We start from the raw sequence: 72,089 nt of genomic DNA, 5'->3' as shown, positions 1-72,089 counted from the left end.
TCCAGGAGCAAATAATAAAGTGTCAACCTCCAAAGATGAAATTATTCTGAATCCCTGGGGCTTGAGGAAAATGAAAGGGCATATAAAATTATAGGGCAGCCAAATGTCTGTCCCAAACACTGGACACAGGGGCATCCCTTACTGTGCCCAGGCTCTTCCTACTTATCTAAGATGTATATATTAACTTCTATACTTATTATTTGCTGCAAATGATATTTGCTTCATATAAACCCTTATGGAATGATTATATTCACTTAAGAATGATAGAGAAAAGCTGGCTAAAAACTAAAAAGTATGTATCTATAAAGATTAAATTTCACAGGAACATGGGAGAGGTATTTTGCTTATAAAATAAGGGCCTACATTGTAAACATTAAATAAATAAAATAATATATTACATGTAATAAATATAAAATAATGTATCATTTACATCAATCAGATGAAAAAGATTTTGTAAGCTAACAGCATGTGCAGTCAGCTATACTGTTTTTTTAAGCTACTGCCAATTACCTATGGTTATGAAGAGTGAAGGCCTGCATCAGTCTTCTGTCACATAACTACATTTTTCAGAGATCCATTCACTTTCATTCAGCCTCATTCATCCACTCATGGATGCATCCACTCAATAAAACTAACTCTGGGTCTTTCGTTTGCCAGCCACTGAAGGAATAGTTAGGAATCTCTGCCCTCAAGGAGATTATAGTTCATTAAGAAAGGCAGAGAAGTAAAACAAGCACTATCATTTTTAAAAGATCAGGTTGTGTTGTGTGTTTTTTTCATAGGGAGCACTGGGCAGCTAAATAATGTAACAACTGATTTGAATTTTAAGACATGCAGTGTTAGCTGGAGGCATGCTGACTTTGAGGAATCGTGAGATGCCCAAGTAAGAACAAACATCTCATAGGCAATCTATATATATAAAAAGCCAGTGTCCGTGATGACCAGGATGACCAAATGACTGGTCATCCTGAGGTGCATTGAGCATCTCTCAGTCCCTCCCACCCCCCACCTCCCACCCCCGGTCCACAGGCTCCGATCGCAGGAAGGCAGGCGGCAGGCAGGTGGAACAGCGAGTGCAGTGAGCAGCAGCGAGCGGGTGGGCCAGGCTGCGAGCACTGCGGGCTACAGCATGCAATTTTGCACTCTGGGCCTCTAGTTTAATATATGTATCTACCCTCAAAAATAAGGTTTGGATTTAAGATTTAGATGTGTTTGCTTTCACGAGTAGCCGCTGATATATAGGTTGGAAAATTGGGAAAGTTTAGAGTGAGAAGAACATGGCACCATGAAGATAACCTCTCAAGGACCAAGACAGAAAGAATGGCTCCAAGAGGCTAAAAGGAACATCTGGAGAGGAAGAACAAAAGCGACAGAGCTCTGTGTCACAGGGCCCAAGAACAAAAGAAAAGGAGGGTAACGAAGATGAAAAATCATTCATAAGCCATTCATTGGGCTCATGAATCAGTGAGACAAGGGCAGTGCTGGGGAGCAGGTTAAGTGGAGTGATGGGGCAGGTATTGGGTTGTAACATGAAGTCGGGGAGAAAGAGTGAGGTGCGGCAGTGGAGAGATTTTGACTAAAACAGAATAACTCTTTCCAGAAGCTTGACCATGGAGTCAAGAAAAGATCGTGGCTAGAGGGGCTCAAGGGATCTAGCGAGGGGCTTGGCCCAAGGTGTCTATACAAAGGTCACAAATTCACAAGTACTACCCTCAGGTACACAAAAATAACGTGACTTCTTTATTTTTTAATAACTGGTCTTCCACTGGGCAATGTGCAATAAACTTAATTACTAGAGATGTTCTCATTCTCTTACAGGTTAACTGGTCTCTTTCGGTGAATCAATCCCTCCAGTAAATGCTCCTCCCCAATAACAACCTACATGAATGAGACCGTTGGGGATTTTATGTATGTGAGACAGCCTTTCAAATATCTTATAAAAGTTACCTTATTTAAACTGTCACAGCAACTCTATCTTTACTTCAGAAATGAGGGAAATGAGTAACTGGACTGAGGTCAGGCAGCTAATAAGTTAGTGTTGGAACCCACTATTCAAGCTTGGGCCGCCTTACATCAGCGCCTGCACTCTTAGCCACAACACTTGGCTGACACCAAGAAGTCCTCTGAGTCCCTCGGATCCTCCCTATATCGGACCATCTGATGATTCCATCTGCTCCCTAGACTGGTGGATGCTGAAGTGCAATGCCATCAAGCTGGTAAGCACTAGTAGGTTCTATGGTCCTAAGGAGGACCTTTGGACACTAAACTTCCTACATACTACGACTCTTTTATCCTATGCTTAATTTTGCTCAGACCTCTTTGTTCCTCTCCAAAGCATCTAAACATCTGAAAGTCTCACATGTCTCCTCCAGGCCCAGAAACAAGAAACTGCCCTAGGCACCTCCTTTTTAAGCACTAGGCACTATTTCTGTACGCTGAACGTGACCGCTATCTGCACCCTCCCCATAATACCTCCCATTATCGCCCTGTGTCTTCCTTTCATTTTACTGCTTCATCCCTCGGGTCAAAAGGGGAAATATTTCTCATTGCACTCTGTCTCTGATTCTGAGTTCCAGCTATATTTTGCATGTAATAATCAACCACATTTTTATGTTAATGAAAGCTAAAAAAAATTGAAATAGCATTTCCTTTCCATCAAAGTCTGGCTTCCAAAATGATTGTCTGACTGCACACCCAGGAAACAGCTGTGTGACTAAGGCTGAGCAGTGTCTCGTCCTATGGGGCAATGTGCCTCATGGCCCAGCAGCAGAGGTGGGAGGCTGGAAGGGAACCAATGTTAAAGGGGAAATTAAAGTTCATTGGTTTAATATCTTCAAAATATGACCACCAGATCTGCACCTGAAAACCTTCCTGAGGGTTATAAGTAAGTGCACATAAGCTCTCCTCACTCCCCTCCCCCGAGGCTGTTCTTCCTTTTAGCCTGAAAATTGAGTCCTGTATTGGGGCACAGATTTGCCTTCTATACTTTTATTATAGCCCTTTTTAATTTTTGCAGCCAGAGTGGGAGAGACTCCAGCTTGTCAACATTTTACATCTTGAGGAAAAAGATTATTGTAACAGGGTTCTTTTATTTAGGAACATATCTGAGTTAGAAGCCTACTTTAATGAGTCGTACACAAATGAGAAATTTAATACGACACAAGCAAATATTTTCATTATATAAAGGAGACATATTTTCCTTACAGGAGTTCAGCTTACAGATTTAGAGAGTAATAAAAGAACTACTAGCATTATTTACATCAGGAACACAGATATTCCCGCTTTAAAAGGTGGCATTCATAATTATTATCAGCCTGACTTCCCTATCTGCTTTAATGAATGCTTGCATGAGTTATATGTATCTGTGTGCAGCAAGCCATCAACCAACATATCTCATTGCTGGTTCTTTTAATGTAAGTCAGAAAATCATCCACAAGCTCATACAAATTAACAAGTGAAGCAATAAAACTCTAATAGATTAGCATATAAGAAACATGATCAGACATTTTATACAAAAGAAAAAAGAACTAATAAATATACAGGGAAGTAGCATTGTTCATAATGAAGAAGGCAAACAAAAAGACCACTGATGTACTATTAGTAATCATTAAATTAAGAAAAACTGTGATAAAACCCAATTAGAAAGTGGACTGAAAGTGGCATACCTATATATTGTCGGTAGCATTATAAATCAATATAACAGCTTTAGAAAACAATTTGGAAATAATCTTTGAGACCATGTTATACTCATACACTTGAGCCAAGTAATTCCAAACCTGGAACTTTATCTTAATGAAATTATCCAAAGTAAGGAAAACAATTTGGCTACTACAATAATAATTTGGAGTTGGCAAACTTTTTCCGTAAAGGGCCAGATAACAAATATTTTAGGCTTTGTGAGCCATATGGTTCCTACTCAACACTAATGCAAAAGCAGTAATAGATTATATGTAAATGAGTATGTGGCTGTGTTCCAATGAAACTTTATTTACAAAAGTATGTAGTGGACAGGATTTGGCCCATGGACCAAACTCAGCTTTGGCCATTGCTTATTAATAGCAAATAAGTGGGAAAAATTCAACAATGATCTCAACAATTAGAACATAGTTTCATAAAATATGATAATCAACTCAATGGTTTATTGTGTAGCCATTAAGATAAAAACAATTATAAAAATTATAGCAGCATGGGAAATGTTAAAAACAATTATAAAAATTGTAGCAGCATGGGATACGAAATTATATATACAGCAAGATTATAAGCATAAAATTCTATCAGCAGAAAGACAAAGGCTGAAAGGGCACACATAAAATATGCAAATAATTGTTTGCCATTTTCATCATTAGTATTAAAAAATACTCAAGAGGTAACATAAACCTTAAAACACTCATAGTGACACTGCATCTGTCCCTTGGTTAGAAAATCACGGAGGAGGCTTTGGGTATTTCGGTAGTTCTAGGATGATCATGCATAGTTTCACAACCATAAATGAATTCCTAATCCATCATCTCACAAGCAAATGAACTACATTGGCCACAGATAATAAGATGCAAAATTTGCATTATTTAAACATAACCACATGCAAGTCATGAAACCTACTCAAAGGGCCTATCAAGCTACTGGGAGAATAACAACACTGTCATCACAGTGGATGGTGGCTCACATATTTTAGATATAGTCCTTGTTGAAGCATACCAGAGGCCTTTCCTAAACCAAATTCCATATTTACCAGCACTTGAGCATGGCTTAAAGTCATAGTCAGAAAATCCTTATACTGCCATATACTACTTAATGCTACTTACTTTGTTTATGCTGTCTCCTTCATTCCACGGACCTCACTGTACAAAGATGTTGGGAAATTTTAATATAATTCTTAATTTATTATAACACATTAAAATCATATGTAACCACTCTATATCCTGATGGATAAAAGCATGGATCTGGATCCAGACTGCTGGATTCAAATTTTAACTCTGACTTACTAGATATATGAACTTAGGGAAATGTATTAATTTCCCTATGTGTTAGTTTCCTCATTTGTAAATGGGAATAATCAGCAAATCCTACCTCCTAGGGTTTTCCTAAATATTAAATAAATCATTGTGTGTAAGTTGCTTAGAATATGGTTGCGTACACTCGGTAATATTGAGGATGCAGTATTTGTGAATGCTCTGTAATAATCGATTATTATCCTGAGGAACAATAGCCTACTAATATTTTATTTCAAATCACTGTTGCTTATAAAATGTTATCTCTCTAGTCTATTACGTTATTTTCTCCTCAGGCAGCATATAAAAATTAGTCCAACTTCCTAAGCACACAATGGTTTAGCCCCACATCTCACATAGCTATGGCACTGTAAGTAGAGTGGAAAAAACATCAGATTTACTCTGATAATAATCTTAACTTCACTGTTCCTTCACAAACACTGTTTACTATATAAAAGCAACATAGACAATCAGTCTCCAAGAAATGTTGCCAAGGTAAAAAAAAAAATCATCTTGGATGTTCATTGAGCTACATGGGAGACAGCAGGTCCTCCCGAGATCGTATCTAGGAAGCAGGTGGAAAATGGTCTTGGGATTTGGGCTCTCAGACAAAAACAAGGATCCAACAAAGCAACACAATGAATGTTGTATTTTTATTGTAAGTCACAATCAGCATTCATATGATTTTCATTAGCGGCTGTTGACATCCTACTTTTCTAAAGTGTTACAGATTGAGCAAATTCTTAAGGTATCAATCTTACTCTGAAGACAATTTAAGAGAGTTCTGAAAAGTCCATAACATATGTAAGTGGATAATCGCATGTTTTATTTGAGGCCATTTGCCATAGTAAATATATTTATATTTGTCCTATTTGTGCTAACTTCTTTTTTGGCAAATATTCTGAGAATACCTCTTAATTGGCCCAAGAACCAAAAAGATGTGAAATGGGGTGTGGTTTACCATCACAAGTCACAAAGCACTAAGGATAGCCCAGTTATGGAATTCCTACGTCAAGCTTAACTAAAAAGGAAGAGTTCGATCTAAGTGAAAAGTTCCGTCACCATTTCGGTCAGATGAGGAAAAGAAGGAATTTTAGCACAAATTCGTCCACTGAACGGGGTGTAACAATAGATCTTTAGGTATTAAAGATGGTCATTTTACTAGAAGGAAAGAAGTTATTGGACAAGACATCAAAGAATTCTTCCAGGAAATGTAAAATTACTATTTTTTAAATTCCAAAATCTATTTGTCATTTCAGTTCAATTCAACAAAATTCACCATTGTCTGAGATATGTAAATGTATAACTTATTTTGCTATAGTCTAAGTCTTCAGATTTTGTTCCACATAAGACAGGTTGAACATAATGTATTGATAAATAATTAAATATATTAAAAATAATATTTGTTACCATATTGTTTTCTAAATTAAGAAGTTATTACATGTTGCATGATATACTCTGGCCATCTCTTTTGAATTAATTGGCATTGCAAGCACTCAACTCTAGAGAATTTGCAAAAGAATCTATCAAATAATATGAAGAGACAGAGCAGGCGTGCAGCTACATCTTATAAAACATACAATTTTCACCTCTGTAGGTCATAATTTCAGTATTTGCAACATTTTGAGTTCAGACACCACAGGCAGTAATAACTGGCTTAAATGCCTTCATGGTACAGCTGTTTGCAACAATACCTCCATTCATAACTCTCAGAACGTAAGATGACAGCTACAAGTGCCTCGAATGAATATATGCTCCTCGTTACATTGTCCCACAGGTTAACTCCCAGGGTGCTCTGAGCTCCGCACAGCAGTGACTATAAATGAAAGCATTGCACCCAAAGTTATTACACAAGGCCATGGGCAATGACAAACATCCATGTGTTTTGTCAGCGAGGAATCTATATTTGAATTACACTGTGAAATCATTCTTTGTGCTATGGTGTATTTGTTCATATTAGCATAAAACCTTCAAAATATCTTATCTGATTGTTGTTTACACTATAGGGAAAAGGGAGAGAGGACCTCTCTCCTTTCTACCTCGCAGCTATGCTGATCTTCACTCATATCATAGGCAGACTTTTTCTGTTGCATGTGTCAGACAAGCTGACGTCACTCAGCCCTAGAGGCACATTTGCCCTGCTTAGCGATCACCGAGGAATTAGATGTCCCCCGCCCAGCAAAGCCCTCTATCAATCTTAGAAAAGACACTTATTTATCTTTCTTGAGTTACATGCACATTCCTGAATCAATCCTTAGCACTCCGATAATGAGGCTTAGTCACATGCTTACTCAGGAAGTGGGGACAGGCTGTTCTGATTGACATTGCCACCTGGACCACTAAGAGTGGGGAGGAGTAGAGGAAGATGGGAAATGATGCTGAGCAGACAAAAGCTCCAGTTTCCACCAAGCCCTGTAGACTTTCTCCCTTCCTGATGAAGCAACAGGCCCTGGAGAACAGATTTCCACACTGTGGGAAAGATCACCCCACTGAAGAGGATGAATGTTAAGGGTTTTTTTTATAACTTTTCATTTGTGAAAACCTTTAAACCAATCATTCAGCACTGACAGACCATTTGCACCTGAACCAACACATGAGTGATCGTTTGTATTACCGTATTTCCAGTGGGGATAGTGATATTTGACATTTTCTGAAAATTCTTAAATTGTGTGACTAACATAAAGTCATGATCTGGGAGAATATAATACTTAAATAGAAAATAAATCAGGTGAATCTTGATATTTTATACTCAAAATTTGGGGGGGGGGGACGGAGGACACAGATTTTATAATGTGGGAAATAAACTACTACCTAATGAAACTTGATCACTTTTATAAATGAAAGGAATGAGGAATCTGACATTAGTGTACATTATCAATTTAAAAGTCTTTCTACTTAATTATGCAACTTACAGAATATAGTTTTTCAGTATCACTAGTAACTCCTGTTTCCCCTCTTAAAATAGCAAAAACCAGTAGGTTCAAAAGTAGCCTGGCTGGAGTGCCTCGGTTGCTGAGCATTATCCTGTGCATCGAAAGGTTGCTGGTTCGATTCCCAGTAAAGGCACATACCTGGGTTGCAGGTTTGATACCTGGTCCGGGCATGTACAGAAGGCAACCGATTGATGTTTCTCTCTCACATCAATGTTTCTATCTCTCTTTCCCTTCCTCTCACAAAGCATGTACTAAGATAAGGATAAAACACACATAAAAAGGTTAAAAACAGCTCAGCCAGTGTTACTCAGTAGTTAAGCATCTACCTATGAACCAGGAGGTCACAGTTTGATTCCCAGTCAGGATACATGCCCGGGTTGTGGGCTCAATCCCTGGTAGGGGGCATGCAGGAGGCAGCCAATCAATGATTATCTCTCATAATTGATGTTTCTATCTCTTCCTCCCTCTCCCTTCCTCTCTGAAATCAATAAAAATATTTTTTTAAAAAAGAATAAAAACAAATGGTTAGTCTTCTAGCTCTTTCTTTAAATGTTGACAAAACTGTGGAATTAGAACTTAGAGGTCTGAACATTCACACTGACCTCTGCTGCTCAGGAAAAGAGCTCTTCTAGGTGGCAAAACAGGATTTCAGATTTCTGAGAGTGGGGAGAAAGAAATCTCTGAACCTAAGAACAGTAATTTCCTGCTTATGAAGCAAAGGTTGGAATCTATATATTCTGCCTGCTGTGTAGCCTTTATGTCATTGTAGAGAACTTGTCTAGGGGATGAAAAATTGTAAGAAACCAGAAAAATAACTATAGAAACCGTGAAAAAACGAAACGCTTCACTGTAAATGTAATGTTGCTGCTATTACACATGCTGTATGAGAGACAAAACAACAGCTGGGTTAAAAATTAAGAGAAAGGGTGTAATTTAGTACATTTACTGAACCCAAACATTTTAGAAATAGGTAAGAGCTTTTGCTAAAATCACCAATCTGTTATGAAAGGCATTTCTTCAGCAGGGGTCCCAACAAATAAGGTAGGATATATTTCACAGTCTTTCAAATTGACTTCATGGAATCCTAACAGTACTTCTTGTCATTTCTGAGATATGACAGAAATCTCTTTCTAAAGACATTGGTTCTGTTTCACCACACTAGATAAAAGAACTCACACAATTGTTTTTAAACCTTTGTTTCTTTACTAAAACCGAGCTGAAATTGAGAGGCAGTTATTTATCTTTAAACTGAAGTTTATCCCCCACTTCATAAATCCCTTCTTGATCATTGATATTATCATTTTACTGAACTTTTCTTAGTTTATATATAGTTTTTCTTCCTTTAAAATATCCCAGGTACAGAGGCTTTAAATAACCACTTGTTTAGTGCTGTTCTCAGAAGAATATTCACCTATCATTGCCTTGAAAATGTATTTTTTATTAATTTTTTTTCATACGTTTATTTAAATGTAAATACAAATCTAGGATTCCATCTGCCATATAGTCTCTTCACTATTCTAGAAAACAAGTCTTCTGGTCAAGTATCATTCAAAACTCTCAAACTTGATGTAATTAATAATGGTTAACTTCTTTAATCTTAGCAGTCCAACTAATCAAGTAAGTATTCTTTCACTTTGTAGGTTTTATTTACACAGAAAACTAAATTAAAATATAACTAGAACAGGGCACGAAATATAAAATGGTTAACAATTATAAAAGGTATCCTTTATCTGTAAAACATTTTGATCTTTGATTTCAGCTTATCTAGAGATGTGTTTTCAGAGAGGTTGGACCAAGCCATAAAGAGGGTGGGAAAGATGCCATGACTCAGTTTTACTGCTGATAGTGATGGGAGACCAATTCCACCCATGTCACTTAGAGGTCAACTGACTTAGCAAAAAATTATCTCCCCTGCCTGGGCTGTGAAAGATTCCAACTCATCTGAGCATGTCTAAGAAACTGAAAGTGTAGGCATGATAATTCAGAAACCTCTTCTAACGCCATATCGCTTTGGAATCCAGCTCACTGAGTATAATACAACATGGAAAGTCATTTGTCTTCTTGGATCTTCTTCACTACTCAAAACCACCGGCTTTGGCAGTCTAGAGGCCTTCCGTCCTGAAGCCTGGTGGTGCACCTGTCTGAGCATACTATGCCATCCAAGCCACAGGAAAGACCATGGTGCCTGCTGGAACGGCTGCTGAGAAAAATCCCAATCTGACTTCAGTGCCAAAAATTGTTGTGTCTGTCCAAAACAACTGCGAATTGTTTTTCTCCTGGCCTCTGAGACCATGTAATTGATTATATATCTTTCTCTTCCCATTGGCTGCTAGAGCCAACTTTTGTTTCTGGCAATACTAAAGACCAGAGAACCTGAAAGACCCTGCCAATAAAAATGACTAAAATATTGAGCTAAGAAAAAAAAAAAAAAAAAAAGACTTATGATTGCATTGTTGAAGTGGCACAAAAGAAAGAAGTCCACACAGGCCAAAATTAAAGTGAAAGCAGAAACCCTAAGTTAAACAAGTGCCAGGGCCAGCTTTTCCTCTGAGGACTTCTGCTAAACCCTGAAGACCCTGCGTTTCCACCAAACCAGTGGCATGGGGTGTGGAGGACTGGAGGTTAAAATACATCCCAGGTGGGCAAGAGCTACACAACCTTAGCCTGAGGACAAGTGAAAAGGAAGCCCACTTCCCACCTCACAGAAATTTGCCTGTCTCAACCTTAGAGCAAAGTAAAAAACTAAGAAAATATTTTGAGAATTTATGCCATTGAATTTCAAAGTCCCCTACCTATGTGATGCAGAACGCTTAGCAGAGAATTTTATTGAAAGTGGTCCAGTTAAAGAGTATGTGTGCCTAAGATGTCTGACAAAAGCAAACGCAAGCTCTCTTTGGAAGAGCATTACTTTAATCTGGACATTAATGAATTTCCATCGTTAAAATGTATATGAGCTTCCAGTAAAAATACTCATGGAAACAAAAAGCATATGGGAGAGTCAACCAAAACAACAGACAGCAGGAAATAACCATGAAGACTTCAGATATTTGAATTTTTAGATTCAGAATATAGCGTAATTATGTGTATGATCTTTTAAAAAATAAGAAAAAGAAAGAGACTTGAAAATAGGATTAAGCAACATCAGATTATAGAAAACACACAAAGTAGATTATTAAAAGAATCAAATAGAAGTTTAAGAAATTGAACTCTCAGTGGACAGAGTAAATAGAATAGATACAGCTGAAGAGAGAATTGGTAAACTGAAAGATAAATCCAAAGAAACTATCCTGAATTCAGCTAATGGAGTAAAAAAGGACAAAATATCCAAAAAAAATTTTTTTAAGACATGAAAAATAAAGGTCTGCCATTTTTTCAACCAGGGTTTCAAAAGCCAGAAACTAGTTGAAAAGACAATATTAAAGAGAGAATGACAGAGCACCTTCTAAATGGTGATCCCCATGAGCAGAGTGCACACTGACATTTTAGCCCTTGGATCTTTTGGTTAACACCAAGATGATAAAAGCCAGACTCATTAGAAGTTACCTGCAGTAAAGAAGGGGTGGATACTTAATCAGTGGCTGGTTGGGCCTCAAAAGATCCCCAAAAAACCCATCAGGGCAACAGGTATCAATGCCTGAAGCAAAAAAGGTGAAGTCTAGTGGCTTCAGCAGTCACACCTACGCCATATAGCAGACCCAGAAAAATCCTGGGGTAAGTTTGCCAAGACTTCAGAAAGGACATGCTGAGACTGAATGTCTGCAATTTTACTGCTAAGGGCTTAGAAGTAAAATTACAGATATAGCAACCCCAAATCCCTGGATTATACTTTCCAAAGGGTCAGAAAAGGATAAAGTGGAGAAATTCTTAACATCTTCTCTTTCGCTTCTTAGTATTCTCTTTGCTATTCCTTGGGCCCAAAATTCCCCCCTTTTTCCTCTAATAACTTAGATTTCCCCAAATAACCACATGCCCATCATAGCACTTAATCTACCTCAGAGAATTTTAATCTTCACATAATCTGTTTAACTGTCTGTTCCCTCCACTTCTAGCTTCAAACTGAATGTTCCTATAAAACACAAACCTTGTATTATTAGTCTTTGTAGCTTTAGGATCTCTTGGGATTCAATGCCTTGTACCTAGTTCAGTATGTTCAAGAAATATATATATATATATATATATATATATATATATATATATTCCTAGCTATTACACCCTAATGAGTCAAAAAGGCTAAACTTTGCTCTTTGGATCATAAATTAAATATAAAGAGAATTGTAATCATTAATTGAGCATAAAGAGAATTGCATTTACTTGAAAGCAACAAAGAGGGCTTAAGAATAGCATAAAGGAATGAAATAAATTTCATTCTGAAGCTAAAAGAATTAAATAAATTTTAACATTTCTTGCACTTCTCTTACTATCCTGATTTAAGTGACTTTGCTAAGAATTAATTTGCTTCCAAAATTGTTGAAAGATGGTTAGCATTCCTTATTTTCCAGGCTGCATACATTTTATAAAACTTCTTTTTAAACTCTTCTCCCCCTGAGTCTCCCAGGCCTCCACAACTGGATGTGTTTTGCCTGCGTGGAATCAAACAGTATTAATACCTCCCATCCACTGGAGCTCTCATTCAACACACATCTTTCCCCCCCCAAAAAAAAAAAAAATAAAAATTAACACTTTACCAGATTCCTCATTAATTCCAGCAGAAGGTTTTGCAAAAGCTGGTGCTTTTCTGGTAGGTGATGTGAACCCCAAGAACAGAGTTAGAAAACAAAATATAAACATAAAGATTATTATTCCCTACAACAGTAATCCCTAAGTTTCCCTAAGTTATTTATGCCCTAAGAGAGGTGAATAATATTATAAAGTCAGGGGTATATTTAATATTTATTTTAGTAAGTTTTCATTTTGATATCACTTCAAACTTACAAATGTTGCAAAAATATTATGAAGTCCAGTATTCACTTTACACAGGCTTACTGTTTATTAACATTGGCCCCATTTGCGCATGCGCTCTCTCCCTCTCTCTCTCTCCCTCTCTCTCTCTCTCTCTCTCTCTCTCTCTCTCTCTCTCTGTCTCTCTGTCTCTCTGTCTCTCTCTTATTATATATTTAAATCATATGAGAGTAAGTTACATCATGGCCCTTTATCCTTAATACTTCAGTATGTATTTCTAACAACAAAGACCTTCTCTTATATAACTGTGGTAGGCAGTTAGACAGACATGTGCAGAGAAAGGTCGATGGGCCAGATACAGAAGGTCTCCAGGGCAGACAGCCCCTGGTGCCTTGAAATGGGCAAAACTGAGCAAACAAGAACTCACCCCCAGGGTAAGCTTTCCTCCCCAGCATATCACTGGCCATGCGGTTTAAACGCCCTGGTCTTTCATGTCGCTGGTCACGCAGCTTGGACCCTCCCCTGACCTTTTATCCCCTGGCATGTCAATCATCATGTGGTAGAACTCTTGGAGGAGGAACAAGGGGCTGTAGAGTGCCTCATCTGTCTCCCTTGCACAACCACTGCCGTAAGTATTAGCCCCTAGGAATGACAGCTAGGCCTCCTTTGGGTTCCAGCTCCAGGCACAGAAAAGCAGCAAAACCAGATGGAGAAACGAAGCCAGGGCTGACCTCAGGACCTTGTGCAAGGACTAGGGACCCCCTGCCCTAGCGCCTACCAATCAGTGGCAACAGTGACCCTGAAAGGACACACCTGGAAAGCTGATAAATATTCCGTTGTGATGTCCCCTGGGACCTCCCCTAACATCCCCACCCTTAAAAGCTCTTTGGATGGAGGCCCCGGGGCAGCTTTCTATGGAATACACCCTTTGCCTTTCCCCACCCCCTTCCCTCAGGCACATTTTCCCTGCCTCTCTCCTCCTAAGCTCCAAAGGCCTTTCTTTTGCCTCTGTAACTTGTTTCCTGAGCCCTAGCCCAGCTGGCTCACTTTTTCTACCTCTGTGACTTTCTAAGTAAACTTTCTCTTATAGTTTGAGTCCTGGCTCTGAATTTTTTCTTAGGCAGAACTCAAGTACCAGGTTGCTGAACTGAGATCCAATCACCGGTAACATTCTGATGCCGGTTTAGCCACCAACATAACCACAGTGCAATTATTAAAATCAGGAAATTTAACATTGACACTATTATCTAACCATGGTTTATATTCAAATTTTGCCAACTGTCACAATAATATCCTTTACAGTGCGTTTTTCTTCCCAAACTGGGGATCAAAGCCAGCATCACATATGGCGTGTGATGGTCATGTCTCGTTAGTGCCCTTTAATCTGGAATAGTTACTCTGCCTTTCTTGGTTTCATCATTATTTTTAAGGGTATAGTCCAGTTATTTTGTGGAATGTTCCTCAAATGCAGTTTGTGGGCTGAAAAATTCATGATTGCAGTCAGAATATGCACTTTGGGCAGAAATGCCACAAATGGTTATACATCAGATCAGAAGGCCGCTGATACTTTGTTCCATTATTGGTGACATTAATTTTTAAAAGTGTTCATTTAACCACATCAGTAAATGAAGAAGTAAGTGATACAAATATAGATTTTTATGAAAGCTTACAAAAAAATGAACCAAATATAGGAAATGTGTGACATTGAGAGAGGTAGCATATACTCACACTAGCCCCTTTTGATAAATAGGCAGGAAAACAGATGAGTCCTTAAAACCAGAATAAAGGAGACCTTGTGGGAAGATCTGGGAGACAGGGACATTTGAATATTAAGGAAAAGCAAGCTGCTAATCGTTTCAGAGGATATGTAGTAAATTGGGAGTCATTTTTTTTAAATAATTTAAATTCCCCTAGATTCCCTTTCCAGAACATAATTATGTTTATAAATCATGACTGCTTCATGACAATGGAAATGTTTAATCCATTTCTGGAAAAAAAATGATTTATTTTTAAATTTCCTTTGGTTCAAAAGTTTTTAATTTTAAAAGGGTTGTAAGAATATGTCCTATGACACAGCTTTTATAGCAAAATTATAATATATGTGAGTAAACATGAAAATACAGTATATAGATTAATATGTATGTATATGCGGACTAGTAAAAATACATATATTTTAGTGTATACCAAAAAATGGAAAATTTGTTTCCTTCTGTTAATAAAACTCATAATCCACAAAGCTAACTCAGCTAAAATCACCTTGGTTCGCCACTTTTCCCAGTTATGAAGTTTCCATGTGTAACAGGCAGCATTTTCATGTACAAATGATACTCAGAAATCTCCTGTGGTAGTTTTATTCCATCCCCACAATTGGATGGAGCGCAATGCTATTTAGAGTAAAGTAGAAGGGAATTTCAATACATTACGACGTGCAAACTGTAATTTCGGTCCCAATTTTCAGAAATCGTTCTGCTAGAAAAAATAGCTTCACTGCAAGGCTCAGCCCACGCTATTTTTATGCAACCCTCTCGGCGTGTAGACTTGAAGACCTACAGGGCACACAGAAGTTACTTCCTTTCTTGTTTGGTTAAGAGCTCAGTTCACTCAGCACCCAAGTGGGAGGTGAAGAGATCTTTTTTTCAGATGATGCCATGGTGGCAAGAAGCAGGACAAGGAGTTACACTTTTTGGTCTTCATCCTTATCATCCTCCAAAACTCAAAGACATGAATGTTAATGAGATTGACTCATGTGCAAGTCACCATTGGAAAATATGGGATAGAATTATAAGAAGAAGACATCCCATCACTTGAGCTGTTTAATATCACCTAAGGATTCTGAAATAGAACAAATAAAAATAATTTTTAGGTGAAGTTGCCATAAAATATTACAGTAATTAGCAAGCCATTCTGTGAGAGAAGGCATCTAGCACAGATTTGTAAAAACAGGGTGGTAGAGGAGCTGGTTGACTGAGCTCTGCGTGTGTCCCAAGTTGAGAATCCTCCTAGACATTTAATCCCCAGGCAAATGGATTTCTTAAAAAATAGTTCTGTCTTAGACATCAGCAAACAACCTTTCTACCCTTCTGAACTTCTGACATGGGGTCTAAAATGTGAAGTTGTGCAAAGGTAAGGGACGTTCATGGCCAAATGAAGAACATTTCTAACACATTGTTGTTCTAACAGGGTTCCTTGTGTCAACTCCCTTTTGTCCCATTCACTCTGCTGTCTGCACAATTATGCACTTTCTCTTTGGATCATCTTTCATCAGCTGAGCCCGCATAAGTGTTCTGCCAGAAGGTCTCATGGAGAAACTTGGCCTTGGCCTTGTCTTTACAGCTTCTGGTTCCTGAAAAGATAAGAAAACTTGGCCACTTCTTCAGGTCAAATCACTGGATCAGATGGAGAAATGCGTGAATTATTCAGTCATGAAGTGAATCACTGACAGAGGAAGCAATAGCTGGCTCTTGGATCCTACTCGTTACCCTTCCTATGGACCTTGCATGTCACATCCGTGAGGAAACCTGTATAAAATGCACAGCAACACCATTAACCAGGGAGCGAACGATTCGGCACCAGCTCCTCACAACCTACAGCTACTCACAGAAGGTTCTTCGGGAGCCTTAAAAATAACCCTATTTATATAGGAGGCCTTACAAGAGAGCTGGTCATTTTTACTCCTTTATTTTTATCTCTATGGAAAAGGCAGGAAGCTGTTTATATGAAAATTGCTGCTTGTTGCCATGGGCGAAATGCAGTGAGGCTGAAGAAAGGATAGAACAGGCTAAGGCATAACAACAGATATGAATATATGTAAAAGAAATGCAGCAACCCTGATAGGCGGGAAGCCACAGTTCTTTAAAGCAGTTATTTCTTTTTTGAAAGCAGTTCCTCCAGTTAGGAACTTTGACTGGTATTCACACAGGTCGCAGAGACTAATCTGAAAGGAAACTACATTCCATGCTGTTTGAGGTGAGATGAAATAGATAAGTCCACGTAGTTTAAGAACTGAAATGTACCAGACTTGTGGTCAGTTAGGTTCTTGCAAACTGGAAATCATTGCCTATTTTCCTTGTGATAGCCTCCTCTTTGGGGGTCATGAAAATAATATTGACCTTAAATGGTCAATGTGAGCATCCTTGGGCCCACAAGAGCAACATCGTGCGGTTTGAATCCGATGTTCTCTTTATAACTGATGTACAACCTCACTTTTCTAATCTAAAAAGAAAGTAAACATAGAAAGCAGCAAAAGATGTCTATCAGCTGCCTTGGACTCCTGGCCTGATCTCAGAGCAGGAAAAAACAACTTAGACAATGAGGCTTTGAAGTGGTTGTTTCTTTATGAATCTAAGGGACCACTTGAATCTCTCGCATATTTTAACTAATCCAGGTCCTGAAAAAAAATAGTTTTGGAAGCGATTCAGATATGGTGAGCCACCTAAGCCTAACATTTCCACAGCTGACACGATTTGTTGGCTTGTGAGCTTGACGTTAAAAATGTCTACAGCATAAGCCCCACAGGGGCCTGGTGCACAAAACAGTCCCTCTTCTCTCCTCCCACGCTCCTGGGTGCTGCCGCCCAGAGGGGACTGGGAACTGTGGGAAAGAAACTGATTCAATCTCCCATTGTGAATTTAACTTCTAAAGCCACAAAATCGGAAGTGTACTAGTAGAGGCAGAGGCCACTCTTGGTGAGGTCTCTCTTTCAGTAATTCATTCCTGGTAGGCTTGTTTATAACAAAGAAAAAAGGAAAGACAACAAAATCATCTATTTTTAAGAGCTAGTTAAATATGTTATGATCTAATGAGCCAATTGAAGACAATGCAAAAGTTTAAAATCCATGAGGTAGATGGTATGTATCCATATGGAAAAATGACCAAGACATTGTTAAGGGGAAAAAAGCAACTTGCAGGTTAACAGAAATACAATGAGGCCATTTGAGTAAAAAAAAAAGTGAAAAAAATAGCCATATGTATTTTAAACTTTCTGGAAAGTTTATGTTTATGGAAAACATAGCTGGTAGTTGTCACTCCAGGCCGGGGTCTCTCAGTAGAGGCCCGAATGACATTTTGGGCTGGTTAATTGCTTGTTATAGGGGCTTCCTGTGCATTGAAGGATGTTTTGCAGCAACTCTGGACGTTTCTGCTAAATGCACTCAGCAAATCCCCACCCCCGGGATGACAATCTAAATGCCTCCAGACATTGTGTCCTCTGGGAGTCAAAATTGTCCCCCAGTTGAGAACCACTGCAGAGGAGTGAGGCTGGGGGGAGGATTTTACTTTTCATCTCACCTATTCTGAACCATCTTTTATATTTTTTGTTTCTTTGTTTGAACTTACCATGAACATGTTCTACTTTTATAAGAAAAAAAAAAAGAGTTATTATTTGTTTAATAAAAGGAAAAAAGTCTCCAGGTTCACCTCAGGCAGGAGTCATATATATAATCTGCGGAGGAGGAGGGGACTTGAAGTATATAACTAATAAAAATACTCGATAAAGATGTGTTGCCATTTTGATTGATTCCGTGGCTTCATGTAGTACTTTTACTCCCAATTGCTTAAGGCTTTGCAAAAAAAAAAAAAAATTTTCAGCAAATACATTCTGAAATTTTTATACCCATCAAATAACAGCAGCAAAAAAACAGTAGGGAATATGGCAGCCCCAATCCAGCAATTTAATGAAGGGCATTGGCATTGGCATCCAGGGTTAAGATTGTGTTTCTGCCCAGTAGAGCCAGCCCTCAGCAAGACTTTGAGGAATGTGCAATGTGCCTCCAATGCCCTTCCATCCTCTCCTACCACCAGCTCGATCATCTTCATTTATTTACTCAAATACGCAGGAAAACTGTATCAGAGACTGAATTCTTTGGGATTTGAGAAGCATCAACAGCTTTGGTGCAGATTCATGGATGGTTTTGTCCTTGTTCTGCACTTTAGCACGCTACTCAGAGACAGGAACGTTCTTCTGGGGCAACTTCAGAGACCAGTGTCTCCTGGCAGGAGCTGCAAGGGGAACAGGGCTGCCTGCCAAATTCTACCACAAACGGCTGCCCGGTGCTGTCAGGCGAGGCCAGGCTGAGGAAGGGATGCGATGCATGCAGTCCATGAGAGGGGAGGATGGCCATGCTGTCTCCTCCGTAAAGAGGAATTGCAGAAGATGGAAAACCTACAACCTTCATTTTTAAAAAAATACTTTATCGATTTTTTTAAAATATATATATTTTTATTGATTTCAGAGAGGCAGGGAGAGGGAGAGAGAGATAGAAACATCCATGATGAGAGAGAATCATTGATCAGCTGCCTCCTGCACGCCCCACACTGGGGATCCAGCCTGCAACCCCGGGCACGTGCCCTTGACCGGAATCGAACCCAGGACCCTTCAGTCTGCAGGCCAACGCTCTATCCACTGAGCCAAAGCAGCTAGGGCCTTAAAACCTTTTGCAAGGGAAAAGGGAACAAGTTTGGCCAAACTGAGGGGAAAGCAAGCACCACATGGAATGAGGGCGGAGATGAGCGGGAAGGTGAGGAAGCGGGGGAAAGCAAGGCTGAGCAGAGCGGAGTGGAGAGGAAGAGGTTCAGGAAGTGAGGAGCGGGGGGCAGTGCCCGCTGCTGGTGCGCAGGGCTGGGAAGCTGGCAACGGAAACTTGGAGCAACTGGAAAAGCGTGTGGAGGCCAAGGGTGTTTTCTCAGAGCACAGAACCAGTGCTGAGTGGTGAAGGCGGGGCTGATGAGGTACCATTCCTGAAAACCAGAGGCATGAATAAGTAGGTTCTACTTAAAAATAAAAAAAAAAATGCATTAGTCTTCTTCCAGTCACCACATTGTAACTTCACGGTGTTTATCCATTACTCAGCTTTGGCTTTCCTCGGTGCTCAGCCAAGCCTTGAACTGCCGGTCCCCTTCTGGGGGGGGTGAGGATAATGAGGGTGTTCTGTGGCGGGCCCCTCCCTGGGGGAGGGTGTGTGCTCCCTTCGATCTGTTCCATAAAAGATGCTGTCACATGGGGAGGCTGCCTGTGTGTGGCCCTGGAGCCCCTCCAGCCTGCGCCTTCGTAAGCACAGCAGCCGCCAGAAAAGGCAGAAAATGGATTACAAACCTCAAGGTTAATGTTGGGAGGAGCAGCGGCCATGGTGTGGCTGCTCTTTTTTCCTTTTCTTTTCTTTTTTAACAGAAGCAGAAAGAATGAATGGTTTGGGCTGTCTGTGAAATGAGTCATCTTTGCAAAAATGGTTCTTCCTTGTGCCTCAAGGCAGTTATGACGTTGACTTTTGAAAGCATTGGTGGTCTTAATATTTAGAAAATCATAAAATCAAGAATTTTGCATTAAAAAATAAGCAAGTTTTTTTTTTTTGGCCTCCCTCTTAATCTTATTTATGGCCATATTTAAATAATTGACCTAAAATGGAAGTGTTAAGAATTATGAAATAGCAAAGTAGAAGTGCCCTTTACATAACCTGCTTCTAGCAGGGGCTCCTAATCTGCGAGAAATAGTTTCTGAAGCCACTTTCCATATTTGTGAGTTAAACAAACAATGCAGGTTTACTTTCAATACCGTTTGCAAAGCTAATTGAAATGTCAAGCACCTTCGATTCTGCCTGGAATTATATTAACGTAAAGGGGCAACACTGGTTGTCTCTTGCAGATCAGGCTTTCTCCAATCGGGGAAAGGAAAGGAAGGTGGCAAAAAGGAGGGGAGGGAGGAATAAGAAATGGAGGCAGGGAGAGAGGAAGAGAGAGGAGGAAGGATGGAGAAAGGGAAGGAGACAAGAGGAAAGGAACAGGATTGGCTCTAGACCTGAATCAGTCTTTGTTCAATCGGGTAATTTTTTTTAAATCTCAACAGGCCTCAGTTTTTTCATCTGTAAACTGGGCATTAGGCTATGCTGTGCTCCTATGAGCCCTGGAAATAATCTACGCAAGCACCCAGGTTACACAGTGTGGAATCACCAACATTTCTTAAAAGTTCACGATGACCTAGACATTGTGCTAAGTGCTTTTCATTGATTCATTCAAACCAACATGATGAAGTTGATAAAATTATTATCCCCCTTTTTAAGAGAAGGAAATTGAGACCCAGAACAGTTTTTAAAACTTGCCTTAGGCCACCAAGCTAATGAAGTGAAGTTTCAACCAAGACTATCCTGTTGAGCCCATGGCTCTTTGTTAAAAATTCATGCTCTTAATCATCCTATTACCTTAATATGTAATACGAATCTAATATGTGATCATTTCTGTCAATACTATTTTTCTATGTCATTGTTATTAAAATTGAAAAAAGAAAGTGCCTACCAAATAAATGTATCATGGTTAGTAGCAAAATTCTTCAAACCTCAAGATCCATGGTGGTAAAATGGTTGGTTATCATCCTATATAATACTAGAGGCCCGATGCACGAAGATTTGTGCAAGAATGGGCCTTCCTTCCCCTGGCTGCTGGCAGTGCCGTCGCTCCAGCAGGAGCCACCTTTCCGCCTTCCCACACAGCCCAGAGGCCCGGAGCGGCTGGGGGTGGTGCATAACGCCTGCATCATCACCATGGCAATGATGCAAGTGTCCCGCCCCACCACCGGCCGCTCGGCGCCTGCGTATGCAAATTAACCCACCATCTTTGTTGGGTTAATTTGCATACTAACTCCTGACTGGCTGGTGGGCGTCATGAAAGTACGGTCAATTAGCATGTTGCTCTTTTATTATGTAGAAAAGGCTAATATGATATGCAAATAGACCGAATGGCTGAACAACCGAACAACTGGTCGCTGTCACATGCCCTGACCACCAGGGGGCATGCCTGTAACATGGTGGGCGTCGGCTGTGGTGGGATGGAGCAGGTGAGTGGGATGGAGCAGGTGAGCAGGGGTGCCAGACCAGGGTGGGGCGCCAGTCGCTGTCATCGGGGCAAGCCTCTGGTGGTTACTGAAATTACTTTGCTCCCGTGTCCTGTGGTCCTGCCCAGCACTCGCACCTGCTGCTGGCACCTGGCACCAGCTCCCAATCACTCGGCGCCATCATGGTGCAAGCAGTGGCTGCTGGCCCCGATCGCCCAGAGGGCTTCTCCACCTCCCCCTGCTCCTGAGGTCCGATAGGGGCAGCAGCCGCTGCTCACACCCACTGATGGCGCCGGCCCCGATCGCTCCACAACATCAGCGTCTGCGAGCAGGGCCAGCACTGTCAGCGTGTGGGAGCGGCAGTGGCAGGAGCAAGGCCACTGGCAGGCAGGGGACCAGGGGCTGTTGTGGGAGGGGCTGGGTGGGGGCACAGAGGATGGGTTGAGATACACCCCTGTGCCCACCACAGCCTCGCAGCCCACAGTTCTTTTCAAGGTGCACAAATTTGTGCACTGGGCCCCTAGTTATTCTATAATGGGGGATTTGACACTTTATGTTCAGTTATTAATTTAACCATTAGAAAGACTCTGATAAAAACTGAACTTCCCACCATTCAATCATTCAGTCTTTTTCCCACTCACTCTTTCATTCACCAACGTGTGCCAGGCAATATACAATCTGCTGCTATTTTAACAGATTCAAATATAGTGTTATTCTGAAACCACATTTCATTTATAATATATATTTTATATTCATTAAATACAAAATGTTTTTTGATTCCTAACTGAATGTTCAGAAATCACAAATCCCGATTCACTTCCCACTTCATTTGTGTTGCTAATTTGTAATTCATTTATGTATAGCTATACACAAAAATGCATTTTCTGAAATATATACAAGGTTTCATGCTTCCTCTGAGGAGATTTAATCCAGATTGAATGAATTAAGTGTAAAATAAATAAAGAGGAGGAAAAATAACACCCAAATAATTTTTACACGCCATGAATTTTAGTACAAAAATTATATAAGGCACATAATAATCTTTCTCTCATATCCTGATATACAATTCTTATAACTCCAATTTGTAAGAGTTCAAAATTAAAAAGTTTCCTCAAACTACAACCGTTTAGAATTCAATTAGCTAGAGTGGATGGTCCAACCCCAACTGTCCAACAGCAGGTTATTCAGTTTATGGATTAACCGTTCTACCATTTTCTCATTTAATGCTTCCCTGCTTCTCTTCCTTTAGCTTCGTGCCTGTTTATTAACAGTGAAGATAAGCCGCTCCAAGAATAGAGTTGTTTGAGGTATAACTCATTGAGCACTTGGACTCCTCATTAGAGGTTCTCATGGGGCTTGAATCAGAGGAAAGAAACAGTACAGTGAGTTTGCATTAGGTTTCATATATCAAAGTGAAATAGCCTCCCTTCAATAGTTTGACTGTGCAGGACATCTTAACTGCTGGAGACGCCATTAGAAACCATGAATTCCTACCTCCAAACTTCACAAAGGATGAAACTAGAGCCCAGACAACATAGGTGACTCGCCCCGAGCCATCCAGTTAAAGAACATCATAGTTGGGATGAGAAACTAACCTATTCTTTTTAATCTCCCATTCTAATTTCTATCCAGACTCATGTTTGCCCAGTACATTTTATTCTTCAGGAGCTCATAGTAGTGAGGAATGGCATGAATTTTTTTTAAAAAAATCCTATCTAATAAAAGATCAATATGCAAATTAGCCTTCACTCCACTACACCCACAAGCCACACCCACAAGCCAATCAGGAGTGAGTATGCAAATTAACCCAACCAAGATGGCTGCGGCGACAGAGCGAGCAGGAGGTTTGGGTTTCCCCGGCAATGGAGGAAGCCAAGCTTTCTGCAGCCCTAGCCTGCCTTGGCCTCTGCTCAAGGCTACAAAGTTTCAATTATAGAAGATAAATAAACCCCAGATACCAGGGTCTCTGCTTGGGTCGCCAGGGGGCATGGCTGGCCTACAAACCACCACAGGCCCCTCACCCAGGCTTCCCCATGCCCCAAGGGAACCCCCACCCTGATCCGGGACACCTTTCAGGGCAAACCAGCTGGCCCTCCACCTGTGCACCAAGCCTCTATCCTATCTAATAAAAGAGTTATATGCAAATTGACCATCATTCCAACACACAAGATGGCTGCCCCCATGTGGTCAAAGATCCTGCCCCCATGTGGACACAAGATGGCCACCACAAGATGGCCAGCAGGGGAGGGCAGTTGGGAGGAACCAGGCCTGCAGGGGAGGGCAGTTAGGGGTGACCAGGCCGGCAGAGGAGGGTAGTTAGGGGTGACCAGGCCTGCAGGGGAGGGCAGTTGGGGGGTGAACGGGCCTGCAGTTAAGGGCAGTTGGGGGGGACCTAGGCCTGCAGGGAAGGGCAGTTGGGGGTGACTGGGCCTGCAGGTAGGGGCAGTTGGGGGGAACCCAGGCCTGCAGGAAAGAGCAGTTGGGGGGGACCAGGCCTGCCAGGGAGGGCAGTTAGGGGTGACCAAGCCTTCAGGGGAGGGCAGTTAGGGGCAAACAGGCTGGCTGAGGAGCAGTTAGGCATCAATCAGGCTGGGAGGGGAGTGGTTAGGGCAGCCATGGGCAAACTACGGCCCGCGGGCTGGATCCGGCCTGTTCAGCTGTTCTATCCGGCCCGTGGAGCCGAAAGTGTGGAGGGTTCTCTTGCTCTCCCCTCCGCTCCTTTACTTTGAATTTATATTAGTTCACACAAACACTCCATCCATGCTTTTGTTTCGGCCCTCCGGTCCAGTTTAAGAACCCATTGTGGCCCTCAAGTCAAAAAGTTTGCCCACCCCTGGGTTAGGGGGTGATCAGGCTGGCAGGCAGAAGCGGTTAGGGGCAATCAGGAAGGCAGGCAGGCGAGCAGTTGGGAGCCAGCAGTCCTGGATTGTGAGAGGGATGTCCAACTGCCCGTTTAGGCCCAATTCTACCAGTAAGATCGGGCCTAAATGGGCAGTTGGACATCCCTCGAGGGGTCCCATATTGAAGAGGGTGCAGGCTGGGCTGAGGGACACACACCCCTGTGCACAAATTTTATGCACTGGGCCTCTAGTTATATTAATAATTACAATAAAGTTAGTTTATTTGAATAACACTTTTCATTCTTTATCTCCCATTGACAGGAAATGTGTGCATTTAATTTTTTTTAAAAATTTTTCTGGGCTTGTTTTTGATTCTCCACACCCTTACTAATACTAAGTGGTATCTTCCACTATTTTCATCAGAACCAATCACCCAAATCCTTCTCTCTCTCTCTCTCTCTCTCTCTCTCTCTCTCTCTTGCTCTCAGTCTCTCATAACTTCCATTTTCTTGTACATTTTCCTGTATTACTTTTTAATCCCTTCTTTTAAGTTAGGTGAAACAGTTAATTTTCTGTCAAATACTTTACTATTGCAAAAAAACAATGCTGGAAATCTGTCATTCTGAAAGCTCTCTGATGGTGGTTCTGAAAGAGGCATTTCAGGCAAAGATGGCAACCCCATACCTAGAGTTCACATCAATTCTGGTAAAGAACTATTGCCAAAGTGGAGGGTTCAATGTAATCAAACTGTAACCAAGTGGCTGGCTGGCCTCCTCACAGTAGTCTCAGCATCAGTCTGTTCTGCGGGTAGGTTGGGCATTGAGTGGTGGCACTATCTAGGTCAGCATGATCCCATGCATAGCCTCTATCCCTGCCATTATGTCCATGCTATTTGTAGGTCTATTGTGTAAGAACTGTGTGACCGAGGACAGAGGCTGGCTTACCTATCCTGGATGAGTCATCATAATCAAATGGCTTTTCAAGAGCTCTTTGTGTTGATGCTCATTGTGGGCATTACTTTAAGACACAAAGATGGACACATTTTGTGCCTACTTTCATTTCTCCATAAATATGCATCTTCCCCAGATGTCCTTATCTCCAATTTCACAGTTTTTCTCCTCTCGGGTCCCTGAACAACTAGTTATTCACTACTACCCAAGAGTCCATATAGATTGTATATCTCCATAAAATATGAATAACTCAGTGCACTGTTTGCAGTTCTGTCCAATGGGAGGATTTCCCTCCATTGCTGTCCTTAAATCTGTCCCTAAGTGGTGCTGTTGTATGGCAGCAGTCCATTTACGGCAAGTACCAGGCCTAAGTTTATTTCTTCCTCTGTCTGTCGGTCATAGGGAATCCCCATGCGACTATAGCTGTGAACTGAGGCACTATCCAAAGGCAGTAATTATAATATCTGAGTCACATATTAATATAATTTACATGTGACCCCAAGGCCTGCTTGGGGCTCATTGCAAATGTATCATTTCCATCATAGGAGAAATCATGGCTGTACCCACCTGAATGGATAATATTTAACTTATAATGAACATCATCAGAGTCATGATGTTCCACAGTCAAGTGCTCAGTCTCTCCTAGAACCCAGTAACACTGTAGTACCACCTTTCCAACAGCTACAGAAAACATGATCTGGCTTTAGAACCCTAGAAGCCTGTGCTGTGACATTACTTTAGGGATTCACATTAATTTCTCTAACACCATTGGGTACAAAATTTTTATAAACTCTGCCCTGGAAACTTTTGACTTTCATAACCGTCCCTGATTTAACAGTTGGCCATCTTGAGCCTGTCATTTAATTTTTTTCAAAGCTTCTAAAGCAATGAGCAAAAGTCAGCTAACTTCTTGAGCATTAGAGTTGCTATTGCTTCTTTACCTTTCAACTAACACATAGGTTAATGCCCCTTTATCAACCTGTGTCTTTATTCACCATCATTGAAAGTCATTGTGCTGTTCCTGCATGTCAGGCGCTCACCCCACTTACTGCCAACAGCAGTGCTCTTACCCTCATCTGACCTGTGAGTGATCCGGCTCATTCACCCTAAGATCTGAATGCCAAAGCCACTTCTCATATCAACCAAAAAGTTTCTATACAGGTAGTTTGTTTAGGGAATTGATCCTAGGAAACGGGTGAGGAGAACTAGAAAAAGTAAAACAGGAAAAAGGGAAAAGCTAATATAAAATTGCAGTATCCAGCTGGTTACAACTGATGGCAGTTGGGCCTTAACAGCTGAGAGTTTGGGAGAAGCCCTGTAGAACAGAAAGCTGAACTTTGGTCTCTGACTCCATCTCCCACAGGTCATAGGTTGCCCCATGGGGTGTTAACTACCTTCTACTCCTTTTTAGGCATGCATGAGTGCCAACAGTCCAGGCTCTGCTGTCTGAAGAAAGTAAGATATGTACAGTGCAGTGAGGCCAAATATATGCAGGAAATTTGGGCAAGCTGGTTGCAGGAACAATGTTTAAAGTAAAAGATGGGTTAAAAGGATAGGTAGCCAAGCACAAGAGACTTCTCATGCATTTAATTCCAAGGTTATGTTGTCCTCTACAAGGACTGAGTTGCAATTCACTGAGATGGAAACGACTGTGTATGCATTTCAATAGACAAGTCTGAACTTCAAAGTGGAGGTCAAGACTGGAGAATTAAATTTAAGAGTCGGACATATAGATGGCATTTTAAGACCAGATAAGTACATCAAAGGAGTGCATTTAGATAAAGAAGAGATCAAAGGATTAAGTCCTATGACAGTAAAATGTTATGGACCCCAAAAAGTGAAGAAATATCAAACAAAGAAATTGAGAAGGAGAAATGGTGGCTTAAGAAGAAAATCAAATTGTGGGGTTTTGGAAGATGAATAGAAAGATGTTTCAAAGAAGAGGGGAAAATCGATTGTGTCAAATGCTGGATATAGGTCAAGTAAGACAAGAACTGAGAATTTGGATATAGCATCATGGAGGTCATTGGTGACTCTTTCAAGTAGTTTTTAAGTGTACCATTGGGGGGTTGGAGGTGGGGCAAGTGCCTTATTATAGTGAGAAGAGGAAAATGGAAGAGGAAATTAAGGCACAAATACTGACAACCCTTTCAAGGAGTTTTAACAGAAGGTGAGGTAGGGAATATAAATTGGGAAGAAGAGGGACTATAGGGAAATAAAGCAGTAGCGGGAGGAGAAAGTAGAATCTTTGTTTTAAGATGGAAGGAATAATGTTATTTCATGTGCTGATGAGAATGAACTAATGAAAAGAAAAAACTGATGATGCCAAAGACAGAGGGGGAAATTACTGTGGTTCAACATCATTGAGTAAGTAAGCAGAAATGGGATCTGTATTCATTTTCTATCATAACAAATTTCTACAAGCTTGCAGCTTGAAACAACACAAATTGTTTGTCTTGAGGTTTCTGTAGGTCAGCGTCTGTGGGGATTGAAAGGATTTGGCTGATTCCTCTGCTCAGCGGTATCACAAGGCCAACATCAAGGTGTTGGCCAGCCTGGCTTTTCTATGGAGACTGTGGGAGAGAATCCTCTTCCAAGCTCATTGGGGTTAACAGCCAGGGGCCTCTCAGCTCCTTAAGGTCATCCACATTCCTTGTCATGTTGTCCCCTCCAGGTTCACCAGCAACAACACATGAAGTCTTTCTCAGGCATCCAATCTCACTGACTTCTCCTTCTGCTACATCTGTCCTGTTTTCAGTCGAAAACGTTCTCTGCTTTTAGAATCTCATGTGTTTAGGTTATCCTTGGGTGATCCAGGATAATCTCCCCATTTTAATGTCTATAACCTTAATTACATCTGTAAAATCACTTTTTGACATATAGCATAACATATTCACAGGTTTCATGGATTAGGAAATAGATATTGGGGTGTGGGGAGTGGGGTGTTACTCTACCTACCATAGAAACTACTCAATCAGTTTTAGATAGAACGCAGAGTAGGATACGCAGGTACACTGTACGGTGGTAAGTGGCGCGACCTAGGCTGGAAGCTAGGGAAGTCCCCTTTGTGACTGCTCTGTTTCCCCAGTGATGTGGGAAGCAAGGTCATCACTAGGGGTTGAGGTGCTGGAGTTTGGAGAAGAGGGAAAGAATACCATAAGAGTGGAAAAGTGAATGGACTAGATGTAATATCATTTTCAGGCAAAAGAATGGAATTAGTTGATGCTCATGGCCAAGAACTTAAAGAGACTAGTCAGTCCAGTGGTTATTAAGCCTGAGAGCAGTTAGGAATGGAAGAGAGGAGCAAGTGAAAAAAGATACTGCAAACTCAGGTGACTGAATGAATATGTAAGGAAAGGGAAGGGAAGAAATCTTACCTAGGGGATGGGTATCAGTTCATAAAAATAAGGTACATTTTATAGAACGAAGGAAGTTGGAGGCACGGAGAAAATTCTCATAGGGATGACAACTATATAACAAATTTAAGCCACTAGAATTGTGAGTAGAATATCTGTATTGTGTAAGAGAGATACTTGCTGAGTTGCTAAAAATTGGATTTACTAATTCCTTTTATGTGGATCTTCCAGTAAATGCCATTTATACCCTTAATAGTAAAAAGTAGTAAAAAAAATATTTTATTTAAATTCCTAATTGCTCTATGATTGTGTTACTATGGCCCTTGTTTATTATTTGTGTGTCAACTTGGAAAATAGGTACACACACGCACACTGGAAAAAGTGTATAAAAATTTGTAAATGAGGAGTATAAATATGTTAATTACATACAAAGCATACTACCAATACAACCTAAGGTACAGTGATAATAATTCAATTTCAACTCAAGTTATACCACCACCATTTATGGAAGACCAGAACAATATTTTTAAATGTACACTGCAATGTAATGGTGTTAAGTAAAAATGTTAAATCATAGTAATAGACTACATTATTTCACATGAATAAAAAAAGGGAGCACTTATGACTCTAACTCTTAAAATAAATAATTTAAATTATTCATACAAACAATGAATAAAGGATATAAAATTGAATTGAGTTCTAAGATTATTTTTAAATGCCATTTTCTAATTTTAAACATTGAAAACAAAATTGGAAACTAGCTAGTCTATCCTCACTCCCATCTTGCAAAGGAGATAGCTGACCACTAGAAAACAAATCAAAACATGTTTACTAGTTTAAAAATTTACTGTATTTTTTAACGAAATTCCTATCTTCCAGCTTCCTGCATTATCAACCCCCACCACCATCAAGCCTTGTACCAACTGAATAGCTAGTAAGGACCAAAACTGAGAACTTATGACTTAACTTTTCAGCTTTTTTTTAATTTCTCCTTGCCCTAAAGACACAGGGAGAATGAACCTTGGGTGAAGATCTCTGTGTCTCAAAATGTTGCATTGAGAGACCCAAACATCCCATTACGAAACACAGAAGAGTTAGATGAAATATCTCAGTACCCTTCATGAATGAATGGTGGAGCTTGGAAAGATAAATTAGGAAAGTCTTATAAGATCAGAAATGAAGTTAAGACAAGAGGCGCAGGAGGTTAGGAAGCAATTAAGCTGTCAGTTGACCTGGGCGTGTCTACCAGTTGCCGGTGGCCTGGAACTTCGGTTCCATTTCTGTACGGGATCTGAGATCACTGCCTGAAACCAGGACCCAATAACATCAACAATAGGGTAAAACAGGGTGAGTAGAAAGCCACCGTGCCGAGGCAGAGAAATATTAATCTGTAAGACACATTGCCAAGAACCATAATACACACTACATTTTCTAACCACAATTCAATAAGGAAAGAAACGAGTAACAAATCATCAAAAAGAATTGACACTCACAAGCATTTGGAAACCCAGACCTGACACAGTTTCTTCTGAATGACTGCTTTCCACTTCATGAGAGAGAAAAAATTACTTAATTCCTCAGCTAAAAGTGTATGCATTGATTCGCCAGGAAACCTGTATGAAGTGAGTGTACGGCATAAATATAATGCTGGCTCTACTTGAACTTCTGTATGTCCCCATGATTCCTTATATGGGAACTCTGTTTAATACACATTAATATTTTTAAAACAAAATTCAAATTAGTATTTTGAGCTAGGAGTCTTGAAATGTTTAGAAAAGTAAGAGCAAGAATAAGCATGTAGCATTAAATAAAGGCAGTTCTGTCTTATTCACTCATACACACTTCCTCCTTCACCAACCTCGCATCATTATAATTTTATCCAAGTTGTTCATAGAAGGTTCTGAGATATTCTCCATAAATCATCTTACCACCATAGACCTTCTTTGGAAGATTATATTAAGCTCCACTCAACAGAGAAGGACCCTACCTTTAAACACTATAAAAAGAAGTTACACCCTAGCTGGTTTGACTCAATGGATAAAGCCTGGGCCTGCAAATCAAAGGGTCCTGGGTTCGATTCTGATCAAGGGCATATACCTTGGTTGCAGGCTTCTCCCCAGGCTAGGCCCTGGCCAGGGTGCATGCAGGAGGCAACCAACTGATGTGCTTCTCTCACATCAATGTTTCCCTCTGTTTTCCCCTCTCTCTTCCACTCTCCCTAAAAACGAGTGGAAAAATATCCTCGGGTGAGGGTTAACAAAACAAAACAAATAAGTTATTATTTTTTTGTGAACACTTCCACCTTTTTTTCATTTCAACAGTTATTTAGTCACCCCACCCCACAAGGTCAGTCATATTCATTCATTCATTTGCCTCACAAATACCGAATGATACAAACTATGTTTGGGGTACCTCTAGCCGTTAAGGGTACAGTGATGAAAAAGGCACAGTTCACCTTAGCAATCAGAGAGCTTACTTTGTGCAAAGACCCATTATACATAATCTGTGTAAATCAATGTTTATTTAATCACATCAATGTGATAAATCTGCTCATAAAATTGACTTCAAGGAAAATTACAATACAGAAACATGCATTTTCTTAAAGCTCGCTCAAAATCTATATTTACAAAACACTAACAAATTGCCTCTGTGTAAATATAGCTGATGGCCTTCAGATGTCATAAAATAGAATCATATAGAATAAAGCTGGAAATCTTCCCTTGCTTAGCACAAATGGAGAAAAGGCTTCCTTTAAAGAACAGACTTCACAGCAGTCTTTTGAAATACGATCAGCGAACTTTAAAACGCAAAATGAAGTGCCCAGAGAAACAAATGACCCATTCTACTCAAAAATGTACCGTGCACTTGTGACAGTTGTTGTATGGAGGTATAATCCCCCTGGAGAAAACGAGGAGCGTTTCCCACCCCCAAAAGAGAAAAGTCAATTTGTACATACTACTCATTCAACTATGGCCTATTTGTAAGCGATTATTCCCCGGATATTCCACTCGCAAATGGGCCCACTTGCTGGACCTGCTGGTTGGAGCCAGTCTTTTCGAACTTGAAGAGGAAAATCCTCCGGGGGTTTCTGTAGGAGGCAGGGAGACAGAATCTAATCTTTCACGGCACACTGGCTGCCTGCCAAAGCGCTCCAGAGGAATTCGGGAGCCCAGACCTTGGAATGCATGCAGCCCCATCTGGAGAGGTTGTCTGACGAGGCGGAGAGCATCCTGGGAGCTGCCACTGCTGCTCCATCCACGCTCCCGGGGACCTCTCCAGAGACGGGAGGCACAGCGTGAAGGGCAAGTTCCAATCCTCCATGGCGACTGGGACGCCCCTGGTTCAGACACTGTAAGGGAGGGAGGTGAAAAATGGGTTGTCTTCTCCGCAGCAATATAAGCAAATGATTTATCTTAATTATTTTTAGATTGCAATATGTTGCCTCATATGTCAAATGTACGTTAAAGAGCAATTAGCTGAAATGTCAGCATTAAACGATTCACTACTTAGCATTTCAGAAACTGAAGCAAAAAATAATGAAGCCAAGTGTTGGTGCACACCAATCTGAAAAGTTTCCCCAACAGTATACTCTTCTTGCAGCTTCCAATCTGGAGTAAAGCTTTCTGCCTTAAGTCCCACCCACGAAATAGTAACTACAACAATAACAAAACAAAACAAAAATCCAGAAGACAGTCACAAGAGTCAATAAATCAAGGCCCCTAAATAAGCCAAATCTGGCCTGCCCCCGGGTTTTGTATATAAAGTTTTATTGGAGCATAGCCACACCCATGCATCTACATATTATAAATGCTTTCAGGCACTAATGGCGGAGTTGAAGGGTTGCAACAGAGACCAAATGGCCTGCGAGACCTAATATATTTACCATCTGGCCCTTTACAGAAAAAATGTGCTGACCCCTGGTTTATGAAGTGCGCACCACTCTGCCAGGGGCACCCTCGGTGCAGATGCCCAAGTACCACAGAGAGAAAGGACTATATCGAGAGCTCCCTCGAGTATTGAACAGAGGACTGCTCAGTGATCAAACGGCCCAAGGTGAGGGGCAGGAAAACATTAGAAGGCTGTTTACATTACAGGGAACAGCGCTAGATCCTCACAGAGAGGCAGGAGTAGCTTCTGTTCCTATTAGCCATACCAGAAAACATCAGAGGGCTAAGGCATTGGGTAGAGTGTTCAGAAAGGTGTGGTGTTCGTAGGGGAGGGGGATATTTTTAATTTTTTTTCTTCTTGCAAAAGAAAAGATTAGTGAACTTGAATACAAAGAGTCAGAAACTATTGAAATTTAGCTCCCTCCCCACCCCCCCAAAAAAGTGAAAAAGCATTAGTGAACTGTGGAACAACATCAAAAAGCCTAATATATGTTCCATTGGTGTTCTTGAAGGAGAAGAGAAAAGGGGGGGAAATATTTTAAGAAACAATGGCCAGCCCTGGCTGGCATGGCTCAGTTGGTTGAGCATTAACCCATGCACCGAGAGGTCACCCATTGATTCAATTCCCAGTCAGGGCACCTGCAGGAGGCAGCCAATAGATGCTTCTCTCATTGATGTTTCTCTCTCCCTTTCCCTTCCTCTCTCTGAAATCAATAAAAACATATTTTAGAAAAGGAATAGTAGAATGCATAAATATATTGTAATATATTCATAGAACAAAATGCATACAGTAATGAAAATGAACAATCTAAAATCATTCATAATAATATGTATGAATCTAACAAATATAATGAACAAAAGAAGCCAGACCCACAAGGATACATTCAATATGATTCAATTTATACAATAAATTTAAAAATAAAATATAATCTGTAATTGAGAAATAAGGATAGTATTATGTTAAGTGTGAGACGTATCTAGAAAGAAACAAAGCAGTTTCTCCGATGCTGCTACTGTGTCTCGATGTGGGGCCTGGATACTACTGTGAAAATTCATCAACTCCACACACTCAGAATATGGGCACTTTTTCTATGTACTTTGATGAAGTGTTTTTAAATAAAAATATGTAAGTAAATGTACTTACTAATTTCTACGAAAATTCCCACACGGACTAGATATGACTGTGTAGGCACAGCCTCGTTCCCCAGCAGGTGCACTTACAACCCCACTATTCGCTGGTAAAGTTCATCAGGAGTCACTGTACAAAGGCAACACCTGAGGCTTTTATGTACCGAAGCCAGAGTGTCATGCCTTCCTCCTGGTTCTTTATTATTTGATAAAAATCTCTCCTAATTTCTCCTTTCCCCAAAATGTTTTCTCACGTGGGGCATTTCTATTTTATAATAAGATACTCCTTTTAAATTCTTACAGTTTTTATTGGGGGGTGGCTACAAAAATTTCTGTTTTTTTATTTTTCAACTAGAGGCCCGGTGCACGAAATTTGTGCATGGGGGAGGGGGATGTCCCTCAGCCCAGCCTGCACCCTCTCCAATATGGGACCCCTCGAGGGATGTCCGACTGCCCATTTAAGCCCAATCACAGTGGCATCGGGCCTAAACGGGCAGTCGGACATCCCTCTCACAATCCAGGACTGCTGGCTCCCAACTGCTAGCCTGCCTGCCTTCCTGATTGCCCCTAACCGCTTCTGTCTGCCAGCCTGATCACCCCCTAACCACTCCCCTGTCAGCCTGATTGATGCCTAACTGCTCCACTACCAGCCTGTTTGCCCCTAACTGCCCTCCTCTGAAAGCCTGGTCACCCCCCAGCTGCCCTCCCTTGCAGGCCTGATCCTTCCTAACTGCCCTCCCCTGCTGGCCATCTTGTGGTGGCCATCTTGTGTCCACATGGGGGCAGGATTGGTGACCACATGGGGGCAGCCATCTTGTGTGTTGGAGTGATGGTCAATCTGCATATTACTCTTTTATTAGATAGGATAGAGGCCTGGTGCATGGGTGGGGGCCAGCTGGTTTGCCCTGGAGGGTATTCCAGATCAAGGTGGGGGTTCCCTTGGGGTGTGGGGCGGCCTGGGCGAAGGGCCTGTGATAGTTTGCAGGCCAGCCACGCCCCTTGGCGACCCAAGCGGAGGCCCTGGTATCAGGAATTTATTTATCTTCTATAATTGAAACTTTGTAGCCTGGAGCGGAGCCAAGCCTCCCGCTTGCTCCGTGGCGGCAGCCATTTCTGTTAGGATTTATTTATCTTCTATAAATGAAACTTTGTAGCCTATAGCGGAGGCCAAGGCAGGCCAACGGCTGTGGAAACTTGGCTTCCTCCATCGCCGGGGACAACCCTAGCCTCCTGCTCTCTCCAGCTCTGTAGCTGCCGCCATTTTTGTTGGGATTTATTTATCTTCTATAATTGAAACTTTGTAGCCTGGAGTGGAGGCCTGGGCTGACCAGGGTGTGCAGAAAGCTTGGCTTCCTCCATCGCCGAGGAAACCCAAGCCTCCCTCCTGCTCTCTCTGTGGCCACAGCCATCTTGGTTGGGTTAATTTGCATACTCGCTCCTGATTGGCTGGTGGGCGTAGCTGGTGGGTGTAATGGAGTGATGGTTAATTTGCATATTACTCTTCTATTAGATGGGATGGCAGTTTACATTCAATATTGTTTTGTATTGGTTTCAGGTACACAGCCCAGTGGTTAGACAATCATATACTTTATTCCAGAACCCACCTGGCACCATACGTAGTTATTACAATATCATTAACCATATTCTCATGCTGTACTTTATTTTCCGAGTATCTATTTTGTAACTGCCAATTTGTACTTCTTGATCCCTTCACCTTTTTCATGCAGTCCCCTAACTCCCCTGCCCCGTGGCAACCATCAGTTTGTTATAAGTGGAATCTAAAGAACAAAATTAATGAACAAACAATTTATTCATTCAAAATGAATGAACAGAAATAAACTCATAAATAAAATTCTTACCGTTCTAAAGGAAATCATAGCCTATGACCAAATATGTTGTAGAATATCTAAAAAGCAAATGACAACACAAAGATAAATTTTTCTCCAAAGTAGTTTAATGGAGTCATTTTGCCTGGTACTGTAAGCCTCAACTGGAAGTCTCTAACCTAAAATCATCTATTGGTAGTATCACAAAAGGCTTCCATTATCCCACTTGGGGTTGGCTTCTGCCAGAATTTATTGGCACTCTGCCAGAAATTCCTCATATCAGGAATACATAACCCTTTACAGGGTCAAGTTCAATTCTTCATTTGTGTGTAACAATATAGTTAAACCTGCAATGCTTGCAATCTGCAGCCAGTTAAAACAATCCTATATAATAAAAGCCTAATATGCTAAGTATCTGGTCAACTGTTCGGCCATTCAACCAATCAAAGTGTAATATGCTAATGAGATGCTAAGGCCGCTCAACTGCTCTCTATGACATGCACTGACCACCATGGGGCAGATACTCCAACCGGTAAATTAGCTTACTGCTGGGGTCCAGCCAATCGGGACTGAGAAAAATGGGCCGAACATGCCCTGGAGCCCTCCCATGGTTTCTCCCTGGCTGGCCAACCTCCCGTGTCTCTCCCTGGCCCCAATCGTGCACCTGTAGGATCCCTTGGACTGGCCTACACTCTCTCGCAATCTGGGACCCCTCTTGGATGTCGGAAAGCCAGTTTCGGCCCAATCCCACAGGGGGAGTGCCGCTCAGCCAGAAGCTGGGCTCATGGCTGGCGAGTGCAGCGGTGGTGGTGGGAGCCTCTCCAGCCTCTGCGGCAGCGCTAAGGATATCCGACTGATGGAAGCGGGCCTAAGCCATCAGTCAGACATCCCCGGAGGGCTCCTGACTGCTGGGCTGAGGGACCCCCCTCCCCAAGTGCACGAATTGTGTGCACCAGGCCTCTAGTTGTGTGTATAAACCTAAAAAGATATTTGCACACAAAAGCTGTCCTGTAGATACAACCATGTCCTTGTCTGAACATTTCATACCTTTCAAAGCACTGCACTGCATCTTTCATTGAAAATGTGTCTGTGCTTCCAGAAAAACAGATACACACAGTAGCCTCAGCCTTAAGGGATGTAGGAGCCATTTTTAATTATAGCACTCCCGAAGCCTTATTTCTTTTGCTGATAATGTTCTGGGGTGGAACCAAATGAAAATAAGTGGAAGGATGACTAGACTGCATTCTGTACTGTGGAATCTGCGTTCTATTAGCAGGGTCATCGGCAGCATTTTTGTAATTAAGACTCTATTGACCCATCTCTCTGTCTTCCAAAGCCAAGGAAGATTATTTACTAGGTCATAAATTTAAAGGTCATCGGATCTGAGACTGTGCAAATAAGCAGAGGACAGCCAGAAATCCTCACAAAATAAGCACACGCGCGAGCATGATGCGAGAATGAGTACTGAGGACGCGTTCCATATTTATACCTTCACTGCTACATAAAAATGTTTTCTTACATCCCATTTCAAGTTAGTGCTGAAACAGTTGAAAGACCATCTCTGTGAATATGTAAGTAGAATGATCAAACACCCAGTTGTCCATCACTGTGTAATACGTGTTGCTTTTTTCATTTCATTACAGAAATTGTAGCTTGAGAACGGAATGTCAAAATCATAGCTCTTCCCCGTTGCTGCTTCGGGGATAAATCTTTGGGAAATCCATTTTGTAATCTGTCTCCCGTTAGCAGGCTCATTAGCAGATTTTATAAACAGCAGTTATATGCTTTTTTGTACCAGTTCCTTTTATTCCTCTGTGTGTAAAAGGATCATTTATCCATGTCCTCAATCTTCAAGTGTTCCAATGTCAAGCCTAAAAGTCAAGCCTCATTTGAAAGAAAGGACACACATTGTAAAATCTTCCCTGTGCTTCAAAAGTGTAGTTATCCCTCGAACCAAAGCCAAATGCCTATGAACTGTATGTAGCACAGTCTTCAACACGGGACACTTCATAAAGCTGGAGAAAATGCAAATTGCCAGGGTTAGGTCATTTGTTGAGTGTTTGTGAGTTACCTTTTTAACATTAGGAAAACATGTTGGACAATCTTCCAGAAAAATGTCCTTTGGAAACAAGTCTACATAAGCTTAAAGGAAACTAGTACCTTCACTCTAGAAGGGAAAATTTCATAGAGTTTTCTAGGTCTCAACTCATCCCAATGAATCACAACTTAAAATGCATTTTTCTTGTGTGTCCGCCCTTGAGTTGGTACTGAAATACAATAAAAAGCAATCTTGAGTGACGTTCTGCCCGATTCATCTCAGGACAAAAATTAGTCTTAGAAAATATGACAAGTAATAGATACATATGTTTTTAAACTTCAGACTGAAATTATTTTTTTCTCTTTGAAACATATTCACTTGGTCTTACAAATTAATTACATTGAAATGTAGTATTCTTAAATTTTTAAGAATGAGGGTCTATTTTGCAAAGAATGGCTATTTTATACAATTGAATAATCTTGTATTGTAACACAAGGTAATTGTAAGCAAATGTAAGACATATCAAACATATTTATTTTTAATTTCAGACAATGGAACAATTTATCCAGCTTCTTTCAAGTGAGTTGCCAGCTTTCAACGAATTGTGAGGCTTTTGTTGTTGTTGTTGTTTTTGTTTGAAGTAAGAGGATACAAAGATCATTTTTAATGTTATACTTAGTGCCTTGTTCCCTACAAATAAAATCTCTCTCTCTCTCTCTCTCTCTCTCTTTTCTCTGGTGTCCAACTTTTCTTTGGTCTTCCGCTGTGAAGTGGTTGCTTTATGAAACCAAGTACAAACACACAAGGCCTCCTTGAAGTGTTGAGCTTCCTTCTGGCAGATTTCCTTTGTTCTACATAGGACAGTCCATTCTCATCCCTCGTTAAGTCTAATAAACTCAGACAGGTGGCTAGCTGCTGCTCAAAGGACTTGCTTTCAAAACATAACAAAACCTGTGTCTACACATATCAAATAAAGTGGAGAATTAAGCTACTTTTTGTTGAACTCAATTAGCTGGGACAGGAGGGCAGAGGCAACCTCAACTATTTAGGGGAAGAAAACAAATTTTCTTTTCTAAGCAATGAGATGGCTTAAAAAAAAAAAAAAAAGATTTGGCTTAAATTATCTAGACCAAGGTCAGCAAACTAGAACTCACAGGCCAAATAAGACTCACTGTTTTTCTAAATAAAATTTCATTGGAACAGGACACATTCATGTACATATTATCTAAAGCTGCTTTCATGCCACCATAGCATAGTTGAGTAGTTATAGTTCTGACAGACACCACATAACCCTCAAAGCCTCGATATTACCATCTGAACTTTACAGAAAACATTTATCAATTCCTAATCCAGATAAATATCTCAGTTTTCACTTCATTCTTGCCTCCATAAAAATAGTCAAAAGATCTGTAAAAACAACCATTTGAGCAACCCAACCTAACATTATGTTTTTTGTTGAATGTCTATGAATCTTTATTTTAAAGAACATGCAGAAGCAAATTATTTAAATCAGGACTTATTGTCATATGCAGGTGTATCTGTGGATGCCAGTTCTGTGACAGCCTCCAAGGGCACAGGATAACATTCTCCCTGCAAACTGCACCTTCCTCAGTTAAAGGTGTTTGTGGGTTTGCTATGTGTGGCTTTCTCTTTAATTGCTGCAGGGGTTTGAATTGCAGGTGAATTAAAATTTAAAATCCTGATCATTTTGCAAACTTGTCATTATGCATGCTATAGGCAAGCTAGATTTAGTTATGCCAATGATTGCAAAAAAGATACATTATTGCTGCATTATAATGCATAAACAGGTTTTATGTTCTTCAGCATGATATTAGAAACTCAAATTTACGGAATCACAGAGCTATGAACGCCATCCAGTTTTTAAATAAGAAGGCATTTGGTGATTTATATCACACAACAAAGAGCTTTCCTTGTCAAGGGGCTTGCTGATCCATGGCATATAATTTGGATAAATAATACACACCTTTGATGGGGTCATTAGCAATTATTTGTATTCATGGTTTTTTAAAAGGTGTTTTCTTGTTGTTGTGACATCTATTCTCTCTCAACAAATTTTGGTTATTCGGAAAATCCATTTCAACAGTTTTTACATCAAAACTTTTAGCATTAAAATATGTATATGCAGATTTATGCATTGTGCACCAACAGCTGTTAACATTATCATAAGACACACACCAGGAGCTTCAAGACTCCTTGTGAAAAAAAACACAACTTCATCTGTAGCTGTTCTAACGTGTAAATTTAATGACGAGTTTACAGGAATACAGAGAGCAGAGGAAATTGTTATAGTATACTATGGGGCTGCACCCCCAAAACCAGAATGGGGGAACTCCATAAAATAATAACCCAGTCTCCTAACCAAATACATTTCAAGGGAAACTAACGAGGTGAATTGGAGCCTACAGATGAATAAAGACTTAAACATAGTAAGCAATTGCAATGTAGTTACCTTATTTGGGTCCAGACTCAAGCAAATAGTTAAAAATCTACAGGTGCTCCTCAATTTACAAGAGTTATGTCCCCATAAACCCAAAAATATTGTAGGTTAAAAATGCACCAAATACACCTAACTGACCGAAAGTCATAGCTTTGTCTGGCCCGGTGGTCGGCAAACTCCTTAGTCAACAGAGCCAAATATCAACAGGACAACAATTGAAATTTCTTTTGAGAGCCGAAAACCGACTTCTGCGCATGGGCCACGAAGTTTCAATCGCACTGTAAGTGTGCACCCACACATGGTTTTTTGTGGAAGAGCCACACTCAAGGGGCCAAAGAGCCTCATGTGGCTTGCGAGCCATGGTTTGCCGACCACTGGCCTAGCCTACCTTACAGAACACTTACATTCGCCTACAGTGAGGCAAAAAAGTCATCTAGCACAAAGCCTATCTATGTATATAAAAGCCTAACAACCGTTCAACCGTTTTACCGATAGCTATGATGTGCACTGACCACCAGGGGGCAGACGCTCAACAAACAGGCATGGAAACATGAAACAGACTGATGAATCCCAGAGGGAAGAAGGGATGGGGGAGCATGGGAAGAGATTAACCAAAGATCTTATATGCATACTTGAGGCCTGGTGCACAGATTCGTGCACCAGTGGGGTCCCTTAGCCTGGCCTGTGGAGATCAGGCCAAAACTGGCAGTCTGACATCCCCTGAGGGGTCCCAGATTGCAAGAGGGCGCAGGCCAGGCCAAGGGAGGGACCCCACTGGTGCACGAATCCCTGTACCGGGCCTCTAGTTTTATAATAAAGTGTTGAATATCTCACGTAATCTATTATGTGTATCACTTTTGTACCATCAGAAAGTCAAAAAATCTTAAATTGAACATAAGTCAGGAACCTTCTGTACTTATGGCATTTAAGAGATAATTAGAAATTTGAGCCCTGGCTAGATATATAATCAAAGAACTATTGTTAATTTTTAAATGATCTAAAGGTATTATGGTTTTTAAAAATAGAATTCATATTTTTAAAGACTCATTTTGAAATGTTGTGGGTGAAATTACATGGTGTTCAGGATTTGCTTCAGAATAATAAGGTGGTCCTGGCTGTGGTAGCTCAGTGAACTGAGCGTCGTCCCATGGACCAAGAGGTCCTGGGTTTGATTCCTAGTCAGGACACATGCCCAGGTTGTGGGCTCAATTCCCAGTAGGGGGCATGCAAGAGGCAGTCAATCAATGAGTCTCTCTCATCATTGATGTTTCTATCTCTCTTCCTCTATGAAATCAATAAAAATATATTTTAAAAATAATAAAGGGAGAAATGAAAAATTAAAATTCAAAAAGTAATAAGAGAAGAGGTAAGAGAAAACAAGATTGTGATGAGATCATAAATGTTGACACTGGATAATGAGTAGATTGGGATTTATTATGCTGTATCTGCTTTTGTATATATTTAAAATGTCCATAGTAAAACGTTAAAAGTGTATGCAGGGTATAATATAAAATAAGGTACCTTCTTTACTGATTATTGGTGATTAATAAATGTAACAGACATAAGTAATTTATTTATGTATAGAGTTAATTCTGGTACTATTTCCAAGAAAAATAATTCACTATCTGGTTAGCAGAAATAAACAGATTTTTTTTTAAATCTTAAGTTTGTGTAATAAAGTTCGAGAAGTATAGGATTTGTATTTATCTGCTTTATTTTAGTACTAGAGGTCCGGTGCATGAAATTCATGCACTCGGGGGGGGGGGGGGGTTCAGGGGGGAGAGTCCCTCAGCCTGACCTGCACCCCCTCACAGTCCAGGACCCCTCAGAGGATGTCCAACTGACTGCTTAGGACCACTCCCTTCTTCTGGCTGAGCAGCAGTCCCCCTGTGGGAGCACACTGACCACCAGGGGGCTGCTCCTGCATTGAGCATCTGTCCCCTGGTGGTCAGTGTGCATCATAGCAACCGGTCGTTCTGCCCTTTGGTCAATTTGCATATTAGCCTTTTATTATATAGAATGATTTGCATTTTGTTCTTCTTTTTTTTTTTAATGTATTTTATTGATTTTTTACAGAGAGGAAGGGAGAGGGATAGAGAGTTAGAAACATCGATGAGAGAGAAACATTGATCAGCCGCCTCTTGCACATCCCCTACTGGGGATGCGCCTGCAACCAAGGTACATGCCCTTGACCGGAATCGAACCTGGGACCCTTCAGTCCACAGGCTGACGCTCTATCCACTGAGCCAAACTGGTTTCGGCTTGCATTTTGTTCTTAAAACTCAAAATTTTTCCCACAAGCCTCCATACATTGTATTGAAATAACACACTTATTCTGGGTCCACTGAGCGTAAGGTAGGTCAGGCCAAGGTCAGGCCAAGTTCAGCAGCACTGAGCTTCATGTCTTCTTTCTCGACTTTCTTCCACCCAAGGGCTAGGATTTCTCTGCTGGAGGTTTATGCAGAAAACACCAGCAGAGAGCACTCCTGTAGCTCTGTGCTCCACTTGCATTTCCTTCTCAAACCCACCCAACACTTACCACCATCACCACCACCGCTGCTATCACCATCACAACCACCACCACCACCATCTCCACCACCATCATCACCATCACCACCATTAGCACCATCACCTACACCACTACCACCCCCTCCTCTTTCAGTCTGCTTGTTAAAACTTACCTACTATGTGAATCATAGACCCTGTCCTCAACAAAGCCTGCCCCCAACACACCATGCTATTTCTCACCTCTCTGAAGGCCCAAATCATTATCTCTCTCTCCCTAGATAACAACATGCACACACACACACACACACACACACACACACACACACACACTGCAAGCACACAGGGTCTGCTTCACAGATACATAGTAATCCTTGAATACCTAGCTCAGAAGTAGCACCCTTGCCCTAACCGGTTTGGCTCAGTGGATAGAGCGTCAGCCTGCGGACTGAAAGGTCCCAGGTTCGATTCCGGTAAAGGGCATGTACCTTGGTTGCGGGCACATCCCCAGTAGGAGGTGTGCAAGAGGCAGCTGATCGATGTTTCTCTCCCATCGATGTTTCTAACTCTCTATCCTTCTCCCTTCCTCTCTGTAGCAAATCAATAAAATATATTTAAAAAAAAAAAAAGAAGTAGCACCCTTTAGTCCAGGACATCTTTGCTGTCATCCACACACCATCACTTCCTACCCTGTTGCTATGTCACAGGGTGGGAAGTGATGGTAATTTATTTGTTAAATGTCAGCCTGTGTGTTTTTGAGCTCCGTTGGTCCCAGCAGCTGTATTTATCTGTATATCTCTAGGCTGCAGTACAGCGTGTGGTACACAGTAAACTGTAGGGAGTGTTTGTTAAATGAATAAATGAATAATTTGAATGCTGCAGTTTATCTAGTAAACCCTTGGCTAACACCTTCCATAATACTTCCATCGATTATTTAATAAATGTTTATTTAGCATTTTGTGTAAGGCACTATGCCAGGCACTGTTTGTGTTACTAAACTAAACGAAGTGTGGTAAATGGCTGTGCTTTGGGAGAGAAGAAAACTAATGTACACATGTCACTGTAGGCAAAATGCAAAGCACAAAACCCTGCAAGACCCATAAAAAAAAATGGAGGCAAATTTTTGTGCTAATTAGAGAAGATATAGGGAGATGGAAAGGACTGAATCAAACAAATTGTTACAAAGCTATAGAATAAGGTCAATATTTTGAATAAACCTTTTACGATCTTTTCAACTAATGTTCAAAATGTCTTTCTTACAGCTTAGAAATATAAAGGTGAAGGAATGCTAATGATGATGTAGTCACCTGTCTTACTTTATAAAGAAAGAAGCAGAATTAGAGCTCAGGGCAGCTTTCTGCCACTCTATAGCCCTTTCCATAATGAAAAAATAATTCTATATGTTGCTATTTGATTGGTGGTCACACTCTAGACACAGACTCTAAAATGTAGATAGAAAAAAATTGAAAAATAAATTTTTGCCTGTATCTAGGACTATGTAGAATTATTGTAAATCCATCTCAAAATTTGCTTTGCTGTATTGCTATCTTTTAAGTATTATTTATGGATAAAAATTGAGATGGATACTAAATTATATATGACTTAACTCTGACAATAAAATAATTTAAAGAAGTTATTTGAGCCCTAACCAGTTTGCATCAGTGGGTAGAGCGTTGGCCTGTGGACTGAAGGGTCCCAGATTCTATTCCGGTCAAGGGCATGTACCTTGGTTGCGGGCACATCCCCAGTAGGGGATGTGCAGGAGGGAGCTGATCGATGTTTCTCTCTCATCGATGTTTCTAACTCTATCCCTCTCTCTTTCTCTCTGTAAAAAATCAATAAAATGTATTTTTAAAAAAGTTATTTGTAGCATGGATAATGTGTAATGTTGTATTTGTTTCTCTATGGATTTTTAAGCATTAAGCATTATCTTATTGACAGAAGATAATGTATGATTATAATACAACTTGGCATCATTTGTATTGGTAAAATGGATATAAGCAGAATTCATTCAATCACTCAAAGCTATTGTTTAGTTCTTTCCATGTAGAAGGCATAGTGGTTTGTAAACAAAATAATCTTTTTCTACTTTTAATACCTATGTAAGAATTGAGATCAGATAACCCCTTCTGCCTGTTATATTTAAAAGTTACATTTTCTATTTGAAAATCACACTATTTACCCAGACTTTATAGATTCATTCTACTTTCTTCATATCAGAGTTTTCTTCCGTAACTAGCATTTGGCAAAACTATGCATTTTATCTGTTTCACTGTGCATTACGCTAAGCAGTTAGGTGGAAAAAAGATCGAATGTCACCTTAATGGAACTTTTGAAACTGAAAAATCCCCATTTATCTCCCTGCAGATGGTTAGATTTTCCAAGTGATCCTCTTCTGGTGAAAACTATAGAGTAAAATGTATCCCCAATTCATCAGAAACCTCAACTCAAAATAAACCTTGAGCTGCAATCTTCCAACTCTGTTTTATTCTCATTCAGATGATTATTTAAAATTTGGAAGAATGTGTTACAAACTTCTCTTAAGTTTGTGGCTTGAGTCACATCCAGACTCAAGCAACATCATTTATAAATCACATCTTAAATGAGATGACATGAGAACCACAAGAAAAAAGAGATCTGATAGTCTTTTTTCTTGGAGTGTGACCCATGTGTGTGACTATCTTCAGCATAAATATGACATTTCTAAAGCCATGATGTATTTTCAGGTATAGGGAGGGTAAATGTTGGATAAAAGATAATGGTCAAGTGAAGGCCTGGGGTGGGGGCAGGAGCAGGGTGGAGGAGGTTAATGGGGAGGGGCAAAAAGGGGATATCTGTAATACTTTCAACAATAAAGATATTTTTTTAAAAGATAATGGTCAAATGGAAATTTGACAGGTGGTGACTTATCTCCTATTTGATGTGAAAAATCATGTCATATCTTTGAAAGCATTTCTAATCTCTGCTGCCAGTGTGTTCCCTGTCAGAGAAATCTGGAAGTATTACAACTCAGTTATAGATTTTGTCTACAGTTGTGGTTGCCAATCTTTGAATTTCATAGATCAATAAAATTTCAAATGTACATTTGGGAATTAATGTAGAGTTACCAACCTTAAAAGGTTTTGTCAGGTTAGAATCTTTTCACAAAGAAAAGAAAAATTATTATAACAATGATCATATTTTTTTAAAAAAAGAAAGAAAATTCTAAAGAAAATAGTGGGGAGGGCACAATATCAGAATAAAGAACAGGCTTTCAAGATGAAAAAAATAATGGCTTTATTTAAAGTCCACTGTATTATACTAACTTTGCTCACTTCAGAACAGACTGGTGGGGGGAAATGGGAGCTATCTGTAATACTGTCAATAATAAAAAAATATATTTTTAAAAAAGAACAGACTGGTGAAGTCTTCAATTCGTTAAGTAATTTGGAACTACCGGAGGAGGGGAGGGAAGAGCAAAAGAACTTCAGGAAATGTTAATAGAGTACAAAAGTGGGCAAAGAAAAAAGTGAGCAAAGGCCTTCTCCTTTTTGAAAAGGCTCATTGCCTCTCATGAAGAGCTAGTGTCCTATTTACATGTCTCCCATTGGTACAACGCTTAAAAACTAGCACCACCAACTCGATGGTCTAAGGAAACCCTCATGCTCACCCTGAAGCTTTAAAGGAACTGCAGAAATTCCTGCGTGTATTGTAATATTTATTCTAAAATGTTGCTCATTTTCTTGGCAAGTAATAAAACACAGTGTAAGATATTTTGAGCTTAATAATGCTGTAGCATTCTTTGAAAGGCTCCTAAGAAAGAGTTTTGAAAGGACTTTCCTAAGATATATTTGAGAAGGAAACTGCTGGCTCTACATAATACTTGACTGCTGAGCATCAGTTCTTGTCGTCCGGTGAACCCAGGTCTACCCAGTTGAGATTCTTTCAGCACCTACAGGTTCCCTGTCAATATCCAGAGGAGTCCTGACTTACAGATGCCTTAAAGCCAGATTATACACTGAAGTAATAGAGAGTGTGTGTCTTTTTATTTTAAAAGTATGATTATAAATGTTCCTTAATAATACTGAAAATAGTTCAGAAATTTACCCTTAGGATAAAGTAGTTTTTACTACTTTAATGTTGGCCATCTAAGCCATCATATTAGTTGAAAAAAGAATAATAACAATTGTTACCCTGTCAAAAAATACACCAAAAGAAAAATGAAAGTTGATGGTCTAGCACAGTGGTCGGCAAACTCATTAGTCAACAGAGAGGCAAACCGCAGCTGTGAGCCACATGTGGCTCGCAAGCCGCAGTTTGCCGACCACTGGTCTAGCATGATTGAAAAACGTTTCGAATCTATAGACAAGACTCCTGTTATAGTGTGTTTTCTAAGTTTGGAAAATTTCCCTCTCTCATTAGGTTGGTATTCAGCAATGAACAGGGTTAGGAGAATAGTATGGCTTACATGGAGCCTTTCAAGATGTCAAAACAAGGACAGTGAACACAGCCAGATGGACTCAGATGATAACATAACCAAAGTAACACAAAAGTTACACGCCATATACACATAGTCATATGTTGCTTATGGAAGAGAAAATGGTATGCACTTTGTTAGTAAATTGTTGGTAGCTAATTCAATAAATAATTCTTAAATTTTGGAGAAGCATCATGTATAAATATTAAGTGTGTTAGTGGGAGATCAAAGCACGGCCGAGTTAATGATAGTGGCTAATGTGAAAGTCCCAAGGACTCTTGGCAGAAACAGTACCACTTAATATAGCACACTTTTGTCCTTCACACACCCCCTGTTAAGAAATAAATTATATTGCTAAAGAAAGTAGTTTGTGATATTAAATTAACAGATATAAGCCAAGCACTTCAATTGAAATGCCATCTTTGGAGTTATACCCTATATAAATTGTTATTGAAAGTTCAGAAAAATCAATTTTAACTTTGTGCAGGAACTAAAAGCAAAATAATCATGAAGTGTGTCAAGACAGAAAGAAATCATAAGCCAAAGTATAGAAAAATATGGACTTTAGAGGGTAAAAACAATAAATCCTAGACACATTGGTCCAATTTCCATAGTAAATCAGCTTTTGATTATTTTACATTCTATATACTTTCTCCTATTATTAAAACAATAAATAACACCCAAGAAGCAAAACATGTACCTTAAAAAAACAATTTTATCAAAAGAAAATAAAATCTTGTTATTTTGGAAATACAGGGAACAATTTGGCCCCACTGAGCATGCAGTGCTTTCTGCTTAATGCTTGTAATTCACTTAGTCTTCAAAGAAGAATTTAGTTGTTTTCTAAGAGAAATTAATGTTCCATTGACCCTCCCTTATTTTTCTACTAAACAGAAGCATTGTGGAAGTCAAATGACAAGTTGAAGATTGAATTTAGTCATGCAAAATCTGGACTCCCATATCTGAAAGTCAGTTTCTTCATCCGGACAATCATCTACATCTCTTAAGGTTGATTTGAAGATTAAATGAGATAATGTATTTAAATGCTAACACATATTAAGCATTCAAAAGGATCAATAGTGGTGGTAGCAGTAGGAAGAGTGGTGATATCAAAGTACATGAGTCAGAACAAGGGAAAGTAACTGATTTAAACATTTCATGGCATTAAGCATGATCATCTCATTTATCATTCTCACAAATAGGATGGTGTTCAAATAGTCTGTGTAGAAAGATATCCAGCAACCCATCTTCATTAGGGATGGCCTTACTAACAGGAATAGCTAAAGTCTGGTAGCCAATGCCTCTTCTACCTTTAAGAGTCACTGGCTGGCTCTGCTATCATTTGCTTCTTTAACTTCCATTTTTTCTAGGTTTCCAATATCACCCAACTTCTCTTTTGATCGATATCCTTGCTTCTCTCCCCTTAGATATGTAAACACCTTCCAAGTCATTATAGCCTCATGACCCCAGAGGTCATTCCCTTTCTCCCTGTGATATGAGATGACTGATCAGGGAATTGACCTTAAAATGTAGAGGACCACCTTTGTCTCTGCTGAAGGGGACATCACCAAGGATGGTAAAACAAGAATATCTGCAAAATGCAATCCTTTTTACTTTTCACATTTTTATATTAGTGTAGTGTGAACCCCAGTTTGAACCTAAATTATGTTAAACCTAGGATTCAACATGTCTGGGTATCTCTGGAAGACATAGGTCAACCTGGCTGAGCTTTAGTTAAATGACAGGTGGGAAGATTTCTTAAAATGTACTCATCTTAAGGGAATACATACTCAAAATACATGTGTTTGGTGAAAGAACATGGGAGTGGGTTGTAGAGGTGATTCTGAGCACAAGAAGGTTCTTTCTGTTCAAGTCCACCCATGCTTACATTCCAGGAAAAGGTGCTGCAATAAAGCAGTGAATAAAACGCGAAAGAGCCATTTATTACAATCCCATTAAGGACAAAAGCACTCTTAGCCAATCCCACTTTATCGTTTCTGCAAGATTGTAGCTCAATTTGGAGTGTCAGAATGATGAACTCAGTGAACTAAGAAAGGCAGTGGAACCAGCAGCTGCCAGAAGTTCAGGAGAGGCCTCCAGGCAGGGTCCCTGAGACAGAGCCAATTAGCAGAATCCATCACAACAAAAAGGAAGAACTGTGCAGAAAAAAATGAAAACAACCCTGAGATTTTCCCACAGGGCATCCCCAAAGGAATCTCAAAACTGGGGGTAGAATCTGAGCTGTTTGGGATTTCCATGGAGGAAGGCTGGGACGTCAATGACATTGTTTTGTTTCTGCTATGGTAACCTGTGTTTACCCCCAGACTGTTGGGAAGCAGGTAAATATGGATTATATTACCATATTATTTCAGTCTTAAACAAACTCAGCTTTTTAAAAACATTCTCTGTCCTTCGTTTTTTTTTTAATTGTCCTTTGGACATAGTGAAGCAAATTTTTTTGTTTGTTTGTTTAAATGCATTCAATTTTTAGATAACTTACATGACATGCTTTTTCTTAAAAAAACAATGCCTCCTCTCCAAATAAATCAAGGTCACAATAAATGAAGAGCTCAGGATAACATCAGTCCCAGGTGTCCTAGTCCTGGTGTGTGGATGACAAGCAGCAGCCAGAAATGATGGCAGGTGACAGTTCCAAATTGAAACATTTTCCCATTTCTAAAGATTTTTTTTTTTAATTGATATTTCACAGAGAGGAAGGGAGAGGGATAGAGAGCTAGAAACATGATGAGAGAGAGACATCGATCAGCTGCTTCCTGCACACCCCCCACTGGGGATGTGCCTGCAACCAAGGTACATGCCCTTGACCGGAATCGAACCCGGGACCCCTCAGTCCACAGGCCGACGCTCTATCCACTGAGCCAAACCGGTTTTGGCGACATCTTCCCATTTCTAAACCATCCTTAAAGAAAGTCAATATGGAGATCACACCATCCTCACGGTGGTCCAGCGTAGCAACCATGCCATCTGGATGCGTGTTTGTACCAACAGAGAATTGGTAGTTCTTGAGATGAGCAAGGATGGGCTCCATCTGTTCTGCAGCCCCTGTCATAAAAGCTTTCGTCTCTCTGGCCTCTGTTCTTCAAGTTTCCCTGTGATTGGGTTCATGTCACCGTTGACGTGCTTCTTGTAGGCTCCTTTGGTGAGCATTGTCCCCATAGCAAACGATGGCTCATGACGATGTCACCACCAGTGATGGCTGTGCTTTCCGTACCTTTGCCCTCTGGGCCTTCAGCGGAGGCATTTCCACCAAGAAGCGAGTCATCAGTGTTTCCCTGTGTCCTACTGACCATCTTCCCCTCTACCTCCAGGCACAGCCCACCTGCGTGCGATCTCCCAGATCTTGTAGATACTGGAGAACATCTCATCGTGGCTGGTGAGGTCCTGGTAGATGGCCATGATGGCGCCGGCTGGAAGGAGACAGACAGGCGCTGATTTAGCAGGAGCCCTAAGGTGGGGGGAAGGGAAGGGGAAGTAGGTGGAAAAGGAGATGGAATTTTATTTGCTCTGTTAAGGAGGAATAGTTTACAGTCCAACCAACACGTCATTCTCCTCTCCAAACTACCATTTTCATATATATCATTAAGTTGGGCAGTGGTTAAGAGCATTGACACTGGAAACAAAATGAGTTCAAATGGCAGCTGAAACTCAGCTTTAAGACCCTGAACAAGTGCTCTGACTGCCTGTGTCACTCTGACCCTGTTGTAAAGAAAACAATTGTCACTACCTCATGGTGCTGTTGTGGGGGGGTTAAATGATTAATACGTTTAAAGTACTTAGAAAAATGCCAGGTGCCTAGTTAAGCCTAGCTGAGTAACAATTACTTAATAAATGACTAAATGTTTATTCATCCCACAAATCTTATTGAGTGCACATATGAACATAATAAGCACTTCTGATACTGGGGATATGGGCAAGAACAAAACACAAAATTACCTTCTTCAAGGAGCTTAAATTCTCAAAGCGCTCTAAACTATAATCAATAGCTAAATACTCCAGGGAACATAATTAAATGCTTTTACACTATCAGGCATTCAGGGGTCATGGTTTATCATGTTACGCAGACCACTAGTCATGATGAAAATGTTTGCCTACATTTTGAACACTTTTTAGTATGAATACCTTAACGTGAAAATATTGGATCAAAAATTTTCAACATATATATTTTGAGGAATATTTGCCTGCTTTATCGAAGTAATTTAATTAGTATCTACAGAGTGGAAATATGCACAAATGTACCTCACAATACAGTTAAATAAAGTTTGCTGAAAGCATGGTAAGACCATGTTGGAAACTGGATAAAATGACAACTGCTAGCATTCTGACTCTGACTGTGTTAATAACCACTTCGAGCGTTGGAAAGATATAAATAACCTTAGGCCACTGTGCTAAGGTAATATATTGTATGCAAAAAATAGCTCTGTGTGGCAAAATCTTTTTTGGAGAGTAGATTTCATGCAAAAATTATTATGATTAGTTTGATGTAAGTAGAGAAAAATCTGTGAATTTTCACCACTCAGATATACTTAAAAGCTTCAAAAAATAACATGTTTTGAAGCATGAATGGCCCATATTAAGATAATTTCCAGTGTCTTATTCAATAACCACCAACAGCGCACTTGGACCATGGGATCTCATATATTCACGGACCGGAAAATGGTAGTATTAAATCCTGTTGAAAGAGTCATTGGGGCAATTACTTCCCACTTGGAGTAGGTTATGGCCTCATTTTCTTAAACATTTTTCTAGATGATTTAGACAAACACAGTTTTATTTAAAAGTAAATCTATTCAGTATCAAACGTGAAAAATGCTCATTTGAAGTCTATTTCTGTTTGCAACCCTGTAGTCTGAAGGCATCGTCCATTCTTTTACCTGGTGTCCCTCACTTCAGAGCTAGAAAGCTCGCTCCCCAGGGGAACCTGCACGCTGCTGTTTAGGGAGGACACTAGCATAGGACGCTGTGTGTCCTTTGTCAGGAACGCAGAACTAAATTTAGAACCTAGCTGCAATAACAAACAAACCCTACAGCTGATATATCTGCTCCCTCTTTCTGCTCAGTTAAAATTCGTTCTTTTGTTTTCTTTTAAATTGTCCTGCTTACTATGTATTTGAATATGCAAAGCAGATCAAATCCATGTTGGAAGAGATTGAGCTTGGAAGTCATACATAAATAGCCAGTTAAGATTCTTTCCCCAAGTCATATAATCAGTGACAGGTATTTCAGCATCACTGTCAGTCCCGCCACGGCACCTAGTTCAACTAATCATGGCATTACTTAGGATCTGAGAGCCATTTTGCCATCAAGCATAGGAAGACCGTAATCTGACCTCTGTGTGTGGCAACGCAGTAGAAAACCTTTAAGGGAAGAATTAATCTCTGCAGCATATGGGTATTATGTGACTTCAAGAACTACTGTCGCCCTGGCCGGGTAGCTCAGTTGGTGAAAGCATTGTCCCCATATGGCAAGGCTGCAGGTTCCATCCCTGGTCAGGCATAGCCTAATGGTTAGCAAAAAGGCCTTGGATTAAGGCAGAGCTAAGTCCCAGAATGTGTTCATTGATTTTAAAGAGGAAGAGAGAGAGAGAGAGGTGAGAGAGAGATGAGGGAGAGAAACATTGATCAGTTGCCTCTCAAATGTGCCCCGGGATGAAATCTACAACCTAAGTATGTGCCCTGACCAGGAATCGGTGCATGAATAACAACACTCCAACCAACAGAGCCATCATCCAGGGCCTTTAAGCCTCATTTTTTAACCACCATTAAAATGCGTAAATGATACAATTAAATTTGTACTGTTGTACTGATGATTGAGACACACACAGTGCCTAACACTATAAAGTGTTCATGTGTTTCATTTTATTATGATCATTATTTTTAATATTATGATTTGGCAATACATACAAAGCCTTCACATTAAACATTAGCTTCTGATCCAGAAATTCCACTTTTAGGAACTAGCCTAAGGAGATAATTCAGGACACCCACAATGCTTGAGCTGCCAGGTCACCACAGAATTCCAGAAGCATCACTCCGAATTTCAGTGTGTGCTGAGTTTCGGAGCTGCAGCGAGAAGTCTATAATGACTTCAGGTCTTACGTGCTGCTAATCAGCCATTCTGAGATTCTTTCAAAGTAAAACAAAGAATTTAAAATGTGCATTATTGTATGCGAATGATGCTACCTGGAAAAGCAGTCTTGCAATTTAGGGGGAAAATTTAGAAAATAATCTTCAATGTGAAAGTTTCTGCGAAGCTTTAAGTTTGGAGTTTTTTATTTGGTTTCCTCATCTCCCATGAAGAAATGCTTTTAGTTGGCAATCACTAGTTAATGTCAAGATTAGCCCTGCCTGGCTAGCGTGGCTCAGTGGTTAAGCATGGACCTATGAACCAGGAGGTCAAGGTTCCATTCCCAGTCAGGGCACATGCCTGGGTTATGGGCTCAACCCCCAGTAGGGGGCATGTAGGAGGCAGCCAATCCATGATCCTCTCTTATCATTCATGTTTCTATCTCTCTCTCCTTCTCCCTTCCTCTCTGAAATCAATAAAATGTGTATTTTTAAAAATATATTAGCCCTTGGTCAGTGTTTACTTGATATGGTTTCCTAACCCCCTGTATTAAAATTCACAGTTTGTTAACCGGGATAGTGTCTGTGTCCCTCCCAGGCCTGCTAAACCAGAACCCTGGACAGGCGCTTGGAAAGCTGCACATTTGAAAAGCACACCCCTTGGAGATGTGGGGCCCCAGTCCATCCAGAGGAGCAGTTACAGATCTTCTCAGGTGGAAAGATTCAAGGTCGTGACCTGTCACAATATTACTTGAGACGAGAAGCATAAAAATAAGTGCCTTTTAAAGGGAAATGGAAGAATCCAGTTTTTTTTATTGCCCTGTTCTGACTTGCATTTTAAATATTCCCAGTAACGCCCACACCTGTTTCTGTACGTGTATATTTACAGGGTTCTACCACTGGGTATTTCTTTAAGGGTTCATCCGTAACAAATGCACACGGAAGCACTCCATCCTTTAGGGGCACTTTCCTATGGACTCTTGTACTCCTGACAAAAAATAACAGCTGCCCAGCCTGCGCTGGCGAAGGGTTTCATTTTTCTCTCTCCGCTCTCTTTGCTGCTGTAAGCCTTAAATAGATCGTCACAGGTGAATGCAGTTGAAAGATTGGCTTTCAAAAGGCAAATATGGCCACTGGATGGCAACCATTCTCTAGAGCAGAGGAATTCCCACCGTTCTTCTACAAGGCGCAGTTTCTCATCGAGGCTGTCCGAGATGACCATAAAGAGTTCATTTTTAACCTTCATACCACATTCTCCAGCAATGCTACTTCAAAAGCACTGAAAGCAGCGTCCTGATAAGCCAGACTCTGTGATTATGGACCTATGGACCTATTAACAGAAGTGGACCTTTGCTTTGGCGTCTTCAGTATGGAGTCAGATGTTTAAAGTTGACAATGGCTCTTAGAAATTGCTTGTGTATGAAAGAAAAGGGGGTAGTAATTCCAGCTGATATATAATTTTTAATTGGCTAAAGAGTTACATATGTGTGTAATACATTCATATAGGTTAAATGTGTATATGTATATTCCTTGTCTATGCATTAGGATATGCATGCATATTATACCATGTCACTATTAGGCATATGTGTTAAAAAGGGTTTACATTAATGGCAAAAATAAAAATAAACCAGAGTTTTAGAGAATTTATGCAAATCTTAGTCTAATATAGTATGTGGCATCTGAAACCATGTATATTTCATTTATCTTGGTCAGCTTAGCACCAACCAGTCCCATCCATCCCATCCTATCCCTGTTTTCCCCACTCACATACATGAACACATACCAAATCCTCCATGTGTAACCAGGCCAAGTCTTCTTGTAATTTCTCAAGAACTGAGATTTCCTCTCTATAGAAGCTGTCATTTCTAGGTGCCCCAAAGGCTAGATTCCTGGTGCATTCTAAAGGGCTGTGCATTCCCATCCAGTGCTATGTAGACTCTCTCCTGTACAACCGGGGCATCCTTGGAGCAGTAGGCCTTTCAATCTCCTAGCCTGGAAGGGTGAGAAATCCAGGCCAGGAGTCAAAAGGGTTAGAAAGAGGAGGAAGACACCAGGAGAATGTTCTCTGGCATCTGGGAATCTTGAGGCAAAGAGATGGGGTGAGGGTGGGGTGGGGGTACCAGAGTGAAGAAGGAAGGAGGGGAGAGTCTATAGGGATAGATTGGAAATATAGGCGGGCAGACATGTCCAGAGCTCTTTGCCCTGGGCCCCATCACATGCATCCAGAAGTCATCCTCTTTACGCAAGTGGGGAGTCGAGCACTTATCATACCTGTTCTCACCCAATCCCCTGAGCAGTCTGAGAGATGGTTTTCAAAACCTTCACTGTCCCAATAACCTGCCATTCTTGTGTACAAATTAAAATAAAGTCAATCTTATTGTTCAATAAGAAATTTAAAGTTTCTTTAAAGCTTAGAAAATTACATTCCAGCACAAACACATATCTACAAAGAGTAAATAATTAATTAGTGCCTGTCTTGCTTTAATTGAGAGAAATTTCTGTAGCTAAACATAAAAAAAATCAGAGCAGGGCATTGAAGGTGAGGATTTAAAGAGGGCAGGTTCTTCCAAGGACCTGTCTATCCCCTTATTGATGAAATTGAAGATATGCAGATGCACTTTCGGTACTTAATATTCTACCTGGCTGGGAACGAAGTGTCTTGGCCTAAATTCTGCCTGACTTTGCCTAGGCGTGGCTGATTCCTCTGCCCTGCTAGCTCAGGACTGCCTGAAATCTCCTGTAATAGCACTTGCCTTTCTTCACATAGAACAAGACGCTATAATGTTATTCATTTGGAAACTGTCTCTCACAGCCCTGTCCTTCCTTTGGAGGTAGCTTCCCAACTTATCTCTGTTACTGCAGCCACCTGCTTTACTCTCTCCACAGTCCAAAAACAGGAGTTCTGTCCATGGCTTCTCACTCTTCCCACTGTTGTATGGCATTCTCATCTATTCCCATGGCTTTGGTTAGGATCTTGCTTTCCCTTTTTCATTTAAATGTATCTCAGCGCTTACTTTAATTCTAGGTTTTACTTTCAGCTTGAACCAGATTTTATCCTATCTTTTGCTTTATTCAGGCCACTACTCAGTATTAGTGGCAATATTAAATCTTGTTTTCCATTTTTTCATTTAAATGTATGGGGTAACATTGCTTAATAACATTATATATGTTTCAGGTGTAAACTTCATAATACAAATGCATCATTTGTATATTGCATTGTGTGCCCGAACTCTAGTCTCCTCCCATCACCATATATTTGACCCCCTTTACTCTCTTCATCCTCCCCCGCCCCCATTCCCCTTCCCTCTGGTAACCACACACACACACACACACACACATGATGAAATATTGCCATTTGGGAAAACATGGCTGGATCTTGAGGGCACCATGCTAAGTGTAACATTATTGAAGATTGGCCTTCCCTCAGCTTCCAAGCTGTGGCAAACATGGCTAGTTTCTTGGGCCAAATTCCCTCTACCCAATTTTTATAATAACAGAACCTAGACTATGCTCAGTGCAACAATGTGACCAGCTAAAATGTTCACCTTCAGGTTATGAGTGGTCATGTGACCTAGTTCTGGCCAATAAGAGTTCATCAGAAGTTTCCTGTGGGCTAATAAAAAAAAATTTTTTGAAAGAGAAAGACTCAGTTTACATGTGTCTCTTCCTTTTGCACTTTGCCTTTGTCTTTCCTTCTTCTTTCTGCTTGGACTCGGAGTCTGGGTATTAGATAAAACCGACATTTTAGAGCCACGGGGAAAAACTCATGTTATGATAGTGGAGCAGAAGGTAAAGGGAATTTGAGTTCTTGATGATTTATCTCTGGACTCTGATATACTGAGGTGGAAACCTCTTAGTTTTTTGAGTTTACTGTCTGTTCACTGCTACATGCCTTGTACAGTGCTAGACACAAGGTAGAAACAATGACTGTAGAACAAGTGAATGAAAGGAGGAGGAGGATGTGACAGTCCCTAGGAGCTGCGGACATGAGCTTCCTCCAAGGTTAAATCTCTTCATTCCTTTTAAAGGTTTAAAGTTATCAAGGTTCTGTGGATGTCTAAGTATAAATATCTGGATATGAGTATCTAAATTCCCTCATTGATCAGTCATCTGACTTAAAACCTTAGTTGCTGAAGACGTTCTGGGGTAAGAAAAGAAGTTGGATCATTAGCATTAATGCTCATATTCATTCATCAGGTCATCTATTTATAATGTGCTCACCCGTACCTGGGGAAAATAGGACTCGGACCCCAGATAAATGTTCACAGGGGAAAGGAGGCAAATTGGAGTTAACGAAAAGAGGATGTCAAAATACAGCCTACAATTTAGGAAGTGCTCCTGCATCCGTCTCTGTGTTGGCCATAAACAGAGAGCGTTCTTTATTTCACACAAGACATCTCTCCAAGGATCTTTGGGTATAATTTTTATCTTCTTTACATTTGAAACATTTACTATACTGTCATAGCCACCAGAGGAGGGATATCATTTTTACTAACTGAAATACAGCTCTATAACTACATTAAAAACTGCTACAGGAGAGTGATTCAGAGTGGTGGCTGGAGGTGTTGGTGGAAATGACAGTGTTCTTTTTGCTGCAATTGCCAACCTAAAGTATGATCCGTAGAAATAGCAATGACTGGCTAGCGTCTAGCGGCTTCATATTTTACCAGAGTTAATGTGCATAAGACCAAGTATGGGAGGAAAAGGTAAAAATAGTAAAACAGTATCTTCTGAGGGATGTTACATAGCATGTGACTTTGATTAAGAGAAGACCAAAAGTAATCGTCATCAGAACGTTAATTCTTAGCATCTAAGAAAAGAAAGTGAATACTTATTGAACTTCTTTTCAAGCACATGTTACTGAAAAAAAAAATTTAATGATTAACAAAGAGGTAGAATGGGCAGAGAAAAGAAACAGGTAGAGAGTTTGCTAGTCTTTGAATGGTAAGCCAAGTTGTTTAAAATTCAAAATAAGTAAAGAGTAAAATAGATTTTGATCCAAGAACTAAAAATTACAATGTAATGAAAAATAAATCAGAGAGTTGACAGTTGACACATTACCACTTTAGGTGTCATACATGAGTCAAAGTAAATAAAATATAGGTTAATTGGGATTACAGGTTTTTGAAAGTACTTCTGTTTGAATTTTAATAAATGAAGAATCTCTGTATTTAGATAATTAAATTAAAATGACACGCTGTTTCTTTTTTATTTGCTCTTTTTAATGAAAGGAATTTGACTAATGTGCTCCATTTCCTGAGTAGCTGCAGCAGCTACCTTGCTATGTTAAACACTGTGGTCCGTGACTCAAAAAAGACATGTGAAAACGTAGACCTCTCTTAACAATGGAAGCACTGTTAGGAGGAAAAGGGACAGGCTTAGACAAGACAAATTGGGTACGGCATTTCTGGTTTGGGGAGGAAAATAAACTATTTGGATTGATTGAGAAAAGAGATTGAAAATGTATTGAAAGATGAATGGAAGACCAAATACGAATGTGATAAACACTTGTCCTTTGTTTGGGGTGACAAGGCATACTTTCCACAGGGAAAAATGCAGCCCCCACTGCAGCCCAGCAAGCTGCACTAGGTGTTTCAGGCTGCTGAGGTGCCAGCCCTAGAAGGCTTTCCTGCGCTTTGCCCTAAAAGCACTTAGAGAGAGTGAGCAAAAAGCCCTGAGGCCTGGGTAGCAGATGTGTGACCACATTCTCATCACAAGAAAGGCAAGAAAAGAAAGTCTTTCTAAAATTTGTTTGCAAAATATTTCTATCTTACCACCCTAAATGTGCATGGTTTATGTTGCCTTCAAAGGGGATCTCTACAGCTAAAGAGAATACTGATTGATAGAGTCATTTAGCAATTGACAAATTGCCTTCATGTGCACTGCCAGGTCTTGGGCTCAATGCAAGATTTATCTGGATGTGCACAATGTAGGGAAAGGCCTAATTCAGGAAACATCAAGGCCTAAGAAATGCGCTTTTTTTTTTTTTTTTTTTTTTTTACTTAACAGAAATGCCAATAAAAGATTGGTGATACATATATCGCAAGTTTCTAATTCTAGCAAGAGAGTACAGGCCCACCTATTGTCGCTCTGAGTGCGTCACCTCAGGTGGGCACTGGACACACGTTCAGGCATTGAGGGAAGTAAAGAGGGTTTACCAGATGACTGTTCTCTGCCTTCAAGGAACAAGCTGCTTTCTCCAAGTCCTCGAACTTTCCCCAGCTCTATACTTGGCCCAAAGGGAGAAATCCAGGTTCCCCTTACTGGAGGCCAGGCCTCATCTCCATTTGTCACCTCAGGCATAAATTTCCTCTTCTGCAGTAAGCCTGGTCAGAAAGTTAACAAAAATAAGGCAGGGCAGCAGTCCTGGGGCAGAAGGGTGGCTGTACACTTTCTACTTCCTTCACTTCATCACCTTCCCCACAGAGACCCACAGGCATGTAAGAAGATTAGCTCATGTGGTTTTAGACAGGGCACCGTCAACAATGCTGCGGGTATAGCAGGAACATCATAGCTATCAGGCTTGTCTATGAGGCATCTCCAGCTTCCGTGAGCCACAGTTGGTCATTCCCCAGTAATTACTGACTCAGGACTCCATATCTACTTTTATTACATCACTTAATGAGTTATAGTAAAATGATGTATTTACCCATGCATCTCTTTGTTCTCCCATGGCCTGTTAAATTATGAGTTTTCCACAGCACAGCTAAAGTCTTATACAGATTGTGTCTTTTTTCCCCAACCCATCCCCCTTACCCCTAAACCTGCAAGTGCCTACCACTTGGGCACTTACTAGGCAGCAGAAAAACACTTGCTTGGTGAACAAATACATGGGCGACTTGCAGCTCTGAGCCAGTACATTAAATGAAGAAAAGTTTCCAAAAATCGCCCTGTCACATTTTTGTCTTCAAGTATTGGAATATATTAACTTCAAAGTCAGAAAATAGAGGAACTCATATTAGAAATATATGGTACATTTCAAGGGCATATGTGTACATATGTGTGCATTTTCTCCCTGTATAATGTTATTTTTATTCTAAATATGCCAATAGCATTCTTCTGAATGAAATGAAACACCATATTTCTGTTTGTGAAATAGTTCCCACTGAACATTTGAGCAGATTGATACACTGCAAAATGTGTATGTAATGGGAGTCCAAACCCAGAGCAGGCACTTGAGCTGAGATCCAGGACAGAGTGCACACAGCCAGGGAGCAAAGAAACCAGAAGAAAGAAAGATCCTCACCCTAGCCAGTTTGGCTCAGTGGCTAGAGTGTCAGCCTGCGGACTGAAGGGTCCCAGGTTTGATTCCTGTTCAAGGGCACACGCCTGGGTTGTGGGCTCAATCTCCAGTGGGGAGCGTGTAAGAGGCATCTAACCAATGATTCTCTCTCATCATTGGTGTTTCTATCTCTCTCTTCCTTTCCCTTCCTCTCTGAAATGAATAAAAATATATTTAAAAGAAAGAAAGGAAGATCCTCAAACAAATCTACAGAGGGAAAGAAGAGGGACCCAGGGGTGGTGTATGGCCAAATCCTGCTCATCCAGGGAAGTGAGTGCCTGTGTGCGTGGGTCTGTCATTTTGCTTGCAATGTGGGAGAGTTACTGTCAGCATTGCTTTAGGAAACGGTTGCTCCTCAATTTCCAAAAGCAGATTTACCACACATCTGGGGACTTGGGGCCGAGAGAAACATGACAGAGAGGTGGTTGCTCAGAGGAGAAGCCAGAATCCACCCTCAGGGCAGTGAGCCTGGGATGGGCCAGGGAGCCTGGGGGAGGTTGGGTTCCTCATGGCCAGGGAGTGGTGTGTGATGTGCCCACACTGGTATTATGTGGGAAAGTGAACACAGAAAAAGGCAACACCCCAAACTCCCTGCTGGGTGGATTTCTGAATCTGTGTTCCCATCACTTCCTCTAACCTCCTTGCATTTTAATTTTAACAACTGTTACATCAATGTATGCCCCTATTGTACCTTAAAAATCTTTCGCAAAGGCATCTCTCTTGGAACCACTGGGGAAGGGAAGCAGTTACTGCCTGCTCTTTCCTAGCTGTGTTCTGGGTGCTGCTAATCTGAGAGCTAAGTCAGAACAGCAGCAGTGGGGATGACGGAGGAGCTTCCTGATAGCAACTCACAGAGGAGGTTCTAGAAAATCCCAAGCCCGCTACAGAAACCTAGAAGAAGGTTTATGGAGTAGAGGTGATCTTGCACATGGAGCAACATCACCCAGGCCCAAGGAGCTCGTGGGGTTTTACCAACGACGGTCCTGGTGGGTCCGTGATGGAGAGTCTACGGAGGTCTCCTTCACCTGCTGCGTGTCCATCAGGAAAAAGCGACTAACGTGCGTGGAGGTGAGCAATGCAGGTGGGAGAATCCTGTTCTCAGTGCCATTTGAGAGGCTTAACTATACCTCAGGAGTCACTCACCTAGCCTGAGTTCAAGTGCTAAGTACAGTTCTTTTTGTTAGAAAAATAAAATACTTGAAATTCTAAGTTGCTTATAAAAATATATGCTCATGTGGACAAAAATGCATTTTTTCTCACTTTGAGATATATGAATTTATAAATTGTTTTGCATGAAATAAACCCACTAGTAAAGCAATTGTAAAGTTCTCGCTTGTCAATAAGATGGCCCTGGCATTTGATTTCAAAACCCCTCAGCAGAGATCAGCAGGCCTTGTTTATTCTACTTGGTGGCACCCTTATTCATCGCTAGAGAATGCTAATGGCTATATTTTTATGTGTTATTTGCCTCCTGCTGAAAACTGTCTCCTAATCCTCTTTTTGAAATTCTCTTATTCTAATCAACCTCTGGAGGAATGTATTGTCTGAACAGAGGTGTGCTTGTTTTGATTTATACAAATCACTGTGCGATATCAACAAATGCTTGGCTGATGATTTCACTTGCACACATTTGCCTGGAGATAATGAACACTGTTCACCCAGTGTTCCAAATGACATGTTCTGCTGTGTCATTTACACATGCATGTAATCTTTGTTCTTTCTTAAAGATGAGGTCATTTTGAATCATAAGCAATATAAGTAACATGAACCATGAAATAAATAAAATTCCATATAACTCTGTCTTATTACAATCATGTGTTTAGTAGTATAGAGTCAAACCATTTGAATGTTTTATCTGAACTTTCAGGTATCATTTTAATTCTAGTTTTGGTTTTGCTATTGTTGTTTAACAAATAATGAGTAAGTTCTATGTACAAGTTCATTCTGGTAATTATTTTAGGAGAGAGGAAAAACCTTAACACATTGTTTCTGCTTGTAAAAGCTTTAAATATATTTGGAGAAGATTCCAATAGTAAATAGTCATAATCACAACAAGTAATGTTTGTAAAATATTTCATACTTTGCCAAACTCTACCCTCATCATAGCCTAATAATATGCTCCTCTGAGAAATCCTGATATTATCTCCATTTTATAAATAGAAAAAGGACCTTGTAAGTCAGGTAGAGTCTTCACTTTATTTAGTAAGCAATGGGGAGCTAGAGAAGATTTTTTTATACCGAGGAAATGACATGCTGAGAGTTGCACAATAGGAAAATTACTATGACAGTTGTATATGAATGGGGTCAAAGGGAGAAGGATTTAGAGATGAGAAGCATATTATAAAGCCCAGGAAAAATAAGATTTTGAAGCTGCATTAGAGTGTTAATGGGGGGAAGTAAACACAGGGATAGGAGGATTATTTCAAAAGCAGAAACAAAAAGACAAAAATAAATAAAAATAAAGAAATGTAGCAAATACCTAAACATTAAGAAGAAAAAGTGAGATGTGTTAAAAATTTATTCTGAAATTTCAAGCCTGAGTGTGGGGAAAACTATGTTCCATGAACAGAAATGTAGACATGAGAGGTCAGAGATAATGTGAGTGAGAGGAGTATGATTCCCATGTTGGGAATGTTGAACTTGAGTTGCTGGTAAGGTATCCACGTGAATACAGGAAATAAACACATAATAGATTGAAGTGCACCCCCGTCAGAGAACTATGGCGGTAAATAGAATAGCCAAGGGAGAGAATGGAGAGAGAAAGTAAGTTAACGGACAGACCTGTGGGATGACCTAAGTTTGTTAAGTCAGGGGGCAATGAGACAAAGTGGTGATTTCAGAGAAATGGTCAAAGAAGTAAAACTAAAAGATAACAGCCATCAGTGTTTATAATTCTTTAGAAAGAATAACACTTGCCGACATCATTGGGTTCATAAATTCATTGTATAAGGATGGGGTAGAGAAGAAATTGTATGAACTTGGAGCAAGAAAGGTTGAATACTCTTTTGAGAATTTTGAGAAAGATAAAGTAGGATTAAAGAGGAGGAGAAAGATAAGGAAAGGAAAAAGATAAGATGGTAGGGGGAAATGGAGGCACAACTAAAATAAAATGCTTTATAGTATATGGAAGACTCAAGTATACTTCAGCACAAAGAGAAAAAGACCAGAGAAGAGACTATATCCAAATATATTTTTAATAATTTCAGAGAAGAAGGGAGAGGGATAGAGAAATGATGAGAGAGAATCAATGAGAGAAACATCAATGATGAGAGAGAATCATTGATTGGCTGCCTGGGGATTGAGCCCACAACCCCGGGCATGTGCCCTTGACCAGCATCAAACTTGGGACTTTTCTGTCCACAGGCCGACGCTCTATCCACCAAGCCAAACCAGCCAGGACAAGAGAGTGTGAGAACTAAGGGAGCCAGTGGCTGAAGGGCATAAGATAAAGTCTTAGGTTGAAAAGAATATTGAAAGGGGATATCTTCAGACATATTTTGAGGTGGAGCAAATTTGAATATGCCCATTAAGAATGGCTTCCATTTTTATTTTTCCTCCTCCCGACACAATCTACCCTGAACAGAGAGTGGTAAGTCACAAACACCCAATTTTATAGGTAGATTTCACCTACTTGAGAGAAGCAGGATTAGGTTGATTAGGTTTTATGAAGTATAGCAAAGGATTAGAAAGAATTCGTAACCCCTGCTTGAGGCAATTTGATTTGTTCTGCAGTGCATTAGCAAGCTAAACTGTTGCAGCAGAGTCCCCAGATATTCAGTGGCTTCAGGGACAAAGAAGCTTGTTGCTCTTTTCCTTAGTCTGAGATGAGAGTTCTTTGTCAGAGGAGGCTCTCCTCCACACAGTCTTCCAGGGACCCAAGGTGACAACAGCTTCGCCATCTTTAACACATGACTCCCAAGGTTTCTCTGGGCATCACCAGTTGCCAACAATTTCCTCGTAAGGAAGTTAGGTGGAAGCGAAGACCTCCATGCAATCCCATTCCTTACATGTGTCCTGTGGACACGCTTCATGGCGAGGAGCTTGGACCAAGTAGTCCTTTGCTAGGCAATTGCGTCCCAGCTACAATTCTATTTCTAAGGAAGAAGAGGACAGATGCTGGTGGCAAACCAAACATTTTTTGCCACAAAGTACCATTAAAAGTAAACTTTTAAAAAATATATAAGCTTATTGATTTCAGAGATAAGAAAGGAAGAGGGAGAGAAAGATAGAAATATCAATGATGAGAGAGAATCATTGATCAGCTGCCTCCTGTACGCCCCACAGTGGGGATGGAGCCTACAACCCGGGCATATGCCATGACCAGGAATCAAACTGGTTCATAGGTCAAAGCCCAACCACTGAGCCGCCCCAGCCAGGCTAAAAAGAAGCTCTTAATTGTGGCGTGTGCTCGTGAACACACTATTCTAAATAAGATGATAGAAATGGTCTTGCTTTTAAAGAAAGCTCTCCAAGTTGTAAGCATATAAGCCTAGAAAAGAGACATAAGTGTATTTTTACTTGCTAAACTATAGTTAACTTCCCCTTCTTGGGAATGACAGATTAAAGCCTAATAGTTCATAGATACTTATTAATTATTTACGTAAGTAACACTTACGATCCCTCACTTATGTAATCTGATAATTCTCTGGATGCAATTAATTAGAAATGAGATCAAAGCTACATACTCCTTTTGATGTCCTATTTATATAATTTATTTCTGTCAGAAGAAAATAATCATAATGTCATGTGCCATGTGAATAGATGCAAGTTTTTCCTGACATTGTTGTTTTGGATTTCTTAGCTTTTTCTCATGAAGGATATGTCCTGTGATGTGACATGTTGTCTATTCTCACTGCTTCTTTTCATGTATACAGACTTGGTGGTCTCTATTTAAGTGTTTCGGCTTATTTTTACTTAATTGACGTAACTTTTCTGAGCTTCACATTGTTCAGTTAAAGCTCCTGGACCTTGAGGCTTTTCTTTGGTAAATCGCATAGTCATGGGTATGGTGGTAAAATGTGTTAATGTGCTTCAATTGTAATCCTAATGATTATTACCTATATTCACTGCCTATATCATGTTTTGGAAGTTTGACAGGATGAGGTGATGCATTTACAAAGCTATTTAGACACATTATTGGATATTTGGAAACCAGTTGTTTCTAATTCAAACAGTTACAAGTTTGTGAATCTTCTCTGTATCGTTCCCATTTTAGAATATGTGTTGCCGAAGGGACCCCAACAGTTACAAGTTTGAATAACCCACCAAGCGTTCTGAAAATAACCAATTATGTATCCTCTACAAAGCTGTTGTATCTCAGTACATATGCATGCAATTAATTGGCTTTTGGTCCGGCCCTGCCATGAGATAGTTCTATTTTTTGAGTCGTCTCTTACTTTTTCTGGAATCCTAGTACATCCTCACTGGTCAAATGGAAATAGTGCCTGCCCAATTGATTAGAAATTTAAAAAAAAAAAAATCAAAGTACTTTCAAAGGCAAAATTATGGGCATCATTATTTTAATTCCTCAAAATGATTTCAATGTGCTGAAAGCTCCAAAGAGTGGCAAAAATTAACAAAGGAGTTAACAGCAAGAGATCACACCAATAATCACTGGTAAAAATTCTCATTTCAATCTAAGGATTAGGAAAGTCACATTAAAGCCGTTTTCTCCTGTACGGCTCAGAAAAGTTAGTAAGAAACTGGATTAACAGAAAAAGGATACCTTTTTTTCCCCTAAAAATATCTCTAATTTTCTTTTTTTCATTAAAAATCAGATGAGATATTAAAATCTTCATCAAATCAGTTGAAATTGCTGTTGAAAAGTGATTTCACACTTAGAAGGAAATAGAGGGGTAACACCAGTTATTTGTGTTCGTTAGGTACAGGCTGGAGTGCTGTAACAAAGAGAGGGCAAGTGCAGCAGTTTAAATAAAGTAAGTTCCTCCTCACACACTCAAAAAAATAGGCCAGAGATGGCAGACAGTCCAGCCTGGCATGTGCCCACCCAAAAAGCCCAACATCTCCCCTTCTCAATATCCTAATCTGAATCACATCTTCAAAGTCCCTTTGGCGATATAAAGTAATATATTTACAGGTTCCAGCCATTAACATGTGAATATCTTTGTTGGGGGGGAGGGCATAACTCCACCTACTACAACCAATAAAGTAATTACTTTTAACATAAATAAAGTAGATTTTTAGGAAAAATAACTATAAGAAGAGGACATTTGGAAATACAGAGATACCTGGCATGTGCGAGGAAGACCATGTGAGGACATAATGAGAAGATGGCCGTCTGCAAGCCAAGGAGAGAGGTCTCAGGGAAACCAAACCTACTGACACCTGAATTTGGGCTTCTGGCCTTAGAACTCTAAGAAAATACTTACCTATTGTTTAAAGCAATAACAACAATAATAATTATAACCCAAAGCTCAAACTAAAGTTTAGTGAGAAGAGTGACCTTGTTTTACATTTTGCAAATCTCTTCAATGATTTGATACATAGAAGACAGCTGGATTCACCCACCTGTTTCTGCACACAGTCTGCGGCGATGTGTTATTTTGGTTAAAGTACATGAAGAAAATCCATCTTCACATGGCCACATACTTATAAAAAGGGGAAGTATGTTAAAAGACTTCTCAGATAATTGTGGATAAGCTTACTTAGTACTATACCGCAACTGGACAAGTGGTAGTTTTATAAAGGTTGGTTACAATGTGGAATCAGAACCAATATGAATAAAGTTTTCATATTCTGTAACATGAAAATCCATTGGCCTAAGCTTGCATTTTGAATGATTTTGTGACATCATATATTTATCATTTGGAAAATATTGATAAAAATCTTAGAGGAATCCACAGGCAGCAAAATCTCAGACAAATGCCGAAGCAATATCTTCACTGATACCACTCCTAAGGCAATGGAAACTAAAGAGAAAATAAACAAATGGGACTACATCAAAATAAAAAGCGTCTGTCAGCAAAAGAAACCATCAACAAAACAACAAGAAAGCCCACTGCATGGAAGAACGTATTTGCCAATGTTATCACAGATAAGGGTTTAATCTTCAACATTTACAGGGAACTCATACAACTTAACAAAAGGAAAATAAACAACCCAATCAAAAAATTGGCAACGGACCTAAATAGAATCTTTTCGAAAGAGGACATAAGGAAGGCCAAGAGACATACGAAAACTTGCTCAAAGTCACTAATCATTCGAGAGATGCAAATCAAAACGACAGTGAGGTACCATCTCACACCTGTCAGAATGGCAATCATCAACAAATCAACAAACGACAAGTGCTGGTGAGGATGCGGAGAAAAAGGAACCCTCGTGCACTGCTGGTGGGAATGCAGACTGGTGCAGCCACTGTGGAGAACAGTATGTGGAGTTTCCTCAAAAAACTAAAAATGGAACTCCCATTTGACCCAGTAAACCCACTTCTAGGAATATATCCCAAGAAACTAGAAACACCGATCAGAAAGGATATATGCACCCCTATGTTCATAGCAGCACAATTTACCATAGCTAAGATTTCGAAACAGCCTAAGTGCCCATGAGCAGATGAGTGGATTAAAAAACTGTGGTACATCTACACAATGGAATACTACACTGCAGTAAAAAAGAAGGAATTCTTACCATTTGCAACAGCATGGATGGAGATGGAGAACATTATGCTAAGTGAAATAAGCCAGTCAGAGAAAGATAAATAGCACATGATCTCACTCATTTGTGGAATATAATGAACAACATAAACTGATGAACAAAAACAGATCCAGAGACAGAAAAGCATCAATCAGAATATCAAACCTCAGAGGGAAGGTAGGGGAGGGTGGGGGTAAGGGGGCGAGATCAACCAAAGGACTTGTATGCATGCATAAAAGCCTAACCAATGGACACAGACACCAGGGGGGTGAGGGCATGAGTGGGGGGGGGGGCAAAGGAGGGATAAGGACACACATGTAATATCTTAATCAATAAAGAAAACATTGAATTCACTAAATTGTGCATATCTCTTGACTATTACAACATTTTATTATATAATATGTAAATACAAGTATTAATATTATGACCACTCTCGTCAGAAAAGTCTTTAAACCTTAGGACTCTCTTATGCTCACCGTGGCAGATACAAGTTTTCCAATTCTAAGTTTTTCCTTTAAGTCTTGAATTTTACCTCTGGCAAGAACTGTCCGTTGTTTTTCTTGAAGCAACAGGCTTCCTTCATTCATTTCAAGAAAATGTCTGCCAAGTACCTATATCTGAATAACCAGGATTTGTTGTTGTTTGTTTTTTAAAAATAAAATGACATTTAAAAAATAATTTTTTAAAAATGAGTATTCAGTACCCAACTCAAATACAAATGCTTCCCTTTAAGACCATCATTATACTTCAGCATACATATGTGTTGTATGCATATTTCTTATTGTTTCACACATTCTATTAAAAAGTTATGCACTCAAATTTCCAGATTTGACAATATTGATCATCGTTATTGCTTTAATGATCAGTATAGTTTTCTATTTTTTAAGGGAAACTGGCATTTTTCTCCTGTGAGTGTGTGGCAGCAAAGAACACTCCTTGATTTATGCTAAGGCACTAACATTTCTACACACCATTGCTTTAGCCCAATCACTGCAAATGTCAAAAAGTATCTTGCTATTATCACTAAAATAGTTTTGACAACACAGACCCACTGAAAGTGTCTCTGGGATCCTTAGGGATCTGGGAACAACAAACTGAGCACAGCTACCTTCGGGCCTTACCTAAGTGAGCAGTGAAGAGCAGGTGAGACTCCCAAGTGCTCCCTGACACGATCTGGTCACTGAGAAGGTAAACATGCTAGTGTTTCCCATCATGTACTTGTCAGGATTTGTGTGCTTTCCAGCTTCTCTGCAGCTAGAGAAGCGGTACGGGTGGCCTTAGTTCACAGATCCTTATCAACCCCCAGGCAGGCGCTCTGCCTTTCGTTAGTATAAATAGAGAAAATATCTACTTCCTGTTCAATAATTTCCAAACACTGCAAACCTTTGGAGACAAAGATGAATTTCTTCTCAATTGCTTGGTTAGTCTGTGAATTGATCCATGAGAGACCTGGTACTTTGATTATATAAGAGAAACGGGGCTTTTAGTGAACTTGAATGTGGCGATTTGAGGCCATGTTCCAGGAGGACTCCTGGCAAGGGCAGAGTGCAAGGGCATGCAGAGGGCGCAAATGAAGGCCTGTCATGGGGGTGGGCACTGAGATGCAGAAAGCATGCCCTAGCACATCAGAAGGAAGACGGAACTAGAGGGAGACAAAGAACTAGCCAGACCATGATGCTGCAGAACACAAACATGATGAACCAGGTTAGCCCTGAGGGCCTTAAAGATTAATAAGCAGGCCATGGAGTTCTGTAATGATAAAATGACTGTGTCTAGTATTCTACATTAAAAAGAAATCTGCGCCAGCTACATATGTGCTCAAAAATATTTTCTCTTTTAAAGGGGAAAAAAAACTTACAAGAAAGTAGAAAATGGCTATCCCTCTTGACTTACATGTAATGATATGGAATGAACACAGACCACTCAAACACCAAGGCCCACCACTCTTCTTTGCAGCACCCCTTCCTGGAGGTCCTAGCATTTCTTAGATGAGATGAGGCAGAGCTGTGGCCAGACCGGCCATATACATATTCACAAAGTTTGCAGATGCAGCTACCACCAACTACTGCTAAGAATTTCTCAGAAATCCACATATGCTGGCATCTGGGCATACTCAGGACAGGTTGAAGTCCTAGGTCATAACAGGACATCTATTTCTTATGCTATCAGTGGGGAGCTCTCCATGTACCCACCGTTTGCCTGTGAAAGTGGACTTCTTGCAATGTCACCAGAAAAGGAATTCCCTGAGACTCACATAGAAGAATAAGTGGCATTTATTTGCGTGGAATTAAATCCTTGAGTTTCCCAGGTCCCTTCTCCCTCCATCCCGCCATGGAAGAAGTCCAGCTGTGTCCTTAGCAGAGCTAGAGCTAGGATTAAAGCCATTGCCCAACGCTTCTGTTCCATATTTGCACAGTCCAATCTGGCATCAGGCTAGCTTAGTGTGTGCTCCCAGCTGTGGTCCATTGTGTGTGGGATCCACATGGTGGTCGGCCACGCAGCCTCTAGGGCCACATGGCTATGGAGGGAACATGGGCGAGTGAGTGCAAGGAAGCAGGAGCGAAGCAAGACGAACAAGAGAGAGAATTTTTTTTGTCTGGGGCTTTTAAGTAGGAGCATAACCAATTAAGCCTTCAGGATTTTGCAGGCGTGCCGTGGCTCTGCCCCCACCTAGGCAATTACCTTTGTTTCCAAGTTAGGCTAAGAGGCACTTTCCCTGCATCACTCCTGCTTCACTGTGTATGCGTCCATCTCCCCTTTTCGGACTCTTTCCCCCAGTGACCTGCAGGGAAGGGACTTGGGGAGTATGAAATTGCAACTTCCTGCTGAAGCTGCCTAGATGGTCATGCTCATAATGTCTGGCCCTCCTTTTGCTCCTCTCTTATTATTAATAACTACCTAATTACAATGGTAATGCTTATAATTTTATCCATTAAGCCTTCCTTAAAAATGCCGAAGCCAGCCACAATAATCAAAGGATAGCTTGTTATATAATCTAAGTTACTTGTACAATAATGATATTATTCATTATTTTATAATCCAGTAAACAAAAATAAACAGATTATAAAATTAAAGTTTATGAACACAGAAATGGGAAGTCAGTGCATCTTAGGAAAGATTAAATAATTTAGAAGTGTTTATTACTTCTTATATTTCTCTGCAAAGTTTTAAGGGAGAGTCATATTTCATAATAACTACAGATTCAAGGTTGATTTATCTTTTCCTAATATCATCTTTTCTCCTTCTGCTTTATTTGCAGAATATATTCAGTATGTTTTAAAACATTGCAACAAAATGAAGGACCCATGTCTTCTGCCTGAGTGAAAATTCTTCAAAATTTTATTTCTTCCCACTGTTGGCTTGAAAAAGACCACTCATTCAAGTTGAAAACGAAAATTCTAAAACAATCCTAAACCCACCAGACAAACAATGATTTGTAGCACTTATCTTAGGCGTTTTTATTCCTCTTAAGCAGTTACAATCTCTGAAAATGTGTATCCTACGATTTCTTTTCTTTCTTCTTCTCACAGGTGTTCATTTCTCTGATTAGAGATCAAATGCTTATTTTCCAGCCCAGCCCTGTCTAGTTATTGGTACTCAGAAGCTTATTAATTAGAAGTCATGCAGAGAGAGTACTTCATTCTTGCCATATCTGAAATGGAAATCACATACTTTAAATGAAATTTTCATCACGATTAGTGATTAAGTCAACATGTAGTTATTCTGGATTTCAAATTTACTTCTTTTCTTTAGAAACACATTACAACTTGTAGCTACGCCATGACAATTTGTGAAGCAGTTGAAATCACAGCTGGGCATCTCACTTCCTGTAGACAGACCTAAGGGTCCATACTACGCCCCTGTCTCCCAGACTCCTTGTAGGAAAGCTCCACCCGGTCCAGATCCATAGACTTTCCACCCCTATACCCTCATTTGGAATATAGTAAGCACCCAGTTAATGTTGGCCATTACTATTATAACTATAACTGTTA

At 40.2% G+C, this 72,089-nt stretch overlaps 1 pseudogene across 1 annotated transcript; it reads right to left on the bottom strand.

Annotated features, from left to right (window-relative positions):
- Positions 1 to 31,747: 31,747 nt before the first annotated feature.
- On the bottom strand, positions 31,748 to 50,499 carry LOC308243458 (translationally-controlled tumor protein-like; annotated as a pseudogene). The gene is made up of 2 exons: positions 49,981 to 50,499; positions 31,748 to 32,133 (listed from the first exon to the last, which is right to left on the bottom strand). The product of its transcript is annotated as a translationally-controlled tumor protein-like (transcript).
- Positions 50,500 to 72,089: the final 21,590 nt, after the last annotated feature.

Source organism: Plecotus auritus (assembly GCF_963455305.1).
Source record: "Plecotus auritus genome assembly, chromosome: 3".
Classification (NCBI taxonomy): domain Eukaryota; kingdom Metazoa; phylum Chordata; class Mammalia; order Chiroptera; family Vespertilionidae; genus Plecotus; species Plecotus auritus.
Note: the sequence above shows the minus strand (reverse complement) of the source record. Positions and strands in the feature narration are given on the sequence as shown.